Source organism: Excalfactoria chinensis, chromosome 23 (assembly GCF_039878825.1).
Source record: "Excalfactoria chinensis isolate bCotChi1 chromosome 23, bCotChi1.hap2, whole genome shotgun sequence".
Lineage (NCBI taxonomy): Eukaryota > Metazoa > Chordata > Aves > Galliformes > Phasianidae > Excalfactoria > Excalfactoria chinensis.
The window spans coordinates 3872021-3940436 of record NC_092847.1 but is presented as its reverse complement, the minus strand read 5'-3'; the positions used below and the strand labels follow the sequence as shown (position 1 = coordinate 3940436).

General features: G+C 58.1%; 3 protein-coding genes across 9 annotated transcripts in view; 1 reads left to right on the top strand and 2 right to left on the bottom strand.

Annotated features, from left to right (window-relative positions):
• TFEB (transcription factor EB) overlaps window positions 1-1065 on the top strand; it is a 12895-nt gene extending 11830 nt beyond the window's left edge. For both annotated transcript variants that reach the window (XM_072355887.1, XM_072355888.1), the window contains exon 9: window positions 1-1065. This exon is cut by the window's left edge and continues 916 nt beyond it. The gene's annotated coding sequence lies outside the window, so the exon portion shown is untranslated.
• A 14598-nt stretch (window positions 1066-15663) lies between these two features.
• On the bottom strand, window positions 15664-25929 carry MDFI (MyoD family inhibitor). The gene is made up of 5 exons (XM_072356157.1): window positions 25798-25929; window positions 25372-25425; window positions 19531-19671; window positions 16909-17154; window positions 15664-16634 (listed from the first exon to the last, which is right to left on the bottom strand). Exons 2-5 carry the CDS (start codon window positions 25418-25420, stop codon window positions 16378-16380), a joined length of 693 nt encoding a protein of 230 aa, XP_072212258.1. The 5' UTR covers window positions 25421-25425; window positions 25798-25929; the 3' UTR covers window positions 15664-16377.
• Window positions 25930-32182: 6253 nt separating this feature from the next.
• On the bottom strand, window positions 32183-67611 carry FOXP4 (forkhead box P4). Of its 6 annotated transcripts, none has more exons than XM_072355920.1 (17): window positions 67264-67611; window positions 56112-56310; window positions 50478-50567; window positions 45602-45724; window positions 44167-44253; window positions 41356-41506; window positions 40984-41188; window positions 40680-40784; window positions 39690-39777; window positions 38583-38666; window positions 37962-38163; window positions 37795-37871; window positions 37553-37654; window positions 35137-35258; window positions 34985-35051; window positions 34606-34772; window positions 32183-34404 (listed from the first exon to the last, which is right to left on the bottom strand). In XM_072355920.1, exons 2-17 carry the CDS (start codon window positions 56292-56294, stop codon window positions 34257-34259), a joined length of 2001 nt encoding a protein of 666 aa, XP_072212021.1. In that variant the 5' UTR covers window positions 56295-56310; window positions 67264-67611; the 3' UTR covers window positions 32183-34256. The 6 variants fall into 6 exon arrangements, with proteins under 6 accessions (XP_072212021.1, XP_072212025.1, XP_072212022.1 ...); XM_072355924.1 differs by having other exon boundaries at window positions 41356-41503; XM_072355921.1 differs by lacking the exon at window positions 67264-67611 and adding an exon at window positions 67068-67193.
• Between the last annotated feature and the right edge of the window lie 805 nt (window positions 67612-68416).

Below are 68416 nucleotides of genomic sequence, written 5' to 3'. Positions count from 1 at the left end.
TGGGGAAGCGGTGCTCCAGTGCCAATCCCCAGGGAGGGGATGTCTATTGAATTGTGTCGCTTTGTTGTCCTGGAGGTCCAGCAGCTCCGTGTCCATCCGCCTCCACCCCACAGAAGTGCCTCTGCCCTGAAACGCCACTCTGTGCTCTCAGCTGGGGAGCAGCACGTGGTTTTGATGCCGATTCTTTGGGTCCGTGCTGAGAGCTGACATCCTGCCCTGCGTCAGCATAGCAGCAGTGCTAGGGCTGGTCTCTGCCCATTGCTGAACCGGAGCGTTGCTGCTTGTCCCACTGTTGGCAATGTGCTTCCAGCCTCACCCGTGGGGCTGTGGGGTCGTTGCTTCCCTGGCAGCAGGGGGGGAATGGGGGGTGCGAGGGGGAACAGCACAGAGTGAATATACTGCACTGATTTGTAAAGCCCAAAGGGAGCATCAGGGAAGGCTGCGTGGAACACTGCAGCATTGTAGGGCTGAGGTAGGCTGGTAGCCTGTGTGGGGATGGGGGTCAGTGCGTGCCCTGTTCCACACTGAGGATGGGGAATGGGGGGTTGAGGTGGGGAAGGGGTATGTGGGGCGGCCCCTGAGGAGTGCAGGAGAGATGGCTGTGTGGTGTGGAGGGTGTGGGGAAGTGTGGAGGGTGGGGGGAGAGAAGGGGCAGAGGGAAGGTGGCATCAGGGCTGGCAGGAGCCAGTGGAGTTGGGTCTGTTTCACCCTGTGTGTTCACCAGAGGCCTTTGGGCATCACTGCCATTAGTGCCTGCAAAGCCAGCGGTCCTCCAGGATGGGACAGTGGTCCTCCAGGATGGGACAGTGGTCCTCCAGGACGGCTGCATCGGGCCCTCCTGCTGCGGGGGTGCATCTCCCAGTGTGTGAGCAAGCAGCTGTGGATTATTGTTATTTTCTAAATCTTTTTGGAGGTTTTGTTGTTGTTTTTTTTTTTGTTTTATTTTTTAATGCACTGTGCTCTGATTTAAGACAAAAAAAAAAAAGAAAAAAAAAAAAGAAAAATTTTACTACTGTTTTATAAAGAAACGTATAAAAAGAATGAACTGGAATGGAAGAAGAATCATTAAAGTATATTTATTTACAACATAGTGGAGATGGTGGCGCGGGCTGTTTGTTCTCTTTGCTCTGCTCCTGTTGGGGCTGCGTTCCCATCTCTCCTAGGGCTGGATTTTGGGGTGCTGCTCCTCCTGTTGGCATCCAGCTGGTTAATTGGGGCCTTGGGAAAGGCGGGTGTGTGGTGGGGGCTGGGGGTGCCCCGTGGGTGCCAAGTGCTGCCCCTGTGCTCACACTGCTGTCGGGTTAAACACACACCCAGGGAAAGAAGAATAGAAAGCAATTGTGGCTGCAAATAGGGTGGAAAATCACAGGGGCTGATCCTGGAAACTTCATTAAAGGGAAAAGGGGAAAAGTGAGAGAGAGGAGGGGGCTGGGAAAAAAAACCCACCCTGATTTATCTGGGGAGCGCGAGCACTAAATAGAGAACAACGCCTGAAGTGTGAATGGTTTCCTATATTAACACAGAGCAAAACTGATAGCCTTTTCATGTCAGGAGGATTGTGTGTGTGTGTGGGGGGGTGACATTGCTCCAGCTCCGGGTTTGCTCACTCTTTATCAGGCAGAGATCAAAATTTATTCCCAGGATGAGGCCCGCGGCCCAGCTGAGGCCCTAGAGATTTTTAAGGGCCTAATTAAGAAAACAGGATGAAAATGGCGAAATAAGAGGGCAATTTACTTCTTGCAGAATAGGGAGATCAAATCAACTTATGAGCAATTAATGTGCACAAGGAGAGAATAAAGGGATGCCGGGATATGGTAGAGGGCCTCATTTTAATGACATGCTCTGGTGTTGGCATAGAGGATTACTCTGAAGGTCAGATGTAGATTGAAACGACCTTGCAGATTCTTAACCCTCCTTCCAATTAACAGAACCAACTCAGAAATGCAAAAGAGCCCAGCTTGGAGCACTGTCACCCCTTTATGTTCAGAAGGGAGGAAAAAAAAACACCTTATAAAGGAGAGAGAGGACGAAAGGGGGTTTCCTTCGCTTAAACAACAGCTGCTGGAGAGAAGGGCTCTTAATTACAGTGTGAGCCACCCACTGAACAGAGCGGAGTCAGCGCTGCCACTGGGTGTAAAGGGGGGGGAGAGGGGCTGCAGTGCTGTGATGAGTTGCAACCGGGCTCTGCTGTGGGGCTGGGGTGGATGGGCAGAAGGGTGGATGGATGGATGGATGGATGGGTGGATGGATGGATGGATGGATGGATGGATGGATGGATGGATGGATGGACAGACAGGTGGATAGATGGGAAGATGGATGGGCAGAGGGGTGGATGGGTGGGCAGCAATGGGACTGGGCTGCAGGCTCACAGGTGCTCCTCACTTGGGTCATCATCTAAGCATCTTTGGACCACACTGGGGTCTCTATGGATGTCCTCAGTCCCACATCGCCCAGCCCGTACCCTGACTGAGCTGCAAGTGTCCCATCATAGTGGGACCAGATGGGCCTTAAAGGTTCCTTCCAGCTCAAGCAGTTCGATGAGTCCCCAGTGGTTCCACTTTGTGCTCTTTGGCACTTCTTCCCATTGCCCCACACAGCAGATGGTGGTTGTTTTTTGGGTGGGTCCTAAACGGTGCCGGGATGAGGGTCCTTTGGGGACAGCCACATCCCTGACGTCTCTCACCCGGGGCGGTCGGGCTGTCTGCAATATCTCAGCGCACCCGCGGGGTCCCGCAGGGCTGGGACGGGGCTGCGGTGCGGGACCCGGCGCTGAGCGCTGGGCAGGAGCGGTGAGGCTGCACAGGGCCCGAGCAGCCACCAGAGAGAGCCAGACTGTTGCTGGAGAAAGCCGCTCCGTGCCGAGCCCGGCCGTGCCGCCGGGTCCCTGCTCCGGCCGGGCAGCTGCCCATGGTCCATAGGGTTCAGCCGGTGCCACCGAGCAGAGGGAATGGAGGTGTCTCTTGTGGGGCTGCTGGTGCTTTCGGTCCGAGATTTGGGACAGAGGAACTGCGTCCCAGCTGCTGGGACTTGCTGGCTCCAGAGCTCAGCCCCGTTGTGCTGCCTGCAATCAGGGTCATCTGCTTGCTCTCAGCCCGAGCATCCCGTGCCTGGGGTGCTGCTCCCCCTGCCCTCTTGGGATGGACTTTGGTGAGCCCACAGGGGGAACCAGCTGGAGCAGCTCTCTTCTGGAGCTCTTAGCGCTGCCAACAAAGCAGTTCGCTCAGCTCTTCATGTCTCTTGAAACTGCAAATCCAGCTTTCTGAGAGCTCTGAACCCTCTTCCTCTGGGCTGAGCCACAAAACAGTGCAGCAGATCCATGGGCTCCAGGCTGGGACAAAGCCCTCTGCTGTACAGGTGGGTTCTGGGCTGTGGGACATTGTGCTGGGCTGGTTTGGGATCTGCTTGGTGCTGGTCAAACCACATTTGTCTGAGGACAGGGTTCCTTCTAAAGAGCCCCCGACTCCCTCTGTGCCATCCTTCACATGCAGACAGACAGTGATGCTGTGACATCCCAGACAGCTTTCTGCAAAAAGATGCCTTGGAAGGAGTGAAAAACCTTAATGGAACAGAAGATGGGCTTTATCCTGATGCCAGCCCAGCACCCCAGGAGCACACAGCTCACTAAGAGGGCAGCCCTCCCCCACAAAGGGAGCAGAGAAGTGTGGAGCCTGCAGGAGGATCTGGGCTGGCTCAGGGCTTCCCTTGCCCCACTCCACACCTTGGGATGGGTGTGGGGCTCTGCAGCATTGCTGGCCCGTGACCAGCCGGGCCTGCAGTCTGGAAGCCATCCCCTGTCTTGCTGCTGGGCTGTTGCTTAGTTTTCCTTCCCCCCCTTCTCCCCTCATTTCCTTTCTGGCTCTCACTGAGCTCCTTCTGTGGTTTCAGCACTGCTCCTTCCCCACCTGAAGCCCCAACACTGCGGTGACGTCAGCTGGGGTTGTTGTGGCAACGGTTGGGATGAGGTCAGAGGGAAGGGATGGCTTTTTCAGGTGGGGAGCAGGCAGTGCAGCCGCCTCGGCTTTGAGAACCTGATGCAGCTCTTTGCAAGCAAATCCTAGAGTGCAATAAAGAGGGAGAGACTGGAAAACCTGTGATGTCTGTCCAGACATCGCTTCCAATGAGAAGGTGTCCCTGGCTCCAAAGGGTAACTCCCTGGGTGCCTTTGGCTGCTGTTTTTCTGCCAGCAGCTTGTTTGGTTTAATCTCTATTGGGATGTCTGGTGCTGCAGGAGGAGTGGCCGAGTGTCCTGAGCCAAGGGGCAGAGAACGGGGGCAGGAGGATGGGGAGTGCTGGGAAAAAGCCATGGGAAGAGGGAAAGGTAGCATGGGCAGAATGCAGCTCCCTCCTGGGGAAGGACGCTGTGTGTCCGTGTCTTGGTTTCTCTGCAGCCTGGATGATGATGTCGAAGGGACGCAGCGGTGCTCACCACGATGCAGGACAACTGGTGGGGGGGCAAATTCCCTGGGTCTGAGCCCTGCAGAGCCAAAGTGCAGCTCCTGGCTGTGCCTCTTGGCCCATGAATGGGCAGAGCAGCAGAACCTGTGCCTTTGGTCTCAGCTGGAGCTGAGCAGCCCTCCCTGCCCTTCTCTGTGGCCCTACCAGGGCTGACACCTCTGTCCCATGGTCCCAGAAGGGCTGGGGAGCAGCAGCCAGCTGTATTTTCCATACCTGGCGCTGAACACACACAGCAGGGACTGGTTCAGGAGCACACAGGGGTGCTGGGATCCCGGGATCCAGGCTGAGATTGACAGCACTTCATTTGTCCATTTGTCCCAATGGTTAGAACCCCCATTGGAAGGAAACCCAGTTCGGTTTGTTCAGGGACCTCAGGGAGGTGGGATTCCTCACCCCAAGCCCCCATTTCGGGCTTGCACATCTCTCAGGCCACCGTGCAGCCCTCCTGCTTCTTCTCCTGTGCTCCTGAGCTGCTTTAATCAGCTCCTAGTTTTCATTTCATGCCTTTCTCGCTCTCCTTTTTGAGGGGGCAGTGAAATTTATACAATATTTAAGCAGCATAGTGGAGTCCTGGAAGATATTATTAATGTAAAAGGGACAGGCTGGAAATGCACTTGAACCTGGTTACAATTAGAGGGTGATTTTTCTAAAGGTCAATGAATTCAGATAATATCCACAGGGGGGAAAAGAAATTTAATACCTTTTTAGTGAATTAATTAATTATAATATTATATCGGCTTGGGGTTCTTTTCCAGAGTGATTAAGGGAACGATCTGTCTTCGGAGAGGCTGGGGGGTGTCAGTGAGCTGAAGACTGACAGAGGGGCAGGGAGAGGGGGAGAGTTTAATATGAGGATAATGGAGCCTTTTCTTCCCTTTCAAAACTTGCTGTATTTCCAAGGCCGTGTGATCCCGCCTGCTGGCCCAGACCCTTCCTTGCTGTCTCTCTGTTGGAGGGATTATTTTCTACTTCTTCCAGAGCAGTTTTGGGTGCTTGGATGATGTGCATTGAGAGGTGCAGCTGGACTTGCTGCTGTCCCAGCGTTGTGTCACTGGGAGGCACTGGGAGGCACTGGGAGGCACTGGGAGCTGCAGTGCTGCTCCTGGCAGTGCTGGCTTATCTGCAGCCCGAACTGAGGCTGAAATTTACTCTCTCAGCTAATCCAGCCAGCCCCAGAAATTAATTACAGCCTTGTACATTAAAAATTAACATAACCTTTCTGGATATATGTTCTTATAGCACAGGAGCGGGCTGGAGTCCCGCCTGCATTAGGAGCTGCTTCTCTTCTAATTCTTTCCCCCCTCACCCCATTTTTTAAAGATGTGGATTTCTGAAGCTATTAATCACAGTTTGAGAGGTTTTAATTGTGTTCTATGCCGGCTGCAGGGAAGGGCTGGGAGGGAAGGGGTGCACAGTGTGCCCTCAGATGGTGCCAAAATCCATCAGGATTCAGGTATTACCTGCAGCTCAGCCCTGGGGAGATGGGTTGGAGGAAGCACCGCTGCTGAACTGCTCTGGGATCTCCAACACTGTGCAGTTATGGCTCCAGCACAGGGTGGTGATGGGGAAGGTTGACTCAAAACAACCTTTCATGGGCATCCAACACAATGTGTGCTGTGTGCTGTGGGGTTTCCTAAGGGGATTTGGTCCCTTCCCTGTTCTTCTGTCCACTCTGTGTGTGGGGCTCTGTGTTCCACCCCCCATCCCTGCTCCAGAGCCCTCTCATGGAGTGACACCTCCCAGGAAACCCAACCCAACCCAAGTGCCATTCGGATCCTGCCCAGTTCCCTCCTTCTCCATTGCTCCCAATGGGCCGAAGACCTTCCAGGCCCCGGTCACGTCTTCTCTTTCCCCCCTCTCCTTCCCATCTCTTCTCCTTCACCCCCCCTTCCATCACACCAGCCCTTCCCTTCCTCCTTCCCCCCTCACCACCACCACCTCCCTCAGCCCGCTCCTGCCGAGAGCCGCTTTGCTCCCATTGTGCTATCTTTGGGCCCTAAATTAAAATTTATGACATCTTGAAATGAGCAGTGAGGGTAATTTTGCTTCTGAGCGAAGATGCTAATGAGTCCCCTTAATGGCGTGAATAAGGAGTTGACGGGTCGTGTGTCACTTTGCGCAGACCGTGCTGGTGGTGTAATGGCCGCAGTAAGTGTCTGTAATTATACCCTGTCTCACTGTATTTTGGCAGCCGTTGTGGGAGAGCAGGAGGCTCCGCATGTACAAGGCAGGGGGGGGAGAAGAGAAAAATCCCAGCCCCTCCTGTGCTTCCTGGGCTCGGCCCCCGCCCAGGGGCTTTGATGGAGCTCTCCTGCCTCTTCCTCTCTCCTTTGGAACAAGGTCACAAAGCGCTCGAGTCCCAATCCCCAAATATCTCAGTCCCAATGAATCCCCATCTGCATCCATCTCCACTCCCACATGTTCACATCCCCACACATCCACGTCCTTGCATATCCCCATCCTTGTGTGTCCCCATCCTCACACATCTCCGTCCTCCTGTGTTTCCCCATCCCAACATGTCCCCATCTTTGCACATCCCTGTCCCCACACGTCCCCATTCCTCTGTGTCCCTGTCCCTGCACATCCCCATCCACACCATCAGGGCTGCAGCACCACATGGGGATGGCACTGAGCTGTTGGATTTGAGCATGGGACAGCCCTGCGTGGCACCATGGGGTGACACATGCTCTGTCCCATCAGCCCTCAAAGCAGTGTTCTGGCTCTGCCCAGAGCTTGGGCTTTGCTTCCAATGGCACAAATATTCTGAAGGCTTTGGTCTGACCAAGCAGCCCATTCCATGGGTCACCTTAACCTCAAGGCTGTGTGCTTGGGGGTAACTGGACATGACAGGAGGCTCTGCAGCTCTGCCAGACACAGGTTTGGCTCCGGGCATGGGCACATCGCTGCCATCTTTGGAGAGGGAGGATGTCAATGAGGATAAAAGCACTGTGTGCCCAAAACACCCCAGCTGCAGGGCTGTGTGCGTTGCAAGGAGCTGGGAGGTGCTGAGGAGCTGTGCTGGGCTGTCCCCTGTTGCTGGGTGATGCTGGCAGAGGGGTCCCTGCCCCATAGAGCCTGGGTGGGGGGCTCCAGCACAGCTGAGAGCTGCCACGTCATCAGAGCATCAACAGGAGCAGGGATCTGAGTGGCAGCATGAGAGGACAATATCAATACAGTGCAGAGAGCTGCGAGGGGGGGGGGGCTGGCAGCAGGCTGCTGCCTCACACCACTGAGATCATGGCCATTGAAATATTGAAGTACTTGCATATAAACTGCGCTTTCAAGTATTTTTGACAAGGGTACTAATTAAATCTTAATTGACATTGCACTAATTAGCTTCTTAATTACATGGAACCACGTAATTAGCAGCACACTCTGTGCTAATTGTTAATTAGGAAAACCAGGCTTCCCCTTATGCCGACCCCCCCCAGCCCCTCCCCTCTTGTTGTCACTTTTAACTAAGGAGCCTCTGGTGGGATGAGGAGGAAGGGGTGGGTGCACACAGACACTCATGTGCACACCTTGGATTGAAGTGCTGTGGGTGTGGAGTTAAGAGTTGTTAACGATGGGTGATGTGGCACCATCTCTCCACTTGGGGGACAGCCCCACACCGATGCTCTCCTGCACTTTGGTCTCAGCAATACAGCATCACTGGGTCATCCTGCTGTGGCTCCAAGGAGATGGTGATGGTGGTTTTGGCTCCTGTGCCAAAATACTGCCCTAACTGTTGCTGCCTCCTGCCTGGTGCTGCTTTGTGCCCCCTGCCCCACAGCAGTGTGGTTACCGAGTACAAAGCTTTTCTCTTTTGGCAAATCCATTTGCTTGCTCCCTTTATTCCCTTGGATATTCTCACCTTCTCTCCTTGCTCCACCTCTCTCTGCCAGCAGCAGAAGTTGGGAGCCTGTTACTGGGGGGGCTTAGACATCCCTTCCAACCCAACCACCCCATGGTTGGACAGTCTTTAAGATCCCATACAGCCCAACTATTCTATGGCTCCATGACCTTTACGATCCCTTCCAGCCATGCTGTGAACACCCCCAGAAGCTGCTCTGACAGCAGCTTTGCCCGCCAGCACCCATCCTTAAGGTAAGAGCGAAGCCAAAACCCACAAGGCCGCAATTTTGCACATCTTCCCCTCTCTCTCTCCCTCTCCTTTCCCCCCCAGTTGTTTAACTGCAGGTTTTTTGTTCGTTTTGTTTCAGTTTTCCAGGAGATACAGAAGCATTTTAACACCTGCTGCCCAGTTCACCTTTCCTGAGAGCCTGGATGAGCAGTGAGAGGTGCACAGTGCAGCTGGGAGAGAGCAGCCCCTGTTTGTGGGGAGAGGTGGAGGGAACAGAAAATACCTGGAGTTGCACCGGGGCAAAAAGAGAGAAAAAGAGAAAGAAATGAAGAGGTGAGAAAATTGTTCACTTTTGACAAATCTTCCTAATTAGGGGCCAATTATGTCCTCAGATTCCTAATTGGGATTCCGGCAGGTTTTCAGGCTTGTAGGGTAATTACAGGCTCGTAATTCTATTAAGATGGAAATTTGGGAGAAATACCTTATCATAACATTTAGATTTTGCCATCTGTGTTGATGGGTGGAAGGAGGGTGCTTGGCACTCCGTGTTCAGGGCTTGATCCTCTGCAGGCAGTTTGGGGTTGGGATGCAGGGTGAGCCAGGTGTGGTGCTGTCACAGAGGTCAGTGCCCTACAGACCCCATGCACAGCCCCAAATCCCAAAGAAACCCAGAAGATTCTGCTTTGGCCAAGCTTCCCAATGGGAAACCCTCTCTTCTAACTGGGCACATCTTGTGGCTGTGGCTGAGCAGTGTCTCCTTCCCTATAGGGGACATTTGGTTCTGGCTGGGGGTGCTGGGGGTCCCCATGAGGGCTGCTGCGATGTGGGCTCTTGGCATTGCTTTCCTCTTGGCAGCTGAAAGCAGCTGCAGGTAATTATTTTAATCTGCGTTCCTGGGCGGGAATGCAGCTTCTTCTGGATCTGCAAATTTATAATAACACTAAAAAGAGGAGGGGGGGGGAAGAGAGAGAGAAAGAAAAGAAGAAAACCCTCCTCTGTAAGAGCCTTGCTCGCTTTGATCTTTTGTGTGAGGCCTCTTATCGGGACGAGAGTAGGTTTACATGCTGGCAGATAGGGGAATAATACTCAGCGGAGATAAGCTGCAGCCCCGGCTCTCCTTTGTGTGGCAAATTTGATAGTACTGGGAAAATGTTTACTGGGAGACCCGGGGAGGGAATCCGTCCCAATCAGAACCCAGCGCCGCCGGGAAAAATCATTGCTCCGTGTAATAATTAAAGGGTTGGGGCTCTGCTCCCTGCCCTGGGCTGCAGGAAGGCATTGCAGTGTGGGGTCCTGCTGCACACACAGCTGCTGATGGGGACACAGAGGAAATCCTTCAGGACGGCTCGAGGTGTTTCGGGCACAGGGAAGCAGCAGCGGGGAGGAAAACCCGATAGATTTCTGCATCCTGCAGCTCTTACAGGTGCCACTGAACTCCCGGAGGCTCCATCAGCATCTCTGGGTGTCCCCAGGGCTGTGCAAGGACATGGGCTTGTAGGAGTGGGGCTGGAGGGGACCTCAGGGGTCACAAAGGGTCACCCCCCCCCCAGCCCCCGTGTAATCGGTTTCCTATTAATCTGGCGTTTTATTATTATTATTATTGTTATTATTATTAAACATCTCTCTTCTCCCAAATCATCTCGGAGCTGCGGCGAGGTCCCCGGTAATAGCTCCATAAATTTCAGCCATAAAAAGTAATGGAGGGAGACAAATGAGATAATTAGGAATAAATCTTGGCGAGGTCTCTATTCATCAACATCCCCCAGAACCGGCCAATATTCCAAATCATTAGCAAAGCCCGTAATTAACAAAGAGCCAAGGCTCCCAACGTTAATAAAGCTCTCTCAACTCTATATTATCAGGTAGCGGCTGACGAATCGGCCCCGTTAATATTATGGCCTTTGTTCAGGATCTGCTCTTTCTCTCTCTCTCTTTTTCTGAAGCTAAAAAACCCCGCACCATTTTTATTTAAATTCTCCTGCTAAATTTTAATTAGATTTTGCATATGCATCTGTAGAGGGCAAGTGAGGGGACAAAGGGACACGGCTTTCCTATCTGCACACTGCTCAGCCCAAAGGGACGGGATCAGGGATGCTCACGGCCGGCACAGAGCAGTGTTTGCCCACAGCTGTCCCTGGAGGTCCGTGCAGGGATGCGCCCTGCTGGGCAGCTCGGGCTGCTCACAACTTGAAGTAGGAAAATAATCAAAGGGGCATTTATGTGCTGTGGTCACAGCAGCTTCCCAGCCAAGAAATACTGCCCGAGATGTAAATGTTTGCCTCCTGCTCGCTTCCTTCCTCTCTGAGGTGAGTGTTTGCTCCCCGGCAGGAGGCTGTAGGGCTGCAGGGGAGCAGAGCTGGGCTGGCAGATGGACGCAGGACGCACAATTCTGTGCCCTCTTTGCTAACCGGATGGATGTCACGAAGGGAAGCGGGGAGCTGAGCGGCTCGGGGCCGGGCGGACCCCGCACTAGGGGGCAGCCGCAGGCCGGTAACATCAGCTCCGAACCGCCAGGAGCCGGATGGACCAGGAGGGAGCATCCGAAGTATGGAACAGGCCGGGTTTGTGCTGTCGGCATCTATGAGGCTGGGCGCGAGGGACAGCCCGTGCTATGGGGCTGGAAGAGCCGCCTGGAGCCCGAGAGAGCAGAGCCCGCTGCTGGGATGATGCCTGGCATGGGGGGATGCTGGGGGGGGGGGAGTGCTGGGGGTGCACAAAGCTTGTGTGTGAGCAGATGGGTGCAGAACATGTCTGTGTGTGTCTGTATGCATCCCTGTGTGTCTGTGTCTGTGCTAGCTGGCAACCATATATATGGATCAACATATATAAAACCCTTCATACATGTATGTACACACATACAGCCAGATGCTGTGGCACATGGAGGGTCCCTCTCACACATACACACGGATGGAGGGAGTGGGAGGCTCAGGTCACCCCCAAGTGCCACCCCCACGTTTGGGAACGGCTGTATGAGGAGCCCATAGGAGACTAAGCACATAAATAGGAGCCACACGTGTGTGCCAACTTTCCCTGCTTGGGAGGGACCGGCGCCTCGCTCTTAAAACAAAAACGGGGCCACTTCTTTCACCCCATAACTCACCGCGGCCGCTCGGTGCGTTTCTGTGTGGGGTTAAAGGTAGGGCTGAATTTTCCTGCTCAAATATTCCCCTTAATGGCTTTCAAATGTTGGCACCCCTGGCGGGTGCTGCAGGCTGTGTGTGTGCGTTGGCTGCCGGCGCTGTCTCACGGCTCCCAGATATTTCAGCTCTCTCCATCCCCTCTCCGGTTTCAGCCGCGTTTGTAAAGAAAACAACTCCCACCGCCTGCAGCAGGAAATCGCTATTTGGGTTTATGAGGCACCTCTTCCTGAGAGCTGCGCACAGTGGTCTCCGTCCCCCCAGTACGTGACAGCAGGATGGACTGGTGGCACTGGGACGGCCCTCGTGCAATGGCTGCGGTGTCTGTGAGCGGGGCAATGAGGGCTGCTGGAGCTGCTGGCAGTTGTGGTGGCAGCTGAGATGAAAGAAGGGAGGCAGAGGCAAAGGGTGCCTATGGGTTTGCAGCACTGTGTGTGCATTGAGGGGCTGGGTGTGTGAGAATGTTAGTGAAATGGAAATAAACTCACTCTGAATTCTATCAGCCACATCTCCCAGCTCAGACCCGTGGCAGAGGATGTGATCAGCCCAGGTAATGTGATGTGTAATGCCAGGCAGGATCTGGCCCCCCTGTGGCCCCACACACCTAATCTGCCCCATGCCTGGCAGTGCTGGGCTGTGTGTGTTCATCCAGCTGTCCCATGGATGAGCTTCTTGGAGCCACAGCACAGCTGGAGTCCTTACTTGCACTGTAGTGCTCTGCTTTGGGCAGGACCTGAAGGGATTGCATTGGACACACAGTTCCCAGGTGCGTCTCCATGGGTATCCATGACATTTATGACCCCCTGGGAGCCACAGGTCCGGAAGGGACACGCTTCCCGGCCAGCCCTTTGCTGCCCTCCCCCGGCCCACACCCCATTGGCTCCCAGCAGCCTGTAAAGGTGAGGGGCCGCTCCTCCGCAGCACCCAGGAGAGGGTTAACACCGACCGCTCTGCGTTTTCCCTCTCCAACTTGGTAGCAGGGCAGAACGTGGATATACCGTCTCCGTTTGGGTCCCAGCCCCGGGGCCGGCTGGAGGAGCACTGCTTTCGGGCAAACTGCCGCTTGGCAGCAAAACTCGACAGCTTCAGCCAACGCTGCACCGCTCCGGCGATCAGACGGTTTGTGCGCCCCTTCCCCAGGAGCAGCGCATGGCTCCGGGTAACCACAGCCCTGATCCCACAGAGGGGCCAGCAGCGCCCTGTGAGATGACGTGAGGACGCACAGCGCGAGGACTCCAGGCAGCGGCAGCAGACGTGGGCTTCGGCTGCTCGAGAAACGCTTGCCAGCGCTTTGCACGCGTGCAGGACGTCGGCAGCCAGCAGCTTTCCCCTCACCGGACTCTCACGTTTATCGAGGGATCAAAGAGGCGGCGGCCCCAGCCGGCTCCTGCCCAGCTCCGGGGGATTCAGAGAGCGGAGCAAACACAGGGGCTGCAGGGGCTGCAGGGGCTGCACAGCTGCAGGGGCTGCGGCTCCAGGTTTTGGGGAAGGGTGAAAGCGAGGAGCCGAGCTGGTGGACCTGAGCAGCTAATTCCTTCCAGCTGCTGTCAGGCTGGCAGGTTCTCAAAGGAAGTTTAATAGACTGCAGTCATCTCCCCTCGGCCCTTCCCCCCTCACCCGGCAGAACCGGGATTACATGAGCTGCACGGCTTGGAGACTGAGCTCGAATATTATATATTTCGTTGGCTTTTGGCTCTGAATGTGTTTTCATGTGTATGTGTGTCAGTGTGTGCACGCACGCACGCACATGTGGGATGCTGTTCTCTCACTGCTGGCCAAACCTGCCCTGACGGCGCATCAGATGGGGATCGCTGGGATGGGGAGGATGGGGAGCATTGGGGAGGGGGAAGGAGCTGCCTCTGTGGGCCCCCTGGCTGGAGCACACCCTGAGAGCGGGGAGGAAATGGGACGAAGAAAGGATTTGGAGTGGAAAATAAAAATATCTCCTCGCCTGCTTTATTGATTGTGATTGTGGACAGAAATAGCCACGGCTGCTGGAAGCAATCAGTGCCAGGCTGCCCGGCACCCCCAGCTGGGGGGCAGGAGGAGCTCAGCTGCACGCAGGGCATGTCAGGGTCCTGCTGCATGCTGCTGCCTTGCCAGGTGCTGTGCATCTTGGTGGCAACAATTAGAGGATCAGCTTCCATTATTAATACATCCAATGTCTCACCCGTCATAAATCCCCAGCAGAGCGATGCAGCTCTCCCTGCCCACGGTGAGGCCATGCACCCACTGCATACCCCCATTGTGGGCAGGCAGAGCCACGTCACCTGGTCAGTGAGCTTTAAAAGCAGCAGAGCAAAGGGCCGTTCCATGAACTTGAGCCCAGTTAACTCAACTCTCTCCCTGCTGGGCTGGGGGGAGGACGTGGGTGAGCCCAGGCATTGGTGCAGCACATCAGGGCTGGCATCTGCAAGGGCACATTGCAACAGCTCCCAGCTCTGAGGCTTCCACAGAGTGAAAACCAAGTGCTGGCAGGAGAGTAATTAGTTAAAACCGGTGCACATCTGCTGTTAATTAATTCCTAAGCAGGAGGGTTAACCCCTGCCTCCCTGGTGCTTTGCTAGGTGCGTGGCCAGCAGCAGGTTGCAGCCATAGGCAGGCACCTACTTGGCTCTTCCAGCCCTTTCCAGGCACTCGTGCTGCTCTGCACCACCATTCCCACACTGCAGCACACCACGGGTAGCGAATGCACTCCGGGATTGGGAAAGAGACTTTAAAAACCCTGACCTTGTTGTGCCAGTGCCCGGCCCATGGAGCTGGTGGAGGAGGCTGGCCCTATTTGAAGACGGAGCATCGCTTTGCAAGGCAGAGCTGTGCTTATGGGCAGCTGCACCGGGGGCTATTTAATTTGCATTCTTTTCTCCCTGGGTGCATGCCATCCCTCCCACACTGGGGCACAAGCACGGCCAACCAACCCCAGGGCCCTCCAGCACCGGGGGAATCTGTTCCCCATTAAGCATCTCCAGCAGCGCTTGTTACCACAGGGAGAGCAGCCCGCCAGCTCCAACCTCCTTAATTAGCACCACGAGTGAGGCCGGGCTGGGGAAGGCCGGCGCCTCTATCCCTCCTTGCCAAGGATGTGAGCAGCTTGGAGCTGAGCCGCAGCCAGAGCCGTGGAAATGCTCCCACCCGCTCCAAGCTGGGGCCCCAGTGCTGCCTGTCCAGGAGCAGACACCAAAACGCAGCCCCCATCCTCACTCGGGCTCAGCTGCATTTGAGGACGGGTTAAAACCCCACTCTGCTGCCCCGCCACATTTAGGATGGAGGAAGGCTGCTCGCATCCTCCTCCTCCCCGCTGTGCACTTGCCCAGCACTGGGCTGCGACTGCCTTCCGCTCACCACTAAAAATAGGATGAAGGGCTGAGCTGCAGCCCCGGAGGGCAGGCAGCCCAGATCCCGAACCAGCCTGTGTCACTGTGACCAACTGACCCATTTGGCCTCGATTTTAAAGCATTTTTTTCTCCTTGCTCAACTTCAGCCCAGCCTGCAGCCTCGTTGGGGGGGGGTGGGGACCCCAAGCCGATCTCCGGGCATGGCACAGCATGGCGTAGCATGTTTGGCAGTCCCTCAGCAGGGCTGAGAGGTGGCACAGGAGAAACCGAACCACCAAACTCTGCCGCCTGTGGACACCCACAGCACCATGCAAACCCCAGGCTGTGCCCGCCCAGCCCTGCAGCCGGGAATCTGCATCATTTATTCCCTCCTTTTAGGGACATAATGTCTCTGTGACAGAGGTGAAGCGAGAGGCAGAGGACAGGAGAGCTCCAGGGCTGCTGTTGAGCCACCTCATGGCCCCAGAGCCAAGATAAAGCCCTGCAGGCCCCCATGCCCTGCAGCAGGATGTGGGGACAGGTGTCGCAGTGTGGCTGTGAACTGCCACTCCTCGGGCACACGAGGTGATGCAGCAGCCCTTATTCAGAAATGACGAAAGACCTTTATTTACGGTAACAAAAGGGACCAAAGACAAAATAACAATAATAATATCATGACACTTCTTCTCCCTCCCCTTCTCCCCAGCCCTCCAACAGGTGTTCTCCACCTTCCCCCAGTCACAAGCCCTGTCTCCAGGGTGATGGGATGGGAGCCAGCAGCTGCTGGGGGTCATTTTGCACCAAGGTGCCCAGTGAGGGATGCACTTGGGGTTGGTCACAGCTTGCACGGCTGCTCCAGTCCTGCAGGAAGAGAGCAGGTGGGGACAAAGGCACTTGGCTGCAGGAGAACCCCACTGCAGGCTGGTTATTGCACTTGGCTGCCAATGTCAGCACCGAGGAGGGGCTGGGGGCTGCGCCCACCCACACAGCCTGGCTGCCAGAGGGCATCTCTGTGGGGTGGAAGGATCTGCTGCACCCAGCCTTGCTGGATCCAAGAAGTGAGGATGCCCTGGGCCACCGCAAAGCATGGCACAGCACCTGGGGCAGTGTCCTGGATGGTGCGGGGTGGGAGCTCCTGCGCTCGGCTCAGGTGGCAGGATGCTCCGTGAGCCCCGGGTGTGGGGAAGAGGTAGAGCGCTATGGCTGTCCCCAGCCCTGCTGAGTCAAACTTCCCCAGGCAGGATCTAGCAGGCTCACCAGCTCCGAGGATGGGGTTTGCAGCAGGGAGTAGCGTTCTCCTTCCTCACCAGGCTCCGTCTTTTGGCATTTCACACCTGGGTTTCCATACTGCCTCCTGGGGGACCCGCAGGAGGGGATGGGAACGGTCCCCTCCCCCCAGATCTGGCTCTCAGGAGGAGAAGCAGAGCCCGCAGCACTCCATGCAGATCTCCAGGCAGTCGGCCGACTCGCAGCAGGCGTCGATGATGCCGCAGTCCATGTCGCAGGGCAGGTCGCAGTCCGCACACTCGCCCGAGTTGCAGCAGCAGCAGCAGATGCAGGAGTCCTCGGAGGTGCAGGAGCCGCAGGTGGCGCAGTCCAGCACGATGTTGCAGAGGGTCAGGAACTCGCAGAAGAGGCAGGATAGGATGCAGTGGACGCAGCAGTCTGCAAGGGAACATCAGAGAGTGGGCAGGAGGAGTGATACCAGTGCTGGGCTGGTGAACGGATGCTCAGACCCCAAAGGATGAAAACTGGGAACTAAGGGAGGGGGTGGGATGGGGCTGGGAGCCACGCACTGCTCCCTCAGTGCCTGAGACATGAGGGGAGCATGGCTGCTGCCCAGCTTCAGGGTCCTGGTGAGCTGGGATGATGCTACATGAGATACCCCATGGGATATGGGGCCACGGCAAAGAAAACCCCCCTTGGAGAGAGCCGGTACCTTCCTGCGCCTCAATAGGGATGTGGGATGAAGCCGACTTGGAGCTGCCCTTGCTCTTCTTGCTGCTCTGGCTGTTGATGGAGTGGTGGGGCTGCAGCTTACGGTGAGGCTTCTGGGAGCTGGGCAGAGGGCGGAAGACCCCATTCCCTGTGTTCCCACCTGGATCTGGCCCTTGTCCAGGCCCGTTCTGCAGCAGGTGGGTGCAGGGGCCGGGGGCCTGCGTGGCTGCTCGCACCTGGGGCTGGCCTGGGGGGAGAGCAGGGTGTCAGTGCTGGTCTGTGAAGTGCTGTGCTGAGAGACAAATGAGGTCCCAGCCTCCGGACCCTGCCAGCATGTGGGACCCTGGCGTGGTATTGCAGGAGGGATGTAGTGATGCTGACAAAAGCTCTGTCCAGGAGGATGGAGGAGGAATGAGATTCAAGCTGGAAGGAAGGAGGCAAAGTCAGAGAAAGAGAGGGAGGGATGAGAAAAGAGCAAGAAATAATGTCTTGGCTTGTAGGATGTGGTGCGACTGCCAAAGCTCAGCAGAGGAGCTGAGGAGGGGGCCCAGCACTGCCAGCACAGGCAGGAGGGGTGGAGGTGAGCAGGGGTACGGAGGGCATGGAGAGAAACCTCTGCCTCTGCTGCCACCAAAAGAAACTCAATGGCACAGCCGCCATCCCGCAGCGCAGCCCATGTGCTGCATGGCCATCCTCCTCTACTGAGCCAGGTAGGGTGAAGCTGGAGCTCTGCTCATCACCCCGGCTGCGTAATGAAAGGGCTCCCCAGCCTCTGGCTGAACTCCTCGGCCGGAGGAGGGAATGCAGATCTGCTCTATCAGCCTCCAGCTGTGTGCTCCTGCCCGGCGCCGCGTCCCCACGTGCGGTGAGAGCGGCGTGGTCAGGAGAGGGCTGGAAACAGCTCGAAGGGGGGGGCTGCAGTGTATGACCCCCGCTGCAGCAATGCCAACTGAAGCCACTGACCCAGCCCGGACTGGCGGAGCTTTTGCCAAGCTTTGATTTCCCTCTTCTGCTCCAGTAAACAAGGGATGATTCAGCCTGGAGGCTTGAGGGCAAAGGCACCTCCGGTTGCCGGGAACAGTACCTGCTTTCTGCACAGCGTGGCCATGAGGGGACCCATGGGAGGAGGGGCATGTCTAGGTCCCCCCTCCCCCCCAGCAATGACTGCCTCTCTTGCACTGGCAAAAATAGAGGCACAAAACCCACAAGAGTGTGTCTGTGGTGCTTCCAAAATGGGAGCTGCAGAAGTCTGCAAGGGCATTCGGGTGAGAAGAGCTTCCAGCAACCAGTGCTGAGCTGGAAGATCGGGCTGAAAACAAGAGGGGTGAGAGAAGGGCAGAAAAGGTAAATGGCAAATGGATCATGGATAAAATGGGAGACTTTGCCCCACCACCCCCTGAAGTCCCGGGGTTTGGTATCCCAAGGGAACAGGAGCACACAGTGATGTCCCACCACTATGCATGGAGCCCATAGGGACAGTGGCACCAGGGCTGGCTGGAGCTATGGGGGGGGATGAGCACACAGAGCCCCGTGCAGCCGCCTCTGCCCACTGCTCTCCCTGCACCCCCAGCTTCTCCTGCTGCTTTGTTCTGAGGCAGCACAGCTTACAGCAGCCCGCAGATCGCTGGGTTTGGCATTCTCCATTTCACTGCATTCCTCAGATTAAACTGTTTGTAAATCAAAATCTTGCTCCAACTCCAGCGAGCAGCAGGGAGGGCCAGCCAGCAATCCCCAATTCTCCTTAAGAAAAACAGCTTCCATCTCTCAGCATTGCCTTCAGGAGCTCTTTGGAGAGACAGCCCTTCAACCTGCGGCCGTGCAGTGGTGTGTGATGCTCTGCAGGGTGATGGCAGTGCAGTGAGGAGCAGCCCATTGCACTGACTCTGCCTGCATCCAACACGAAGCTCTGGGATGTCTCACACCGGGGCGATGCTCTGTGGAGCAGCTCAGGTTCCCTGGTGCCAATGTCCCCGGATGGGTGCCAAGCCCACAGCAGTTCCTGCCTGTGCCCAAGGTGGGGTGACCAGCAGGGCTGGGCTGCGCTTTGACCCTGCACTGAAAGCAGCATTAGTGGGCTGCAAGCAGGGCTGCTGGTGGTAATGCTGAGGAACCAGAGGGAAGGAGGGGGTTGCCCCACATCCTGCCCCCCCACCGGCCCAGCCTTTCTCCCCTTGGCCCTACAGGGTGGGGAAGGGGCTGCGCGGGGCCGCAGTGTGCGGGGTGCAGTGGCTGTGGTGTGACTCAGAGGTGCAGAATGTCTGTGGGCAGCCGGCCCAGCTCCCAGATGCTTGCAGACTCGTGCTGGGGCTGGGGAAACGTGTGCTCTCCTTGCTCCGGTCAGCAATGCCTCCATTTCACTGTTCACAACCTGATCTCCACCCTGCTCCCCCCAGGGGGAAGCACCGACCCACCCACATCCAACATACGGGGGTGTCTGTGTGCAAAGGGGTGGCCTGGGAGCTGAACCCCCCACCCCATAACGGGGCACAGAGCAAGGGCACACCAACAGAGCATGGAGACAATAGCTTCCCACCACTGCCTGCCTCGTTAATGAGCACCATCACTTATTAATTGGCAGCAGCCATGCTGGGAGCTGCCAGTGCCATTGCCAAGGAGCACTCACATGTCACAGCTTCGGGAGTGCCCACGAGCTCAGTCTTGGCTGCTGCGGTGCCGTTGAGCAGCGCTGTGTGGGACTCAGCATCATCCAAGGGCTTCTCACTCTTGGGGGCTGCGGGTGAAGGATGCGAGGTCTCACCCAGCTCTGCAAGAGAAAGAAGTTGGGATGAGTGTCCTGGGGGGGGTCATGGCCACCAGCACAGCCCCCCTGGGCAACCACAGCCCTGGATCATGCTGCAGGGTTCTGTTCAGGGTACAAGCCGCGTCCACTGGATGCTGTTGTTTTTTGGCCCAGAGTGCACAGCTGGGGAAACAGCTGCAATGGATTTAGGGTTGCATGGCACTGCTTACCCTCCTGCAATGCCAGAGGTCTGTGAGCACCCTCCTAAAACCCTCCTGAGGTCTCAGATTCCCTCTCTGTAAATAGAGGGGATGCAGCAACACCCAGCACCTCCAGTCAGGCTTTTCCCCCCATTCTTATAAAAGAGCTCTGCCAGCCACCCCACATTATATCCCCCTTGCTCTGGCACAGGAGCAGCCCCTGTGGGAAGCCCCAATTGTTGCAAGCCAAATCCCAAATGAGCAAACTCCTCACCTGCTTTGTGGGGACAAACCCCAGTGCCAAACATCTCCCTGCAGAATCTCAGCTGGGTGTGGGGATCACTCCCCAGTGGGTGACTGAGGGGCTGCAGAGCCCCCTCCTCCTCCCCGGCACAGGAATAGCAGCTGCTTGCACAACAGGGGCTGGACTGCACTTTATATAACCCTAAATTATAGCTTGGGCAAAGGGAGGGAGACCACACAGCTGTAATTTCCCTGGCTATAACAAGAGGTCCTACATGCAGGAAGGCAGGGGTGGGGGGGCAGAGTGAGCCCTTCAGCCACCTCGTTACGCTCAGTGCAACAAGAGGTTCTACAAGCTGGAGCCGGGCAGACTTCACCTGCGTCATTACAGGGACTATAGCAAGAGGCCCTACAAGGGAGGTGGGGGCAAACCCCCAGCCCGGGGTGGGCAGGAGGGGATGCATGCAGCTGGCAGTGATGTGGTGATTCTGATGCTCACCCAAGGGGAAATGCAGCAGCTCCAGCTGAGTTCTGCAGTTTGGCTCCGAAACCCAAATGGAGCGGAAGCAGCACGGCCCAGAAAGGAGCACGGGAAACTGGTTCCCATGTTGCTGTGAGAGTTCAGGGTGAAACAGAGGCAGCAGGCTGCCCCATGCTTCTGGGTTTGTGCACAGGCGTGGTCTAAAGGTGAGTAACAACCCCCGCGGCTGCAGCCACGTCCTCTGTCGTGTCCTGACCTGGGCCAGACTGACTCAGCCGTGGGACTTGGCCAACGCCTGTGGGAAGCAAACACTGACACCCCGATGGATGGGCAGCCCCACATGGAGCTCTGAGCCAGAGCTGAGCAATCAGAGCTGTGGCTGAAGGGCATGGGAAGGGGATCAAGGCACCGAGCATCACTTTGGAGAAGCTTTCTGCTGCACCTGCATTGTTACCCTGTACAACATGAGCTCTCACACACAGCCACAGCGGCAGAGGAAGATGGCAATTAAATCAACGCCCACTGGGACAAGCTGCCCAGGAGAGACAGAAATAGGAGGGAGAGAGATCTGGGTAAGCTGCTCCTGTCCTGCACACAGCCCTGCTGCCCCACGAGGAGCACGAGGACGCCCCAGTGCTATCACAGCATCTGCACAGCCCTGTGCCAAACACAAGGGAGAAACAACAGACAGCGCGGCACAGGGCGATGCTTCCTGAGAACAGAGATGATGAAGTGTTGGAAGCTGGAAGCCTAAGTCAGGCTTCGGTAAATCACAGCACTGCTGTAAGCTGCAAGGGATTAGGAAGGCAGAGGGATGTGGAGCTCCTCATCTTTGCCTCCAGGCTGCCAAGGCTGAGCGATGCTCACTCCCAGCTCTTCTGACTGCTCTCCCCATTTGCAAAGTCAGAACTCGCCCACTGTAGCAGCCCCAGGACACCACAGAGCTCCAAACAGCACAGGGACTGAGAATGGAGGGAGAAGGGGAAGGAGCTGAAAGAAGCAAGAAAGCCAGACTGTCTCATGGCCTTTCACTGCGTGTCTTGCAACACTGCTGTAAAGCAAAACGTGTCAACGGAGCTGGGATCACAGGGAAAGGAGCAGCAGGAGGGTGTGCTGCACCACCAGCTTTGTGCTGATGAGGGGCAGAAGCCTGCATGCTTAGGGCAGGAGGGATGCTGTGCTCCCTGTTGCATTCAGGACTGAGCTGACCCATCTGCAAAGCCCTGAACAAACAAGAGGAAATAGTGGTGTGTCAGCAGCACAAACAGGAGCACTGCTGCCGTCAGCACGGCCTTGCTGCACCCAGTGGGGCTCTGGCTGACCGCAAGGACCCACAGACTGTCCCCTCCATGCGGCCCCCAGCTGGAAGGCGAGGAGGATGTGGGAAGACACGATGCTGAAGGCATGCTTTGGGGTCAGACTCTCCCAGGTTTTCCCATGGCTCCCGCTTGGGACTCCTCAGCTGGAGCTGGATGTGAGGGATGAGCTGGTTCTCCTCCGCCCCAGCGCTGCTTTGGCCACAGGAGGAATACAGGGGCAGGAGAGAGGCACACATCTGGATCCACGTGCAGGGCTATGGCCCACATCTCCACTGACACGAGTCAGGAGTCCCACGTCTCCTTCCCCTCTCTTTTAGTCTCCCAGGAACGGTCGGTCCGGGAAGGACCGCATTGGATGGAGACACAAACAGAGGCAGCTGAGCAAGGCGTTCGCCACCACCAACACGCTACCTTGTGGTGATATTTAGTTTGGGAGCTTTCTAATCTTTTCTGTGCAGATAAAATGAGTGCGTAATCTTGCTTGGTTTTCCCATACAGGCTGCCTGGCCCAATCAGGTGCCTGTCTGACCTACTCAAGGGATATCCTAGAGCTTGATTAAGTGGTTTCAAGTGCAGGAGAGACAGCACTGAAGCAAACTCTTCCAATCCTGCGAGCCAGGCTGGAGGAAAGAACAATTCTGGTCTGAAAGTCTGCTCAGCTGGGAGGAATCCAAATGGCTTATTTACATTCAGTCTGAAATTAATGCACTAAAGCAGTTCAATGATATTCAGAGAAAGGAAGAGGAGGTTGTGAGGGAAGGGACGAGCAATGCCCACAAGCTGCCCTGCTCCCAAGCAAGTCCCAGCTCCATCCAGCCCAGCTCCAGTCCCAGCTCGGTCCTGGCAAGTATTTCCTCCCTGCTCACCTGGGCCGTGCTCTGTGATAACACTTTGCTGCTGGGACTATGAGGAATCCGTTAAAAAAAAACCCAAACCAAACAGCCACTATTGGTTTCTATGAAAAGTTACTTCCTAAATGCAAAAAGCAAAACAAAGCACAAAAACCCACAAAACCCCAGATGGGTTTTTTGCCAGCCTGGGAGTTGTTATTATTTGTTATTTATAGCCATTGGGTGGGTAGGGAGAGAGGAATTTCGGGTAGGCTGGACCTGTGTCCATCCTGGTGCAGGGCAGGGGCTGAAACCACAGCTCCACAGAGCTCGTCCAGCCACCAAACCCCACTCCAGGTTTGGGGCACAGACTCTGGATGTCCCTACAAACCCCAGCACCCAAAGGTCCCCTCTGACCCAACTGCTCCTGCAAAGGATGCACTGACCACCTCAGACCCTCATGGAGGGCTCAGTCCTGGACAGCCCGGGGTTGAGTCAACACCTGTTGACATCGAGGAGCACCACGTCAAGGAGCTGCTAGCGCCCAACCAAGCTGGCCAAGGGGACTTGGAAGCCTGATAGGATGGGAAGGCTGCAGGAAGAGGTCCTGCAATGTGCCAGGTGTCCTTAAGGACAAGAAGCCTGGAAAGTGGGTAAAGTTGTGCCTGTCAGATCCAAGGAGATCCTGGGAATTTCAGAGCAATGAGCCTCACGGCCGGGCTGGGGAAATTATGGAGAGTCTAATTAAGGACCGTGCCAGTACAGTAATTGTGTAACCTTATGGGGTCAAAGCAGCACAGGTTCTGCCAGGGAAAATTTGTGTCTTTCTAACCTGCTGAGAGTCCTTAAAAGAAAGTTAATTGAAGAGCAGATAAATGTGAGCTGGTGGACATCGTTATGAACAAGAGTAATAACTTGCAGTCGTACGGCACCTTTCAGATCTACCAGCACGTTTTAAGCTGGTGCCCATCACACATTCCAGTCATCACTCCTGGAAACAGCAAACCCACTGCTGGTAGGGCAGCCCTTAGGGAGAACACACTGCAGCCCTGGCACCAAAAGTGGCCAAACAGGCGAGCACTGCCCCATCCCTCCCTTTCTCTTTTCTTTTTTTGGGGGCTCTAATTCCTCCAGAACACAGTTATGCCCCACATGCTTCACATAAACAATTGCCTTTTCTCTCCAAGGCTCCTCTATAAACCACCTGTGGCTGTTTCAGGGCTGGGCAGCCCCGGCCAGGAGGAGGCTGTGGGCACCAGAGATGGCAGGAGATGAACTCAGAGCACAGAAATGAGGCTGAGCGTGGCAGTGCCATCCCAGCTCTGCCCACAGCGCTGCCACACCACTCTGCTCCCATTTACTCCTCAGGCTCAGTGCTACCAAACGATCTGCTTTCATCTGCGGAGCGCGGGAAAAGGAGATGAGCAGAAATTCCCAGGCTCTGTGCAGCACAACAGGGCCCTGGAAAGTGCCCAGGAGATAACGCCTCTGCACTGCAACGTCACACAGCCCAGAAACACTGAGTGCTGACTGACCGTCCATTCAGCGCTCACCAAAAGCCAGCCGTGTGTGCAAGAAGCCGACGCTGGTGCAGTGCAGTGGGAAGTCCAGGTCCGACAGCACAGAGCAGCACCAAGAGCTCGGCCAAGAACGCAGCATCCAGCAGGAGAAGCAGGAGGAGAGAACAAGAGGATGCATTCTCCAGCACTCAGGCCCAGCCGTGCCTGGGGGCCAAAGGCAACAAGCAGCGATCCAGCTGCATGCAGCCTGGGCTCTGTGTCCCTGTGCCCACATGACACCACACAGCTCCCAGCACTCAGCCTACAGCAGCACAGCCACTTCTGGAGCTCACTCGGAGGTGGACATGGCCCCTCTTGTGCACACACTGGGGGTGTCACAGCCCCCTTCTCCCTCCAACCTGCCCCAGCAATTTTCTGTCACTGCAGGGACTTTCAGTGCCTGAAACCGGGGATGGTTTTAACCCCTTCAGCTCTCGCTGGCCCTGTCGTCCCGTGCGGCCAAGTCGCAGGGATCGCTGCAAAGTTTGCGCTGCGCTCCCCAGAGGCTCACGGCATCAGCTGCGCTCACACCGCGCCAGGCGCGCACACACGCACACGGGCACCGCAACACGCGGCCGTGCACGCACACACTGCGGCCTTCCTGGAAAAGGCCTCATCCCCCCCCCGCCCCCCATAGCCGTGCACACACACAGCCGTGTGCACGCACACACAGCCACGCACACAGCTGCGCGCCCCGGGCCCGAATCCCCCGCACCGCGCACTGCCAGCCCGGCACACACGCAGCCCTCCCTGCCAAGAACCCCCGTCACCTCCCCCCACCCCCAACCTCTCACACACCTCCAAGCCCAGGCAGCCCCCCAACAAGACGCCCCTCCCTGAGCCACGCAGCTCCAGCCCCCCCCCAAGCACTCCCATTCCCCCCCAGGACCCCCCATGTCATCCACACACGGTCAGCTCCACGCACAAACACGCCGACCCCCCGACACCCCCAGCCGTGCACTCACACCCACAGCCACGCACACGCGACCCCCCTCATCAGACCCCCAAGACACGTACCCACACCCGGCACCACGCACATACATCGCCCCCCTCGGTCCATTCCGCTCCTCCTCCCCCCCCACGCTCCGGTACCTGGCGGCGGATCGGCGCGTCGCGGCTCCGGGCGGCTCTGCCGGGACATCGGCGCTGCGGTGGGACAGACGGCTCAGTGCGGACACACGGACAGACGGAACCCACCGCGGGGCAGACAGCCGGCGGGCGGACGGACAGAGCCGGGCAGACAGACGGACACCGTCCTCCCCCCCCCCTTCCCTTCAGGGCTCACCTGGGCCCCGCAGCTCCGCGCAGCGCTCAGCCCCGCGCCCGCCCCCTCCGTCCCGCACAGTCCCCCCCGCGCATCGCCCCGCGCAAAGCGCTGCCGGCCCGACGGCCGCCCGGGGCTGTGGTTGCTTTCTTGCTTTCTTTCTTTTTGTTAAACTTTTTCTTTCTTTTTCTTTTTTCCCCCAATTCCTTAAAAAAGCAGAAGAAAAAGAACAAACAAACAAACAAACAAACAACCGCCCGCGTCCGCCGAAGCGCTGCGCCGAGGAGGAGGGGAGGAAAGTTTCTTTTGGGGGATGGAGCGGAACGGGGAGGAAGGAAGGGGGGGAAGGCGGAGGATTCCCGGCTCCCGGGGGTCTCTCGGGCTGCGCTGCGCCTCCGGCTCCGCGTTGGACGGAGAGGAGGGCCGTAGGGAGGAGGGGCCCGAGAGCCCCCGCCCCTCCCCCTCAGTTTCCCCAGGTGGGGTCCGCGGTCAGAGTTCTCCCCCTCCCACCGCCCCGCACGCAACGCCGGGGCGCGTTCCTCGTGGGGGGGGGGGAGGCGGGCAGCCCTTTCCTCCGGGTGTCGGGTGAAGCCTCTCCCCCTCCTGACCCCACAACCAGAGGTTGGATACAGCCCGGAAAAGCAGCTCCGTACCCTCCCCTCTTCCACCACCCAGGTCCCTTTGCCGCAAGGTACCTGCTCCTGGTGCCTCAGGGCTCCCCGCGAGCTTTGGCAGGGCACATCCCATCTCTGTGCTGCCTCAGTGATGCTGAGCACCAGGCTGATGTTCTCTCCTCTGTCCCGATGCCTCTGTGCTGCCTCTTCCCAATGGGGTGTTGAAACTGCAGCCCACCTTCATTCAGGGGGGATTTTGGCAAGCGCGAGCCCACGGCGGCCCAGCCCCAGCCCTCCTTGCTGCAGGCTCTGTGTTGCAGAGATGGGTCCAGAACGTCACCGCCAGCATCCATCAGCTCACACCCCGTGAAGGGCCCTGCACAGATCACCCCTTGCTGTGGGGCTGTGGGGCGGTGTGACCCCAGGTAGGGCAGCCCTGGTGCTCCGTCCCAGCATGAGGAGCCCTGGAGAGAAGGATGGGGCTGTCCTCGTTGCAGCGGATGCAGCGGAGCAGGAGGGCGTGCAAACAAGTCGGGGCAGTTCTGTGCTGTGGGTTACCAATTAGTCAGCAACGCGGAGCGCCCAGCACGCTGATGGGAGCGTTCTCCATAAAACCAAGTGGTGACCCCTACAAAGAAAGCTCCCCTGAGCAGTTCTGGCATCGTGCTGCAGCAACAGGAGGGGGTGTGTGGGCACTGTGCTGTACCAAGCGGGTCCTGCAGTGAGTGTAACCCAGCCCCGAGCACTGTGGGACTGTGACGTGATTTGGTGAGGGTGTGGGACTTCACTGACCCACATTCACAGAAGATTGTGGAGTGGCTGTGCTCATATCACACGGCCAAAGCCAACCTCCCATATCCTGCAGTGCACACCCGATCCCATTGCTTTGTGCTCCGGAACCCAGATCTGGGGCAGGACGGGCAGTGAGGTGGGGATGGCCAATAGGTTGGGGATGGGTAGTGGGGAAGGATGGCCAATGGGGTAGGACGGGCAATGGGGAGAGATGGGCGATGGGATGGAGGTGGGCAATGGGATGGGATGGGCAACAGGGTGGGATGGGCGATGGGGTGGGTTGGAAAATGGGGTGAGTTGGACAATAGAGTGAAGACAGGCAGCAGGGTGAGACAGATAATGGGGTAGGGATGGGCAACGGGGATTTAAAGGGGCTGGAAACCAACCCCCAGATCCCGGCACAGTGTGGGCTCCTCACAAAGCCCCAGCTTTGCAGTTTGAAGTGAGTTTTGCAACACCCGCAGGCTCCCATCCCGCCCTGCACTCTTTGCAGTTTCGAAAGCACAAATAAACACTGAAAAGAAAACGCTTGCAGTCCGAAAACAACAGAAAAAAGCCCCAAAGCCGGGCGGCAGAGTGCGCTCAGCCGGCCATCAATGGGGCTGTATTTCGACAGAGCCGGGCTGTGCAGACGGAGCCGTGTTTGCGTAGGGCCACGGCCACAACCCCACAACCCCCCGCTCTGTCTGCGTGGTTACAGCACACAAAATCCCGGAGCAAAATAACCTCCCGAAAGCCCTGCTGAGCTGAGCTGAGCAGAGCGGGGAGGGGGGGGGGATGGAGCTCCCAGTTCCCAGTGAATGACCCCTCTGTTCGAGGTTTTCTGCTCCAAGGTTTCTGATGAGTCACGAGCTATTTCTGTAAATAATATTAAAAATAATAATAATAATAATAATAATAAATAAATAAATAGGAAGCGGACATTTAGACTTAAAAAAAAAGTCAACGGGCCCCATGAATGCTCATCTTTTGAAGATGGAAAAATTAAAGGCTTCCCTTCTGCACTGTGCTCCCCCCAGGGGCAGTGCTGGGGGGGAAGGGGGAATGATGGGGGGGATCTCGCTGCTTCCTGCAGCCCCCACTTGGCCGGATCGCACCCCACTGCCCAACAAACCCCCTTTGTTCTCCATCCTGTGGGCGGGGGGCTGCAGGCTCAGCCCACCCCACACAAAGCGGTGCTGGAGCAGAGCCCTGTGCCCCCCACCGTGGTCCCCCCAGCTTCAGGGGCTTGCAGTGATTACGGTTAGGGTTAGGGTTAGAGTTTGGGTTAGGGTTAGGGTTAAGTTTAGGGTCAGGGTTAGGATTAGGGTCAGGGTCAGGGTTTCGGGCCTGCCATGTGAAGGGACTGCTGGAGTATAACCACAGCACAAGGGCAAGGAAAGCACAGAGAAAGCCATCACTGCTCCTTTGGTCCCATCTCTCCCTGACTGCAGCTGCTGCAGTTCCTTAATGCTCTTTGTAGGAACAAACACACAAACTGACAATAAAACAATCAAAATGATCCTTTATTTCTCTGCTGTCTGCAGCACACTCTGCTTGGGGCTGTGCTTTAGGGCCGAGCATGGAGATGGGGCACAGCAGCACCCTGGTGGAAGGGATGCAGGGAGGAGTGAGCTGGGTGTCCCCAGTCCCAGTCTCCCCCCTGGAGCCATGCACTGGTTTAGCAATCAGACCAAACTTGCACGTTCCTAGCAAAGGAAAACAAAACAACAACAACAACAAAAGGAAAAATAATCTCTAGTTGGAAAGCTCTGATCTCCTTCTCCAAGTGTTAAATCCATCAGAGGCACGTGCAGCCCCCAGAGCCGCCCCAGCCCTGCGCCCACCCTGTGACACACGAGCTGGGGGTGAGGAGGGGAATCCTGCACCCATGGGTGCTCAGGGCCGGGGCTGGCAGCACGCAGCTGGCACAGATGGGCTCAGTGCAGCCCAGGAACTCATGGGCGAGCTGGCTGTAGGTCAGGGAGCCTTGGAAAATGGCCACTGGAAAAAAGATTAAGAAAGTTTGGCTGAGACAGCAGTGCAGAGAAAGGGGATATAACAGACTATTAATATTGGCAAGGTCTAGACACAGATGGGAGTGAGCCATTGAGCTGGGCTGTGGAATGGGGGGCTGCGAGCTGGCTGGGGGCCTCTGCAGCAGTTAAAATCTGCTCCATCCATGTCCCCATTCCCATCTCATCTCCATCCACATCCCCATCTCCATCCCCATCCTCATACCTTTCCCCATCTCCATTCCATCCCCATCCCCAGGCCCAGGGCTATGGAACACGCTGGTGAGGATACTGCACTATGGGCCTTTAGTTATTTATTTTCTAGAGGGTCTCCAACTTACTAATTATTTACTTAATTCTTGTTATTGTTATTTTCTGGACTGGCAGACCTGCTGGTAGCTAACTTCAGCCAACAGCCAGAAACTCACCGCTGTGCCAGCCTTTGGAAAAGCCCCGTGCAGTGGATGGAGCATGGGCTGCTGGCATGGGGGGTGAGGATGAGGAGGGACTCTCCTGTTGGAGCTGCCACTTCTGCCTTTCCTGGGGCCACAGCTGCCCTATGTCATGCCATCTCATGCCATCCCATGCCTCCTATGCCATTCCACGCCATCCCATCTTATTCCATGCCACCCCATCTACACCATTCCCTGACATCCTGTGCCATGCCGTCCCATCCCATCTCATTCCATGCCATGTCATCTCATCCTATCTACACCATCCCACGCCACCCCATCCCATCCAACCCCACGGCTGAGGGCTGAACCTGCAGTGAAGCCGAGCTCCTCTTGGCTCCCACCACCAACACAGCTCTCCAGTGCCGACTTGTGCTGGGAACCAAAAATTCCTCCCTTGTTGGCAGCTAACAAGGATCACATGGCTGCCAGCACCCGTGGCTGGGAAGGCTGCTGCAGCGCCAGCAGGATACGACCCCCACCCAGCAGCCCCACCAGAATGGGAGCGATGGCACACGTGGGGTCCACAGCGGTGCTGGGAGAGCCAACAAAGGCTGCATTCACCCACAGCCGCAACGAAGCAGGTGGTAGGTAATTCATTTTATTGCATTTTATAATGCCATTGTCCATACAGATTACATGCAGCTAGACCTACTGTACAAGGGCTTACCGTCTGCCAAAGCAGACACACGGAAGGTCGGAGTACAAATACACAGCAACGCTATTTCCTTTATACAGCACGAGGGATGCAGCGGTGGGGAAGGGGCTTCATACACGTCCCCCCTCCACCTGCCTCCCTCCGGCCCCTCCCCAGAGTCACCGCCCCACCCGGCAACGAGGGGGAAAAATATAGGGAAATGAAGGAGAAGTGTTGGTGGGTGATGCTCCCCCCACCCCTCCGGGCCGCACCATGAGGGGCTCTCAGCCCAGCGCTGGGGGACGGGGATGGGGGGGTGTCCCCATTGCCCGGCTCCATCCCGTCCCCCACGTCCCGCAGCATTTCCAGGACAAAAACCCAAATGTGGGGACTTTCTCCTGGGCGGGGACGCGGGACGGTCATGTAAACAAAGCACAGAAACCCTTTGGTTTAATGCAGTTTGGGCTGCTGCTGTCCCCCCCCCACCCCGAGCACCCAGCGCTGCCCCCACGCTGAGCCCCCTCCTCACCCCCCCTCCACCGATTCTGCACGAAACGAATCAGCATTAAAAATAATAATAATAATAATAATAATTATAAAAAAAAAAAGACATTGAAAACAGAGCACATCCTGCGGGACATCAGTGAGAGAGAGCAGAGCAACGCCTTCACCCACGGGAGGTGCCCCCCATGAGCAGCACCAACACCCCAACGGGACAGAACAGTTGGTGGTAGTGGGTTTCCAACCAGTATATATAAATCTCCGTATATACAGACAGAGGGGCTCCGCCACGCGCTGCGTTTGGTCCTCAATCCTTCCTCCCCTCCCTCCCCCCCCCCCACGCCGGGCACGTGTTTGAGGTAAGATGTGGAATTCTGTACAAATCCCAACTGGCAGAAAAGGAAACACGCACCCGGGGTGTGGGGGGCTCCATCCCTGGTGGGGTGCAGGGTGTGGATGGGGCTGAGAGCAGCAGGGCAATGCGTGGCACCCACGGCCCCCCCCACCGCGGTCCCACTGTGGCTGGAGGGGAGGCACGGCTCGGAGCTGTGGGGCGGCCCAAACCTGGGCATCTTTTTGTTTTTGTTTCTGTTTTTTTAAAAAACCTCCTTTATATTTATATATTTACTTATATATATATAATATATATATATATATATATATGGTGCTCTCGCGAGCCAGGATTGCGGCTAACAACCTATAGGGCACAGGGCGGGGAGGGGTCAGGGGGTGCAAGGAGGGACCTCATTGCGGTTCTGGGGGGGGAGCTTGGGGGAATTGTACCACTAGAAAAGCTGAAACATCACAAAGTGCAGCCTGAGGGGGGGCACAGCAGGTGTGCAGGTGCTGGAGTGCTGCGTGCCCACATTGTGCTGCGTGCCCACATTGTGCTGCATGCCCACATTGTGCTGCGTGCCCATGCTGTGCTGCGTGCCCACGTTGTGCTGCGTGCCCACGCTGTGCGTGCTTTTGCTCGGCCCAGTGCAGGAAAACAAGGTTGGAAGAGCTGCTAAAAAAAATGAAATCCCCAGAGGGCAGCTGAGAAGAGAAGGGAGCAGCTATGGAAACACGCAGCCCCATGAGAGGAACAGTGGGAGCTGTGCAGAGCGCGCAGGCAGAGGGATGCAGGGCTGCAGACATCAGCAAAGCGTCACCAGAGCCACCAAGTGCCACCAGCTCTGCCTGAACCCCCCAGAATGCAGCATCCCCTCAGTGGGAAGAACGGTAAGAGGGCACATCGTCCCCTCCTCGAGGCCATCGGGGTGCTCAGGACCTCAGAGCATGTGAGGAAAGCAGGCTCTGTTGGCTGTCCCCATGCTTGGGGACAATGGCTCCTGCCTGGCACCCCTTGGCCACACTGTCCCACTGAGATGGGAGGGCATGGGAGGCTGCCCTATTTGGGATCAAATGCTCCACACAACCCCTAAAGCAGCGATGCTGAAAGCTCCAGCAAAGGGCACGGAGGGGTTTGGGGAGTGGGAGGGGGAAGCACTGCCAGTGTTTGTATGGATAGAAAAGAAGAAATCTTCCTAAGTTGGAAGGATAAAAATGAAGCCTGGATGGTTGCTGAGGGGAAACTGAGCTGTAATGAGTGCAGGTGGGGGCGGAAGGGGGGGGGGGGGGGAGGGGGGGGGGGGCACCAACACGGCAGAGAGATCCTCGTGCCCCCTCCCCACGTCCCTCCGCAGGGCAGGAAAGCAGCAGCGCACGGCACCGGCCAACCTTCATCCACACCTCCACGCGGAGCTGTAAACTTGTTTAAAACAATAACTTAAAAAGACCGAAAACAAATATTAAAAAATAATAAAGCTGTAAGGGAAGGGGGGGCGTGAGCGTGTGTGTGTGTGTGTGTGTGTGGGGGGGGAAATAACCCCTTCGCCTTCTTTGGTGGGGGCAGGCGGGGATGCTCGGCGCTGCGCTCCGCTTGTGCGCCTGCGGCGATGGAGCGGCGGAACGCGGGGCGAGTGGGGACACCTAGCGAGAGTTGAGCTCGGCAGCGCTTCGTGCTCCGCTCGGCACGGCGAGCTGCACTGAGGGATCTTCCCACCGTTATTGATTGGGATTACTGGGGTTTGTTTTTGGGGGGGTGTACGGGGGATGCTGGTGACCCCCCAGCAGGGTGAGCTTTGGGGTTCAGCGTCGCCCGGATGGTGCAACAAGGGGACGCTCCCCCAAGCTGTGGGTGGCTTTGCTCGACCTCGTGGGATCTCTGTGCGGGTGTTACAGTTACCTGAATTAGGGGATACGTGCTGCAGGGTCACCAGCACCTTGGGGACATCGCCAAGGAGACACACGGGTACAAAACAGTGCTCACCTGGGGATCCCCTGCTTGTGCCCCACAGCACGTGTCCCATTTTCAGCACAGAATGCAGACCCACAAGGTGCCCCACAGAGCCCCACCGCACTGGAGAGTGGCTCTCAGTGCCTCACAGCAGAGGAACAAGGAGGAGGGATGAGCCTAGAGAAATGCTGCAGCCAGGCAGCACCAAACGGCACCCCCAGGGCAGGAGGGGTGTTGGGTACAGATCAGGCCGTGGGGAGCCCAGGGTACCACCACTGCCACCAGAGAAAGAAAGCGCAGGGAGAAGAGGGGTGTTTGGTTGTGTCGTTCTCATTATTATTAACATTTCTTTTTGGCATCAATACCATCTGTTCACCTGAACTACGGACCTGCTGTCTCTAGACATCTTTTGGTATCTTCCCATCTGGATGCAGACGCGCAACACACACAAGAGGACAGAATGAAGGCAAAATGGGGAATGGAGAGCCCGGCTCCAGCGGGCCTGGCCTGGGGCTGAGCCCATCCCACCCTGGTGTGGATGGCAGTGCCAGAGCCCGGGCAGGGTTCTGCTGGTGGGACTCCACGTGCCAGCCTCCTATGTAGCTCCTGCAGGACTCAGAGCCCATCCCAGCTGCAATGACAAGCTTCTTCCCATCCCAGCCTTATATAGGTCTGGCCACGGGAGCCATCACCCGCTGCACCCAACGCCAAGATGCAGCTGGAGCTTTGTCTTCAGTGCCCGGCCAGGATGGCTGTCACCACCTGGATGCCACCAGCCCGGTGGTGTTGGGGACTGGAGGATGGCACGCAGGGGCTGGGCGGCACCAGCGGTGGTGACATCTGGGCCATGCAGGCATGAGGGATCCCAGCAGGCGCAGGATGGTGGTGAGGCTGCAGTGCAGGTCTCAGCCCCGTTTCTGCGGTTTCTTCCCCCAAAGCTGGATGGAGGCAGCGTGTGGGAAAAGACCGCGGGTCCTCGTAGTGCAAAACCCGCTGGGAGGAGGCTCGGCAGAGGGGTCCTGCCTCCCTGGGGCAATCGCCGGGGGTCTGGGGACATCCTGGAGCCACATCTTGGAGAGAACCCACAGCCACACGGCACGGGATGAGGGGATGGAGGAGCCTTCCTTGGAGTGTGGGTGTGGGGAAGGAAGGAGGGACGACTTCGGACAGAAACAATCTACCATCCTCGTTCACCAGTTACTAACCGAGGGAGGAGGGGGGACAACGTTCAGCTCGGGGGGTTTTGTTTCTTGTTTTGCCGCACGTCCCCCACTCCGGGGACCCACCAGTCACCAGGCAGCGGGGAGCAGGACGGGTGCCCCAAGGAAACCCTTTTGCTTTGTGGAAGTGCCTTGAAGAAACGGGTTAACGCCAGAGGTCACCTTGGGGAGGCAGGAGCCGGGCTTTGTCTGCAGCCGGAGCGCGGGCAGCGCTCGGGGTCCTTAGGACAAGTCTTCCACCGGCAGCTCCTCCTCCAGGTCCCTGTCGTCGGGAATTGTCACATTCTGGGTGGCGGTGGCCAGCAGCGAGACGGGCCGGTTGTCGTCCTCAGCCTCAGCTGGTTCCTCCTTCACGTGCACGGGGTGGCTGCTGCAGGGGGGAGAGTGGGGCTGAGCCCTCCACCTCACAGGGATGGTCCCACTGGCACTCAACCCCCAGACCCCTCACCACACGCAAACCCAGACCGCCCCTGGGTGGGGGCCATGAGCCAGCAGGGGCACCGAGCAGCGCCATCACCCCTTCTCCAACCCCACACTCTGCAGGGACGTGGCCACCCCCCATCCCACCGACCTGTACTGCTGCGGGGACAGGCGCGGGCTGCTGCTGCCGTTGCTGTTGACCTGCTCCACTGTGCTGCTGACGTCGTCGTGGCCCACGTGCAGCATCCCGCTGGCGGAGCTGGTGTTGATCATGGTGGGGCTGTTGAGCAGTGGGAAGCTGCTCTCTGCCAGCGCCGCCTGCAACGAGCAAAGGGGTGCGATGGGAGAGCGCCTCTGCTGTGCAGTGGGGTTGCCGTGGGGCAGCAGAGGCTGCTCAGTGCCACTGCAGCGCTGCCACGATGGCACAGCATCACAGCTGTGCACAGCCAGCACAGGAAGCGGAGCGTGCCCACGGCAGGGCAGGGCTGGCTGCGTGCTGCAGGGGATGGGGGTGAGCGGAGCATCCTCACCTGGTAACTCGCATTAAGTGCTCCGTAACCGAGTCCTGAAATCATGTTTTTGACTAAAGTCGGACTCCTGCAGAAGACAGAGAGCAGCCTGAGCGCCGCCGGCCCCGAGAGCCGCAGTGCTGCCAGCAGAGGGGGGGGGGGATGGCACCCACCCTGTCATCTTTGGTGGCCTTCGCTTTTGGTACTCGTGCTCATCCACGGTCCACACGGCGCCCTTGACGTTCTCCACGCGCACGAAGCACTTGTGCAGGCTCAGGTTGTGGCGGACGGCGTTCTGCAGGAGGGGACGATGAGCTCAGCAGCACAGCCGTGCCCTGACACCCACAGCCTGACAGCCGCCCTCCCCCTCATCCCCCCCAGCCCCCACGCTGCCACCGCTCACCCTGGGCTGACACAGCCTGTCCCAAGGTGAAGGCTCTGTGATGCCGTGACCCTCAGCCTGATGCTGGCACTGGGATGGGGACCGAGCAGAACAAGGGATAGTGACACCAGCGGGGACCTGAGCACCTGCTGCGGACACCAGCTCTCCTCCTTGCTTCCCCCCCACCCCCCTCCAATCCCTTTTGGGTCCTTCCCCTCCCTTTCTTCTTTACGTCGACCATCTTTACATCTCTAAATGTAAAATAAAGAGACGCACACGTAGGCAGACAGCGCAGCCCCGAGAGATACTGGCTCCCTTTTCCCCTTCCAACTCCCTGCCATTTGCTACTGCCCCTATTTCATTACCAATTTTAATTTGCCTCTAATTAAATCCTGTGTATTTTTCCGACTCACTTGCTAATCCATGAGGGAGGCAGGAGGCTGGAGTGGAATCTCTCCGAGCTATAATTACAAAGGGCCTAATCACGCCGGGGCTCTGCCTTTGAATAAATTTCCTTGCATTAAGGTTCTCAGATTCTCTGCCTTGCAAATGAGAATGACCCCAATTTCAGGAAGTTGGCCTCCGAGGGTTTTTGTTTTTTTTTTTTTCTTCTTTCTTTTTTTTCTCTCTTTTTTTTTTTTTTCTTTCTTTTTTTTTTTTTTTCCTTTTTATTTTATTTCGAGTCCTGATTCGTGATGAGAGACTAATTCGTTACGCTAAAACATTAACAGCAATTTAAAAGGTCGAATGGGGGCTGTATAAACAAAGGAGCCGGCCAGCACAACAAGGCAGAAGGAGAGGCAAGGACTGCCCCCCCCATCACCGAGTGTGAGAGTTCCCGGAAACTCACAGCACACAGCACTGTCGTCCCCCCCCCCAACCCCTTTTTTAATGGGAGGATGGAAACAAAAGCCCCTCACCCTCCCTCCTCTCTGCCCATCCCTCCAGCCGACCCCAAAGGTCTTCCCCGTCCTCCCAGTCCAGTATGGGTGGAGGGAGCCGGGAACCCCACAGGGAATCCCACACCACTTTCCCCATCTCCCTGTCCTTGTGCCCTCACTGCAAACCCTCAGCCCCAGGCAGGGAGGGGGGACAGGATCCAGCGCCGCCCTTGAACCCCCGTCCTCGGGCCAGCAAACACAGGACTTCCTTCCCTTCCTCCTTCCTGCACACGCAGGGGGCTGGTCGGCCAAACAAAGCCCCAGTTAGAAGCAGGGTGCACGGCACGCTCAGAGCCTGACTGAGCCGGCAGCATCCCTCCCCCAGTGCCCCCTGGCAGCCCAGTGCTCACAACAGCACTGTGCTGGGGAGGTGCTGGCAGGGATGTACCTGCACGAGGCAGAAGTGGAGCGAATCCCTTTGGAAGTGCTGGGAATGAGGGGCACCCCTCCCTCTTCCCCCCCCCCACACAGTGGTTCCAAACTGTTCCCACCTGGCTGGACCCCAGCTCTGGAGAGAACACGGTGCTGGTGGCACTGAGCAGGTGCCAGATGTCACCCATGAGCCACCCTGTGTGCCATGGAGCAGTGCTGCCCATCCTGGGGGGTCCACAACTCACCCATACATAGCTCTTGTAGTTTAACAGTGTTTGTTTAGTGCCAGACCTGGCTGCTCTGTTTGCTTCTCCTCTTTGCCTTTCTAATGATGTTTGCTCTATGCCCTCCAGCTCAGGACCCCCCCACTGCTCCATGGCTCTGCCCCAGTGAGGGGATGGGGCCCTGGGGGGAAACTTGGGGCTGAGGGAGGAACCTCAGAAATGTCAGTTTTCTGGAGGAAGGAAATGAGGTGATTTTTTCCTGTGCATCCCCGTCCTTCAAAAGAAACCTGGCCTTGGGCACGGGGAGTTTCATTGCACAGGTGAGGGATCTGATGCACGGGGCAGGGAAAGGGCTGTGCCAGATGGACTCACGGCTCTCTGCCCCACGGCCAAACCCCAGCACAGGAGAAACCAGCACAGCCCCACTCGATGCTCAGCGCAGCTCGGCCAGTTGCAGTGCTGCCGTGTGCCGTGAGGGGGACACCGGGCTGCACGGTGCCGCATCACCCACACGCACCAACCGGCACCAGGTTTCGGCTGCCCTGCTTCAGCAGCGCATGGGAAGCCCAGCTCCAGAGCAACCCATCGCAGCAGCCCCTTCCATCTGCAAAGCGGTCCCTTGCTCTTCTCCCACTGGGTGATTTCCAAGTAACCAGTGCCGCGCTCTCACCTTCCACGTGGCCGTGTTCCTCCTGAAGTAGGCGAACATCCTGGTGAACCAGTTGTAGATCTCGTTCAGCGTCAGCTGCCTGTCGGGGGTCTCCAGGATGGCCTGGGGAGCCAAGAGGGGACAGAGTATCACTTACAAAGAGCCTGACCTTCGTGCAAAGAGTCAGAGGGGCTCCTGCCTCCTGCTGCAGTGACGGGAGGGAGCGGCTTTGCCCAGGCAGGGCTTTGGGGTGAGCCACTCACCTGCCGGATGAGCGAGGCGTACGTGAAGGGCGGCCGGACGTCCGCGTTCTTGTAAAACTCATGGTTCTGTGCAAGCTCTGCAGGGAGGACGAGAAGGGGATGGAGGGGTGATGGCATCCCAGCCTCGTTCTGCACTGCCAGCCCCGCAGCCCCGTCCCTGCGCTCACCTGAAGATATCGGGGTGCAGAACTTCTCCGAGTTCCTCCTGCGGATGGGCCCCACACTGTGTAACGTGGAAGAGCTGATGACGGAGGGGCCCTGCCGCAGCGGGGTGATGGGGGCCGTGGCAGAGGTGGGGGGATGAGGTAAGCCGTCAGGGAACGTGTCCGAGGTGCTCTTGGAGAGGGTAGCACTCGAGACCAGGTTCAGCTGCGGGGAGGAAGGGAGAGCGGATGGGAGCGGGGAAAGTGTGGGTCTGGGTGTGCGGGGACACTGGGGTCCTCGGGCACTGGGAGTGGGATTGTGCAGACTGTGGGCAGGAGGTGAGGCAGGGGGAGCTGCTGGGGGTGGGATGTACCATGGGATGGGGATGCAGATACCGGGTAGGGATGGGATGCACCCATGCCCAAAGCAGCACCATGTGCCAATACGAGCAGCATTTCACTTCTGCCCCATGCCATGCACTGATGCTGCCACAAGAGATCGGAACTGGAGAACATGACACACATCCCGAGAAGCCCATCCATGTAGTGGCCACATGCAGGGAGAGGGGATTAAGGAGCAGGGAAAAAGGGAAGGACTGGGGGCTGTGGGTTGGCAGAGGGGCAGGGAGGGAGGTGTCTGCTTACAGGTTGGCTGAAAGGCTTTGGCTCCGAAGGTCTCATGTGGAGGTGGGCCATCATGGCCTGCAGGCGCTCACTCTCCTTTGCCAGCTGAGGAGGCAGCGGGGAGAGGGTCAGGTGGGATGGGGGCATCCCCAAGTGTGCCCGTGTCCCCACGTCCACCCCTCTGTCCATCCATCCATCTGCCCAGACGCACAGCATCACAGTAATTGTGCTCCCCGTCCCATCGCTCCCCAGCACGCAGGGAAGGGTGAAATATTCGCTGTGGCACCAGGAGAGGCGTTGAGCTCGATGGGACCTGACACGCGCTCTCCTCCCGTCACCTTCCCTTCCTGCCACAACCCCTCAAACTCGGGCTGGGAGGGGTTAATGGTGGGAGCCGGCGTGGAGTTTGTGCAAGTTTGGAGCAGCTCGGCTGCCTTCGCGCTGCCGTGGAGCTCATTAGAGCTGACAGGTCCCCCCTCGTGATGCAGACGCTCTCCGCCGACACAGCGGGAGCTCCGTGCTGAAAACTTTATAATTGGTGGCTGTGGTGGCAGCTCCCCACTCGCACACTCCGCGAGCCCTTCAGGATTCGCTTTTTTTCCTTCTCCCTTCCCTCCCCTCTTTAAGCCCCGGTAATTGCTTTCAACCCCATGTGTTACGCCAAGAGCGGGCGATGGCAGCGCAGCCCCCCTGGACTGGGGAAGCAGGGGGTCGAGTCTGCTGTGCATCCCTCCCCCAACCCCAGGCTCTGCGTCCCCCGTGGTGACACCTGGCACAGCAGGGACAGCCAGGGGAGAGGGTGACGACAGCACTGCCGGGTGCCTCAAATGTGGCCCCTCAGAGCCAGGGGGGTCAGGGAACGGGATGGGGACAGAGACAGCACGCGGAGCCTTGCCCTCCCCTCCTTCACCCCTTGCAGCCTCCAGATGAAAAAGCATCACTCCCCCCTTTTTCTCTCCTCCCTTCCCTATGAGGTGAACTACACACAGCACTTTGGGGAGTCAGAGGCAGTGGGAAAAGGACTATTTAAAGAGCTGCTGTCCAAAATAGCATCCCTTGGCCACGCTCCGAACACCACACTCGGGCTCCTCGCCCAGCACCCCACTTTGCAGCAGCCCCCGTACCCACCTGTATCTCCAGCTGCTGTACCACTTGCATCTGAACTCGACACTGGGCTGTGCTTCGGTCATCAAGTGCGTGTTCTGTATTGAGGTGTCTGAGGAGAACGTGGGGTTTTATGCTCAGACGTGCCAGTGACGTGCCCCCCACCCACTGAGGCCACAACTGGGGTCAGCTCTGCTGTGCGGACCACCACTCCCCTCCCTGATGGGGGTGGCTCTGTTAGCCCTGGTCCCTCCGTGCCAACCCAGTGCTGCTTTCCAAACCGGAGGTGGCTCATCTGCCCCGTGCAAACATGCCTGGAGAGCCTCGGCTGTGCCTTATCTGGCTTCACACAGTGAGTCAGAGGCAGGAGGGCACGCAGCCTGATGCACTGACTCACTGCTCCCGGCACCAACGGATGCCTTCGCACTCCTCCTCCTCATCCTCCCCCAGCAAAGCACTGCTGGGCCCTGTCCCAGGGGGAGGGCAGGGTGGCACACAGTCCCAGCTGCCCTCGCCGTGCCCAGGAGGGCTTTGGAAGGCTGGCCCTCGCCGAGCAGCACCGTGCCCACCACCAGCAGACAGCTGAGAGGAGGGGGGAACGCAGCAAACGAGAGAGCCCGTCAGTTCCTTCTGATGTCTTTGCTAAAAATCCTGGCTACAAAGAGATCTAATTGCAAATGAACTAATTAAGTAAACCTCTGACGAAGCGTGAAAACAATTTGTTTGACCCTGACACTAGCAGAGGGCTCCTCGACAGCAGAGTTAATCAGTCAGCACAGAGCCCACAAGCGGTGTCAGCGGCTGCCGTGCTGCCATCTGCTTCCTCCCCTCCTCTCCCCCCGGCAGGGAGCTGCACCCCCAGCCCTGCACGGGGTCTTTCCTGCTCCAGCAGCACGGCCTGCCCTGTTTTCCCCTTCTGCACAGGTTCCCCCTTTTGCATTGCCTGGGGACTGAATTTCAGGCATGCCCCAAATATCAGCGCCCCCCCCCCCCCCCCCAGAAGGCAGCACTTACTTGACAAACTGTCCCAAGTCCTCACAGAGGGTTTCGCAGCCGGGCCACTTGCATTCTCCATGGCCATAGAGTGGGTGAGAGCCGGGGGTCTCTTCATGGGAAGAGCTGCAGAGGAGGGCACAGACCCATGGAGGGGGGAGCACGGGCACTTCCTGGGGGTCAGCCCTGAGACCCTCCCCAGCCACGGCTGCATGGCTCCCAATCATCACAGAACAGAGGTTGGGGGAGAAGGGACCCTGCAGACCCTCTGGCTCCAACCCATCTCCCCGGGGGTAAAAGCAGAACGGCCAGAGCCTGACCCTACCTGTCCCTCCTCGGCGTGTGCATGGTGCTCTGCCCATTGGGCAGAGGGTGATGGGAAATGGGAGGTGAGACCTTGGCGGCCGAAAACGAGGTAGAGTTGGAGGTGTTGGTGGTGAGGTCGAGACCCTCTTGTTTGATGCTGTCTTCGACAGGCTGGGCGGCAGTGACCTCCTTCCAGAGCTGCTGCAGGTCCGAGGGGCACACAGCTGCACGGGGATGGGACACAGCCGTCAGTGGGGGGTACGGCCCAGCAGCACCTCCCCCCATCCTACCCAGTGCTCAGCGTTGCCAATCATCACCTCCTGCACATCCCCACATCACAAAACCCCAACCCCAGGACCCCCCCGCTGAGCCCCCCAGCCCCACGCCTTACCTTGAGGGAGGGTCTGCAGGGGCACGGTGCCCTGGCCTGGCGGGAGGCTCACCAGCCCCTGGCGCTGCAGGTTTAACAGGTGCTGCTGCTGGAGCTGCTGCATCTGCAGGAGCTGCTGCTGGAATGCCAGCTGCTTGTTCCCTAACGGCTGCTGGGAGACAAAAGGGAGACGGTGAGCAGCGGCATTGTGGCCCCGGGGAGGGCAGGGGCACAGCTGCAGGTGCGGGCAGCACGCCGTGGCTCCATGCTGCAGGGCCTGCTTGGCTGGCGGCCGCGCCAGGAACAGGCTTTGATCTATCGGAAGAGGAGGGGAAGAAAAGGAAAGTGGGAAAAAAAAAAGAAAAGAGGAGAAAAAAATAAAAGAGAAAGCACTGAAAAAAGGGAGGGAGCTGAGCTGGGTGTCTGTATGAGCACGAGGCACAGCTCTGCCCGCACTGCACCAGCAATGGAGAGGGGTGTCCAGCACCCAAAATGTGCCCTAACAAACACCGGCTGTGCACACCCTCCTTCCACCCCACTCCCCACAGATGATCACTACGAGTCCCCATAGGAGGGGCACAGGGCAGGGCAGCTGGCACCCAGTGCTGGTGGTCCATGGGTGCCCACCCCGGTGTCACCACATGGGGCACAGACCTGGGGGGCTCCCCCCCCCCACTCTGCCACGCTCTGACCGGCGGAACCAGCCCTAAACTTGTTAGGCAGGACGGGTCTCTGGGGAGGCACCGAGAAATCCATGAGAATTAACTGAAGGGGAGAGAATTCAATTAGGGACAGGGAAAGGCAGCTGCTAATCCAAGCGGGCCATGAGAGGGGAGCTGCCCCGGGCTGCCCGGCCTCATTAGCAGGACAGGCAGCCTGGTAACCCCGTGAACCCCTCTGTTTGCTCCGACACTGTCTGCAGGCTGTGAGGAGCCAGGCTGGCAGCAGTGTGCTGACCCCCATGGCAATGCAGCTCTGTGGGGCACAGAGCAGGATGGAACCCCTGCATGCTGCAAGCATGGTGTGCACGGGGTCCCACTGTACCACTCAGACAAGCACAAGGAGGAACCCTGGATGCTGTGGCCCTGCAGGGCTGGGATGCAGGGAGGAGAGTGGGACAGGGCTGTGCACCCCGGGCAGACACCCGTATCCCCTGCAAGCCCTGTCCTCACCCCATAGTGGAGCCGGGCCGGGCTCTCCCTGCTCTCTCCCAGCCCCATCGCCGCCCTCCCCGGGGGCCCTGGGCATGCCTAGGCTCCCCAAACACTGCCTCATTCATGGCACTTCCCGGTGGGAAGCAGGGGCAGATTGGCAGCAGATGAAGTCATCGGGATCCCCGGGGCACTCGGCTCAGCAGAACCAGGCCCTGTGGGCACACCCTGCTCTGCAGCTCCGCACACTTCAACCCACGTGTGTGTCCCTCCAGCTTCACAGTACAAGTCTGGGTCGCCCCCAACAAGTGTCACGTCCTCCCCAGGAGCCTCTGCCCACCCCAGAGTGCAAATGAAGCACTGAACAGCCAAAAAGTACATGGGTTTGGGATGCACTGTGCACACAGGCTGCACCTGCAGGGGTCCAACCCACGGCACCTACTGGTGGGGGTCCCTGATGGGATGCAAGAGCTGAGCCCGCTGTGTTTTAAGAGCTTGAACCCTTTGGCCTGGCTCCCTGCGAGGCTCTGATCACCCAGCTGGGTCCCTCAGTGTCCCCCCACCCCCATGGCAGTGACCCCCCTGGTTTGGGGCTGCGGTACCTTCCCAGCGCCGCCTACATTAGCTGCAGCTGAGTGGGTGCAGCTCACGGGGTGCGAGGCGCCGTCACTTTGATTTATGAGCACATCAAGAGGAATTTCAGCGTGACACCAGGGACTGACAGGAGCAGTTCATTAAGCTGACGCCGAGGTGAGGCAGAGGCGGCCCCCCGTCGTCCCTCCCCAGCCTGGATGGACTTGGGGGGCTGTGCTGGAGCGGGCCCGGGGGGAGCAGGGGCAGCCCCCTCCATTGGAGCACACAGGGACCCCCTTGCTCTGCAGGGCTCTGGGAACAGCGGGCTGGGGAGGAATGGCACATGGCAGCAGCTCGGCCACCCTTTGCCACAGGGGGAAGGGATGTCCCCAGCCCCAGAGCACAGCACTGGGATGCTGAGGGTTCTCTCTTGCAAAGCAACACAGCAAACAGCTCTGGGACACACCACAGCCCTGCTCCATCCCACTGAGGCACCCACCCGTGCCCCTTCTCCCCGGCAGCATTTCTCAGCAGACACATTTCTCCTTTCCTCTGCAGCGCTTTAATTACAAGTTGCCACGCTCTCTTTAAGCCAGATCTGATCCTGGAGCCAGAGCAGCAGCTGCAGCTCTCAGAGATGGCTGCAGGAAGGCTGACCCCTGTGCACCGCGTGGGCACAGCGATGGCAGCCGCAGTCAGAGCCTTGTAAAGCTCGAGTGGGTGCCAGCATGCACCACAGACAGCAGCAGCGCTGGGGCTGCAGCAGTGTGCACAGCATGGAACAGCCCTGGCAGCACCAAGTACAGAGAGTAGGGAGGAGAAAAGGGTTCCTAAGCCCTGCTCTGGGGTCCCACTACAGCATCCTGGGTGTGCTGCTGCCACATGGCTGAACTGGGACCATGCAATGGGGCAGGGCTGTGCCAGTCCTGCTCTGCCCTCCCCTTGAGGGGAGGATTTGTCCCAGGGGCCACTGAGTCCCACGTCCCCTCTGACGGGCCCTGCTGCTCCCCCAGGTGCTGGGATTTGCACACGCCTTGTTTTCTTCCTGCTGGTCCCCTTTTATTTGCAGCCAGATCTGATGGCCCAGAACCCATCTGCATGAGCTCACCTCTTTGGGTTGCTGCTTTCCGGCTTGCTGTTGTGTCAATAGCTGCAGGTGAAGCTGCTCCTGTTGCTTCTTGTAGTATTCCTGCAACTGGGAGGGACGGGAGGAGAGAGGACGGATCAACACCAGCAACACCCAGTTGGCTCCCTGCCCTGCACTGCCAACCCCATGCTGCAGCCACGCAGCTCCTGCAGACACCCAGTGCCGAGCACAGCACCCCTGTGGCCATCCCATGTGGCATAAAAGCTGGGAGCATCCTCCTGAGAGCTCTGCACCCCCACAGCCAAGCAACCCCAAGCTCCCATCCCCATCCTGAGCACGGAGCGCACACCCAGGAGAGGGCTCTCCATGGGGCAGCGATGAGGTGTGAGCACATCTGTTCCGACAGGAGCAACCCCACGTCCCAGCAGCAGAGAATCCCCCTCCCAGCCCCACACACTCCATGGATGTTGCTGCAGAGCCCCCGCCGCCCCACGCCCTCTGCAGGCTGTGTGTGCAGGGAGGACACTCAGCAGGGAGACCCACATCCCATCTGCTGAGGCACAGTGAGGGTGATGCCCTGCAGCGCTCAGCCCCACTCAGCTTCCACCAGCACGGCCCCACGGCGCAGCACGGCTTATGGGGCTGGAGGCGGCGGGGGGCGAGCGCGGGTGGGTGGCTCTGGCTCAGGAATGCCCCTTAGGATGCCGGGAAGCCTTTATCAGCTCGGGGCTGACAGCGCTGACAGCAGCAACTTTGCTTTTTCTGTCGGTGAACAGGTTTGGAAGGCCTCGGTGTTTACCCGAAAGCCAATCAAAGCCGGGGCTCTGCCGCATGGTCGAGCGCGGCTGCGGGAACATTGGGTCAGGGGTGAGAGGTGTGATGTTTGGTTTTCTTCTGGTAGAGAATGCGAGCTATTCCGGCCTGGGTTGTTTAATTTGCAGTCAAACGTGTTTCTTTATCCGGCTCCAAAGAGGCTGCGGGAGGACCCACCCAGGGTAGTGTTTACCCTTTGTTCTTTCCCTGGGGCCAACCTTGAGCCCTTATCAGCCTGTTTGGAGTAAACAGGTACTGGAGGCAGGAGGAAGGGTGGGGAGGATGCTTGTGGGATCGCTCCTTCCCTCTCTCCGCCAGCGGAGGTGTTTACTGAGCGGCCCCGCTTTGTGCCACACTTGGGCTTTGGTTTTTTCCTTGTCTCCCTCCTCTTCCCTCATTGCTCCTTTCACACGCGAGGAGCACGTGGGAATGCTGCAAGAATCAGCCCTGGATCTGGGTGGAAGCATGCAGACCCACCTGGCCTCCAGCCCCATGCCAGCCCCCAGCTGCCCCCAGGGCACAGCTCTGTGTGCTCTGTGATCCCTTCTGCAGCTGCACCCGCAGCTCTCCCGGTGCAGGATGTGCCGGGGACCCCCGGGGAAGGGCAGAGGGAAGTTGGGAACCTCAGGGGGAGCGGCATTACCTGCTGCAGCATTATTGCCTGCTGCTGCTGCAGGAGGGCCTGGAGCTGCGGTGGGGACAGGATCTGCTGCATCTGCTGCGGCGTGATCATCTGCGGGGACATCATGGCCACAGACACAGGGACCTGCGGAGAGGAGGGACACACACGTCAGCACACTGCTGGTCCCAGCCCTCCCCACATGCTGACAGCCTGCATGCCCCCATCCCAAACCCTTCACCAACCACCTCCCGCATCCCCTATCTCCACATCCCATTTGGAGATGCCCCGTCCTGGCACATGGGACTGCCCTGATCCCAACGTGGGGATGTGATGTGGTGCTGGAGGCAGAGAGGTGCCTGCAGGAACGAAGCACTGAGAATCAGTACTGCCTCAGGTGCAGCCACTGTCCTCCTATGGGCATGGGTAACACCCCAAAGCAGCACTGGGCATTCAGTGGGGCTCTCAGTGCGCGCAGGAGGGGGGTATCAAGGGAAGATCCCTGTTACCCAAATCTGCAAAGCACAGCATGGAGCAGAGTGGGACTGGGCTCTTCATCAGCCCCAGTCCCAGCCCCAGCCTGCAGGATGATGCCATGGCTCCCCAGTGCTCCCTGGGTGCTTCTTCCGTGCAAGCCAAGCACGTGGGTCCGAAGACCTCCAGAACCAAGAGAGAGCCATGAAGATGGTGGCTCTGTGGCAGAATCTCGCCCTAAGCCCAGGCAGGAGCCCCAGCACTGCCTCCCCCCGCCAGCACCCGGCCGCACCGGAGCGTGCTGACCTTCAAGGGAGATTGCAAAGGCTTATCTGTTTGCTCAGGCACCGGGCTGGAGGGAGGTGTCAGGAGCACGCTGAGCTCCGTTTGTCACCATGAGCCCCCCCAGGCACCAGCGGGTCAGGGTTAGTTATTAACTGCTGCTGGGTGCTCACAGAGGGGCAGCACTGGGGGCCCGAGGACATCCCAGCACAGTGATACGGACCAAGTGGGATGACACCCCACCCAACAACAGCAACCCCAGCAGCGAGCTGGGCCGGAGGAGTCCAAACCAAACCATGGCCAACCCCACGGCGTCCCCCTGCCCACGCAGTGCTCAGGTGTCAGTGTGCAGCTGTGCAACATCTGGTGGGAGCGATGTGCGCAGGGTCTGCTCACGCGCTGGGAGCAGAGGAGCATCCCGCTCCTTTCCCTGCACTGATTCATCAAGCTGGCAGCGTGCTCAGAATGAGAGCCCCTAATTAATTGCTGCACGCATCCCCCCCCCAGCCCTGGCTGCCTCCCCACCCCCATGCCACGGCCCCTCATCCGCCGTTGCTGGCATTTTCCAATCGGAGGCATCCTAATTACCGGAGAGTTATAACACCTTCCATTTCTCGCCCAACGGACTGACACCCTGTCAAGAGCAAAGAGAATTGCCAGAGGTTTTGACAACACTAATTGCCCCTATAATCTAAAAACACAAAGGAGAGGCGATTAGTCGAGAGGGCCCCAGCTCTCGATCCGACACGAGGTTTTCACAACGTTACAAGAAAACAAAAGCGACGCTTTTTAGAGTTTGATGGCTGCTAACAAAAGCGGAATTATATTTTCATACAACCTTTGTCTGCATTAAATGCCTTTTTTCTCCCGCGCTCCGACGCGGGGCTGACGTGGGAAGGTGGTGGGGTGAGGCTGAGCATCGGCGCAGCGCAGCTCCCTGCCCAGATGTTGTGATGGCTCCGAGCAGGGCAGGAACTTGGAATCCAATGGGAAATTCCTACTTGCAGCAAACTCCGCTCACGGGGCAGCCCTCGGGATGCAGCTGGGGATGGGCAGCATGGGAGATGGGAGCATTGCAGGCTGCCCAGCACCCAGGCTCAGTCCGGGGCTGGCATCTGCCATGGGCACACAGCAGGGCTTGCCTCACCGCTGGCCTCCTGCCACCCCGCAAAATGCTTACGAACAGCTCTGGCTGCCTCACAAACAGACCCGACGATGCTGCAGCGGATCGGCCGGCTCCATCTCCCGGGGGTGATTTTCCCAGTGCTCAGGGTTGTAATCCCAACGTGCCAGCGCTGGGCTGGGGGCGGAAAACAAGACGGGTATTAAAGGGAGCTCAGCGCCACGCGGGGCCAAAGCTGATTTGGCCGGGCTGGGGAGCAACGCTGTTTGCTTTCTTCCTTTTTGTCTTTAACGTTCTTTTTCAACAGCTTGCAAGGAACGCATCGTCCCCGCAGTGGGAGCAGGAGCGAGGTGTGGAGCAGGGCATCCATTCCAGCTGTGAGGCATCCCACTGTCAGCATCACACGGAGCCACGGCGAAGGAGCATCCCCATCTCCACATGACAGCCCCAAAACCCAAATGCAACAGCTTCAAACTGAAGGCTTAGCTTGGAATGGCAGGAGATAGAGCCCCTGCTTTGTCCCACCTGTGCCCCAACCCCGCTCACCAGGTGGGGATCAACCCAATGCACTAACGGGGTGTAACTGGGCTGCTGGCAGGGGAAAGGAAGCGGGGCTGGGGAGGAAGGGCTCAGAATGGGGGGCAGGGACAGGCTGGGTGTTCGGATGGAAATACAGTGCGGTGCGGGACGGGCGGCTGCCTTCCTTCAGGAGAAGGACCGCAGAAGGGCTGGTATTGATCTGCCTTCATTACCCATTTCACTCCAGTTTCAAATCAACAAAATACACTTTTCCGCTCCGCTGCCCTCCCCGCCGCCGCAGACAAAAGAAAAGCAATTTCCCGCAGTTTGCTCTGAGCCCCTCTCCCTTTCGCTGCCGCTCCGTCCCCCCTCAGAGCTGTGCAGCCGCATTGAGGGGCCCCAGAGGCTGATTTCTGGTCACTCCGTGGCACTGCAATGGATGGAGCCTGGCACTGATACTGCAGCACGTGGGCACTGTGAGCCATGGAGAGCGGCACGGCGCTGAGCTCGCTGCACAACGTCGCAACTTTGTCCCACTCCGCCAACATCACCAGCACTTCCAGGCTGCCAAGAAGCAGAAATGCTTTGGACCGTCCCAGGGCGATGGCTCTGGGGCCGCAGCTGTAGCCCAACGTCAGCTGCACGGCTCCGTGCTCAGCTACACCTCCAGGCATCTGGGGGCACCGAGGGTTCACACGGAACACACTGCCCGCGATCCCTATCGCACCCAGCAGCAGCTCCCTGTTTGCTTTCAGGAGCACGCCGCTGCCGACTGCCATTAATATTGCTGCTGGCACAGCGCCCCACCAACTCCCAACCCCAGCAGTGGGGAACCCACAGCGCTTTGGGTTTGGGTGCTCAGCACCGGCATGCAGCCTTCCTCCTCCTCCTCCTCGCCCCGCAGCCTCCTGGCCAGTCTCACCCACACCACCGCCGTCAGATAAACTTCCTTTCAAAGCAGCCCGCTTAATCCCCATCTCCCCCCGCGCAATCCCGCTCCAGCTGCTGGGCAGGGGAGGAAGAGGCCGGGCTGCTGAGTTATGAGCTATTTCTGACTCACGTCTACAACTTTCACAAGTTCTTTTGCAACACAAAGGGAGGAGGGCAGCAGATGCAGTTAACCCTGCTGCAGCCGGCCGGCCAGCAGCGCACAGCGCTTACCGGAACGTGACTTCACTCTTACTGCCTTTGTCTCGCGTGGTATTTTCCATGTGGTGACTGCATTTCCTTCCTGCAGACACCGCTGGAAAAAGGCCGCCTGTCTGCAGCTCACGTTGACTCACTGCTGCTCGGACCCATGGAGGTTGGGGGTGTAGGGCTGTGGGTCCCCCCTGGCCCCACAGGGACACAGTGGCACCCACGTGGCTCAGGGAGAAGTGGCACTGCATGCACGCTGAAATTTAGCCATGCCCTGGCCATACAACCTCCAAAGGAGACAGCAAGGCAAGGCCAGGAGCACAGGGTGGATGGGGCACCCCAAGCAGAAAGAAACCTCACCAAGGGGCCAGAGGCTGCTTGCAACCAAAATGCAATTCAGCAGCATGAGAAAAAGCAAAGGGGAAGGGCACAGGGTATGGCCTCATCTTGGTGCTCTGCTCCCATTCTGGGTGGAGAGGAGCCCACCGGAGCCCATTCCCAGCCCCACACAGCCCCCTCCCTGCCACCTGGTACAGGCAGGACCTCCAGCTTGGGAAGCGAGCGTGCTAATTACTTTCCTTTGTTAATTAAACCCACGTGGCTCTAATAAGGTAACCTGCTGTTCTCCGATAAATTTAATTAGCCTGAAGGGAGAGCCCCTCCGCACAGCTATTTAAATTGTCACTTCCCATTCACTTGGGTTTTGCTTCTTTTCACCTCCCCTGCTCTCTGGGCTCACCCCTGCTTCCCCCCCACTTTCTCTGCCCCTTTTCTCCCTTCTCTCTGCACTTTCCTTTGGCCAAGGCACGGAGCCAGGAGAAGACACCCCCCCCGATGGCACTGTGTCCACTGGAAGCCCACTTTTCAGTGCCACCAACACTCACCCCATGGGTCCCCTGCACAAGGACCCAGCTGGCTCCAGCCCCAGGGACTGCCCCTAACCCAGTGCCTACCTGTGGGTACGAGTTCTCCCCCAGCACCAGGGAGCTCTGCGCTTCCACCCAAACACTGCCCCAAGGCGAAGTGGCACCCGGTGCCCTCCTCTCCATGCCACCATCCCTCCTGTGCCCATGTCCCCCAGGGGGACCTTTCCCCCAAACACAACCTTGACCCCGAGCAACCCTTTCCTTCCCATCGTGCCGTTACAGAAGCAGCCAAAGGAATGGGACATGTGTGCAGCCAGGGGCTGACGCACCAAACCCTGGCACCTTTCTGGAGCTCTGCAGGGCATCAGTCTCTCTCTCTGGGCTCCCGCTGCGTTGCGGCCATCCCACAGACGGCACTGCCCGGCCCTGCGCATCAGCGCCGCTTTGCAGCCGAGCCCTTCCCAAAAAGCTCCGTAGAGGGGGAGGTCCTGGGGCTCACCTGCACCGCCGGCTGCTTGCCCTCATTGCTGCTGGGGGAGCTCAGCCCCGCGGCCTGCTGCAGCAGGAACTGGCGTGCCACCTGGAGAGCCTGCAAAAGAGACACACGGGGTGGGCGGTGGGAAGGGGCCCTCTGCCTCCTCCTCCTCCCTCCGGGCTCACTCGCCCTTCAGCTGTGGGTCCTCCCACCGTGGTTCCCTGTGGGTTTGGTTAAGGGGGCACAAAGGAGGGCAGCGCCCGATGCTCTCCTGCACCACCAGCTCATCCAGGCACAAAGCACTCACCCTGCTCTACCGGCCCCCTCCGCAGCACCCAGCGCCTTCCCATGGCAACATGCACCCAGCATCACAGCACTGCACACAGCCAGCACCTGCCGTGCCACGTGCCCAAAGACACCGGGTGCCGTCACACAGCGTGCAGCACAGCTTCCAGCACAGCTTCCAGCACAGCTTCCAGCACAGCTTCCCGCTGCTGCCCGGATTGGGGTTGTGGGAAGTGCAGGAGGACGCCTCCGTTAGCGGCATCGTGCCGAGAAGTCTCACGGCAGCAGAAGGCGCAGGCTCTAAGTGCTGACAAACTCATCGCTGCACCCAAAGTGCAGAAATAAAGCAGAATCTCAGCTCTTGTGGCCTGCAGAGCTGGTGCAGGGCACGCTCCTCCCCGGGCCCCGTTACTTCCATGCTATTAACAGCGATAGATGCGCATCGGTAATGCGCACACAAAGCCATGTGACAGTTATGACAGCTCAAGGTCTGATGTTTTAATTACTTTTCAAAATGAAAACAGTAATTCCAGTTAAAAGCCAAAGGGTGGAGGGAGCTGATGCAAAGCTGCTTTGCATTGCGGAGCAGGTTGGGGATGGGGCTGGGACTGCAGCCCTGCGCACAGCCCTGCCCTGTGCAGAGCAGCCCCATGCACATCTGTGCCCCTGGGCAGCTTCTCAGGGCTCTCTATGAGTCCATTTCTCAGAGCTGTGCAGGGCTTTGCTTCTTCCACCCACACTGCATGGAATCCATCTGCAGCTTTGGGGGCTGCATGGAGCTGCTGCCCGACGCCCGCAGGAGACCCCTGTAGCACTTCTCTCCCCACACCCCCAACATGCCCTGTTTGCTCTTTGTGCACCAATGGGAGTGAGGAGCTGTAAGGCACCAGGAGGGCCTGGGATTGCTGCAGGCTCTGCGCTGAGCATCACCAATGCTGGTGGGCAGCAGCACTGGGCAGGCAGGGCACTGGGGGGCACAGTGCCACCGGTGTCCCATGGCAGCAGTGGGGCCGCAGGGGGCCGAGCCATTGCCTCTCAGGGGGGAATTTAATTCACTCCCCGCTGGCTGCCTCACTTTGGTGTGCTCTCAAGCACGAAATTACAAGATTTACAGGAAAAAAATGGCATGGCCTCAGGACCGCACACAGGGCACCCCCCCCCACAGCGCCCGCTGCCCCCACACCGCTGCCTCCATTCGGCTCAGCCATGGGAGGCTGCGCAGAGCCCTGAAATGCTGTATGGGATCAAAGGGAAATGGTGCTCAGGAGCCGACAGGTGGGAGGGGAACGGTGAAACCTGCAGGGCCAAGGAAAGACATTGTGGCATCCTTGTAGAGGGCACTGCGGTTATAGAGACCCTCACTATAGGGCACCTTAGTGATGGGGTACCTTTGTTATAGACTATAACACTATAGAGCACCTTGGTTATAGGGCACCACAGTTACAGGGCACCTTCTCTATAGGGCACCCTCATTATAGAGCACCACAGTTATGGGGCACCCTGTTTATATAGGAATATATGGGCCGTCCTGGTTATAGATAGAGCTGTATGCATCCATTCAGCACAGCTCCAGGATCCTCTCTCCCAGGGGTACAGAGGGGTGCAGCCCCCACCCTGTGCTGGGATAATGGGGAGGCAGAGGGGCGCAGCTCTCCCCCAGCACAGCTGTGTTCAGCTCCCGGCTCCATCATGTGCACAAAAAGATGATTTTTTGTCTGATATTTGTTTCAATCACAGCCCGCTGCACGGTGCCATTCAAGAGTCATTAGCACGTTACCCGTAATTAGGAACGAATGGGTTGTGTCAAATTCATCATGCTCCTGGACGGCTCCCTTTGATCAGCAAATTACCCCATCAAAAAAGTTTGTGGTGTCTCTGGGAGCTGGTGCTGTGGGGCTGTGCCCTCTGCAGTGCTATGAGCTGGGGGTACAACAGCACTGGATCCTGGCTGGGCTCTGCTCATTTAATACTTGAGCTTCTTTCCTTTTGTAAGCACTGCAAAGAGGTGAAGGAAGGACCTAAGAAGTGCCTGGATGCCATCCATGTACAGGTGCCCCCCCTGGACAAAACCCAGCACTCCCATCCTATAGGGATAGGACCTATAGGTCCTATAGGGACCCAGCACTCCCACTCTATAGGGATCCCACCCCTATAGAGCTGTGTACACAACCAGGGGATGGGGTGAGAAACTGCTGGGTTTTGTTTGGTGACAAAATGAAAGGGAAAAAATAAACAGAAAGGAATCGAGAAAAAACAAAGGGAAGAAAATGAAGGGAAAGAAAAGGGGAGGAAAAAGGAAAAAAGAGGCAAAATAAAAAGGAAGAAAATAGGAAAAAGGAAAAGGAAAAAAAAAAGGAAAATGAAACAAAAAGGTAAAAAAAAATGAAAAAGAAGGAAAAAAGAAAATTAAAAAAAAAAGGGGGAAGGAAAAAAGGAGGAAAAGAGGGAAAAAAAAGGAGAAGAAGCAAAAAAAGCAGCGGCGTTTTGACACAAAGCTCCTAAAAATGACATGGAGACATTCCAGGAGCAGAGCTGTTAAAAGGAGGCGCGGATATTTTTAGATGGATATTAACGGTAAATGATGCCATATTGAACAGCACTTCCACCCAGCCCAGCCCCGGCCGAGCTTAACCAGAACCAAATGGCTCAAAAAAGAGCAGAATGAAGAAAATGACACAGGGAAAGGAACAAAGTGTGCTGGGCGGCCCTTGGCAGCAGTGCGGGCACCCATCGCTCCCATCCCTCCCCTCTGTGCAGGATTGGGGTCAGACCCACAATCTGAGGGCACTGTGGGGCTCCCCAACCCCTGCCCCAAATCCCTCCTGTGTTTGTGCCCGACGCTCTCAATCCAACTTCTCAAAGTTGCTGCTTTTCTTTTGGAGCCTTATTTCCCCCAATAACTCGCCCTCCACGTTGCCTGCGTCCGCACGTTTCTGGAGCAATCTAGGGGACCCCATGAGCTCCAAACCAACCCCAGCACTCAGGGCCCTGCTCTGCACAACCCCCCCAAGCAGCAACAGCCCCTCGGCCCCAGAGCACACATAAATACCCCAAAGCCCCAGTGCTGCCCTGTCCCACACCCCAGCACTGGGCAGCGCCCCCCACCCCATTTCCCCCATGGGGATGGGGCCAGGTCCAACCCGTGGGTCCAACCCCCTCCTTAACAGCCCCGGATGGGCTCTTTGGGGCACGGATGCCGGCATGCTGGAGGTCTGTCAGCGTTCCCACAGCAACGATGGGGGGAGATGCTGGGGGCCGGGCCGCCCTCCCATGCCCCCGGCCGACCTCTCCCCTCCGCCAGCCCCGGCACAAAGCCGTGCGCGCTATTCAGGCTCGGCAGCCGGGGCCCCTCCATTGAAAGCTGAGGATTTCAGGGCAACGCCGTCCCCTGGGCCGGGGGAGAGGGAAGGGAGGGGGTGTGCGGCTGCTCTGGTCCCTCCAGAGCCTGGGAGGTGCTTCCAATGGGATGGATGGATGGCACAGAGATGAGCTGGGATGGACCAGAGCAGGAGCCAGGAGGGCACAGAGCAGCTCCAAAGGGTCTCGACCACCTCACGATGCACAGACCTCCCTCAGGGGTACAGCAGGGATCCCCAGCACCACATAACCAAACCCTGAGCCCAGCCCAGCAGCTCTGGTCCAAACCCACAGAGAGAATCTGGATTCCAGCTCCATTGGATGCAGAGCCCAAAGGCACAGCTCACAGCTCCAAAACCAACCCGAAAAATGAGGGCAGAGCACAACACCTTGTTGGGAAATGTCCCATAAAAGCAAGCCCGAGTTCAAAGCCACTGGTGGCTCTACAAGCTCAGGTGGGGGCACTGAGTGCTGGCTTTCCATGCCCCCCAACCCACACTGCTTTGCACAGCCGAGAACGAGATTTCAGCACGGAGCAGCTGTCAGACAGCAGCACCCAACACGGGCTGGATGCAAAGCCCTCAAAGAGCATCTAATGGGGCACAGCTTCCTGCCCAGGGCCATTGCTCCTGACCCTGCGGGTGCTCAGGAGGTCAGAAGCTGTGGGGACACCCCCTTCCTCCCCAGGTGTGGCACTGCGGACGCCGTTTGGTTCTGCTTGTACCCAACCCAACCTTCAGAACTCCATGTTGGAGCCACCGGGAGCCCAAAAGGAAGAGAAGCAGCAGGGAGACACTTGGGGACAGAGACGAAATGCGGGCAAGGAGGTGAGATTTGGGAGAAAGAGGGAGATTTGGGCCAAGAGGTGAGATGCAGCCCCGGCCATGCGCTGAGCTGGGATTCACGCCGTGTGCACCGCTATGGGTGCAGCCAAGAGCTCAGCGCTGTGCAGACCCCCACCTCCCCCTCCCCGCATTGCACACAGAGCACAGCCCGGCCTGCAGCTCGCAGCTCTTTGCCTGCACGGGGCTGCACGGCCACGATCCATCCAACCTGCAACTCGGGGCCGGGGAGGGGAGCGCGGCGCTCCCAGGGTGACTCGCGGGAGCATTACACGCATGATTACCCTTCAGAGCAGGGGAACAGGGGCTTAACTGCGTGCGAAACGGCTGTTATTCAGGTAATGGATTTACAGCACTCACTACTAAAGTATCAGACACAGCAATTTTTTACAGCTTTCACGCTGGAATTTATGGCTCAGGGAGGCGATCTCCATCCGAGGCAGGGATCATTGCCTTATTTAGTATCCAAGGAGGAAAATTTATGTTTTCTCCGAAGTTTGTTTGGAAAGGTAACCTGCAGGCACATGGGGACACCGGCTGCTCCCAGGGATGCGTGTGCCACCTCCAAGGTGCACACGTGTGTGCCAGGACAGAGCGCACGCACAGATCCCTACGTGTCTGCCATACACGTGAGCTTAACTCATCTCAGTGCACTCCGAGCTCCCAGCACTCACCCACCTGGATGGGCTGAAACAGAGCAAACCTGCTTCTGCTTTACTGTCTGTGCCCTTCACTCTATTGCCAGAGCCTTTCTCTTCCTCCTCGTGCATTGCGCTCAAGGGGTCTGAGCGTGCCAACCCCCCCCAGCATGGGCAACTCTTCCCTGCAGAGCCAGGGCTCCATCCCTGTAAGGATGGGTGCAAGAACCAGGCTTGGTGTGATCTCCTGGAGCAGCCCTGAGGGTGAGGGGGGTGTGCACACAAATGCTGCCCAAACCCGAATATTTAGAGAACCCCACAACAAAACCCCCAGAGAGGTTGGGGATTCTCTGTGTCTGGGGCTGTCCAGAAGGCATCTGGCTGTAGAGCTGGGTGCCAGCTCTGGGTGTCCCTATTACAGCAGGACACCAGCTGTGGGCGTCCTTATTAGAGCAGGCTTTGGGACAGCCAAACCCAGAGGTCCCCACCATGACCCCGTGCCCAACTTTGGGTTGCCCCACGCGGATCCTTCCTACCTGCTGCTGCTGGAAGTGCAGGAGCTCCACTGGGCTCAGCTCCCCGTTGCTGTCCCCGCTGGCAGCCCCCTCCCGGCCCCCTCCGCCGCCCCCGCCCCCGTCGGGCTGGTTGCTGAGGCTGCTGACCCCGTTCTGGCTGGAGGGAGCGGAGCGGATCGTCTCCGAGGCGGATTCCACCATCATGACGTGCTAAAGGGACCTGAGGAGAGAGGAGAGAGTGGAGGGTGAGCAGACAGCGTGACCCCCAAAGCAGCACCCCCAGCTCCAGCACCGGGATGTGAGAATTCAACACAGGGTCCGAAATGCCAAAATGTTTCATCTTCTTAAAGATCACAGATGGTTGGGTTGGAAGGGACCCCAAAGCCCCTCCTGCCACGGGCTGGTTGCCCACCACCACAGCTCAGAGCTGACCTACAAGTTACAAACAGGAGGAAATAAAGCACGAGGGACGGGGACAAGAAAGGCCATTTTCCCCTTTTTCTTCTCTTTTTCCCCCCTCCTTCCCCCAACCCCGCCCCAAAAGACAGCAAGACAAACCACGAACAACATAATTGCTGAAATGTGGCGTGTAATAATAGCTATTCAGGAGCTGATCATTCATATTAAACAGGGTGAAGCAAGCTTCTCATTTGCATGTTTGAGATTATATGCATTTCAGAAGTCATTTCCGCAGGGTATATGACTGACATTAATTCCCATGTGGGGCCGCCGGCTCTCCTGCACCACGAGGATGGGGATGCTGCGTGGGGAGAAGCGTATGGGGGACACTGCATGGAAACACTGCAGAGCAATGGGATGTTCCACACGGGATGCTGCAATGGCTGCGAGGGGATGAGCGTGGAGGACACAGCATGGGGATGGAGCACGGGGACACAGCAGCACCAGGATGGCTCAAGCTAAGTGGCTTCCAGGGATGCTGCCTGCAGATGCTGCATTAGGAGCAAAGCAGCCAGGAAGGCGCTGCCCTGTTTCCTCCTGTTTTACCCCAAAAGCCTTTAGAAAAAAACTGATTTGTTGATGGAACCCACAGGACCCGGAGTCACACAACCTCATCACAGCCAGCCCCTCCGTGGGGCTCAAAGAGAGAGATCTGACTTTTATATGGAGAACGGCAACATCCAGAGCTGCAGCAGGAAGCATTAAAAAGAGGCCAAAAAAAGAACCAACAACCCCCCCCAAAAAAAAAAGAGTTTTGGAAAGGATGTCAACTTTCCTGGCCGTGGGGATGAGCTGAAGGAGAGAGCTGCTGGGAAATGGGAGGGAATCTGTCTGCAGTGAGGAGCAGCAGGGATGGGGTGGGATGGGATGGGATGGGATGGGGGATGGAATGGGGTGGGATGGGGGATGGAATGGGATGGGATGAGGGATGGCCCCGTCCCTGTAATGAGCTCACAGCCTGGATGGGACGGAGCAGCACCGTGCAGGAAGTCATAAAAGCGAGCACTGATGGTAACAAAAATGTTTCCATTCATTTGTAAGTTTTACAAAACCCGATAGAAAGTAAAAATTGTAACAATAAAAACGATGGCAGCGAGCTCTGCTTCTTTCCCCCCCCCTCACTGAAGCGCACACCTTCCGCAATGAAAGCTTCCCCGGCCTTCAGCAGCGCCATATGGTAACCAGGGCATATTAATTACCGTCGCTTCTTAATTAACAATTGCTTAATCTGAGCAGCAACATCTCCCTGACATCCCGACTTGCTGCTGCTCCGCACTGTTCCTTTCCACTAACATCCCCCCAACACACACACACCGCGGGCACGGGACCGGGCTTTTCCAATTAACACCTCCGAGCTCCGTAATTAACGCAATTAACAGCCTGATGGACACACGGAGCGTGGAGGGGATGGAGCTGTGGGCGCTGGGAGGAGGGATGTGGCATCTATGGGGTGGCTGCCCCCAGCCCCATGCACGGCAGTGGGAACACTCCGCAGCCGCCCCAAATCCGAGGCGGCCGGGATTGCTTGGAGAATGGCTTTTTACCCTTTAATTAACACATAAACACATGGAAATGTGGAAAGGGGATTAAAAATAAAAGTCCGGGGGAGCTAAAATGAATCTAAAGCATTACTGGAAATTAGAAGAGATTTAAAGGACTGAGGATTGGCTAAGCCCGGGCACCGCTTTAATGGGATCACACCTCCAGGCACTTTCATCTCCCACTTTCATCTCACTCCCAGCGACTCCTCCGGGCAGCACTGAGCACTGCACACCCCAGGGCTCAGGTCAAGGGGTGATGGGGCAGCACCCCCCTCCCCAGGGACCAAGAGGGGATTCCCCAGAGGGTCTCCCAGCTGCTGGCTCGACCTGGTCCAGCTCCAACTGCACCTAGTAGTGTTGCATCACACCCAGTGATGCTCCAGCTGCATCCAGGGGTGCTAAAACTGCACCCAGTGATGCTCCAACTGCACCCAGTGATGCTCCAACTGCACCCAGTGATGCTCCAACTGCACCCAACGATGCTCTGACCCCATAGGGGGTTCTGCCCCACTTTTGGGGACCACCCAGGCCCCCCAGCAGGGTCAGGGCTGGGCACGTGGCTCCATTCCAGCTTCCCTCCCATTTGCTCTTGAAAAGATTAGGAAAAAAAAAGAGAGAGAGCCCCACTCCATCTCATTAAGAAAGTAAACACAAGAGCCATCTAAGTGTCTAATTAAGCTTCTAATTAGTCCCTGCTTGTTACTAATGCAAATTAGATTACGCCGCTTAACTACAGCATGTCCACAACACCCTTGTTAATTGCGGCCTTTTGAAATTAAATTACTCCCTAATTAGCATATCAAAGCCATTGATTCGGAGCCAGGAAAGATGAGGGCAGGAGGAAGCTGAACACCAAGTTTTGTTAATCGGGGACCTCTAATTAAATAGTGACTTGGTGCTTGGGCCTCGGTCATCTGCTCAGGGGAACCCCAGAGCCACCCATGGGTGCCCACCATGGGGCAAGGGTGGGAGCACCCCACACTGGGTACCCACTGGTGCTCGTGGGTGGCTGTGGGGTAACCTCCAGGTGCTCACGGTTGGGCTCAGGATCCCCTACAGGATGGGTCTGGGGCAGCCCATGGGTGTTCACGGATGGGTTTGGGGTCACCTAAAGATGCTCATGGATAGAGAGAAGGTCTGGGGTCCAGAGTGAAGGTTTCAAGCCTGGAGCGACAGAGGGGCCTGAAAGCAGCAGTGCTGGGATGCAACAGAAGCTCAGGGAGCACCAGCTGCTATTGGGTGCAGAACAGGGCTGGAATGGAGCACAGCTCCAACACAACCACCTGCATCCCAAAGGCGGACAGCGGGGCCGGGTGGAACCCCAGCTCCAAACCCACCACATTCACTGCCAGGAGCTCAGATGGAGCCGGTTTCCCTTTCTCAGTTACTGAAATACAGAACTGGGGCAGCCGGGAAGTGGGATTTTAGAACTTTTCCTCTTTTTTTTTCTTTTTTGGCTGTTTTGTTTAAAGAGGTGGGAAGGTAAAAAGAAAAAAGAAAAAGAAAGGGACGAAGATTGGAAAAGTTTAATAGAGGGAGAAAAAGTCTATTGCAAAAAAAAAGGCGCGGGCAGATCCGACTGCGGGGATGGAGCTGAAATATTAAAGAAAGGAAAATCACAGCGGAGACTGAGGAGGAGAATGGAGCGGGGCGAAGGGAAGGAGCTTTTAATTGAAAAGAGGGAGATTCAAATGAAATATCCAATATCCAGCAAAGAAAAGGAAGAAAGACGGACCGCGGCCGCTCCGCGACGCCGGGATGATTGCGAAAGCACCAAGTTCCTTTTTCTCCCCCGCTGTAAGTTATAGGAAAGGGAGAGCAAAAAAAAAGGGCATTTTGTACCCGAGGAGCCGCAGCAGAAAACGGGGGAGGAGGGGAGCAAGTTGGATTCATTTATTTGATGAGATGGGTGAAAATAGGGAGGAGAAGGGCCGAGGTTTTATAATGTCACAGCGTTCGGAAGCGGCGGCAGAAGGGGAAGAGAAGGGGAAGCAGCGGGGAAGGGAAGGGCCGGCGCAGCGCCCGCCGCACCAGGCTCTCTCCCAACGAGATTCAATTAATTGATAACAAGAGGCATCAAATTAATTTCTCAAGGATGTGAGATTTTGATGAAGGCAAAAAAGAGAAAAAAAAAAGAAACTAAAAAAAAAAAAACCCACCCTCTCTCTGATTTCAATCGGGGCCGCGTTTAAAAGGCAGAAATGAATCTCCCTTTCTAATCACCCGAGGAAGCACCGAGCGGCTAACGGGGAAATTCAGATGGGTTCGGTAGGGGGGGGCTTTGCTTTTAAGGAGCTTTATGAAGAAATTAGTTGTAAAATGGTTTCTTTCAAGGCCCCGCGGCCCCCCCAGCGCTGAAGCTCGTGCTTGTGAGCGCGTCCCCGAGGTTCCCTGTTTGAATGGAGACCGGCCCCATCACAACCTAATTAATAGAAACGGAACGAAGGGGGTGGGGGGAGAAAGGGGAAAAAACACCTGCAGGGAGCAACAAAAAACCCTCCAAAGTCCTGGGGGAAGAAAGAAATTAAAAGCAACGGGAGGAAAAGGTGCACGTCCCACACGGGATGAGGGGCTGCACGGCACAACCCCGCTGCAAAACCCCGTTAAAATCATCAACATCTCCTCCCTGTGCTGCTCTCCAATGGGGCCCAATGTGTGCAGCTGTGCACGGATACACACCTGTGCACCAATGCATCTGGGCACACGTGTGTGGGTGCACATCTGTGCTCGTACGTGTGGATAAAGACTTCTGCTCAGGTGCATGGATGCACACACCTGTGCATGCACACCTGTGCTCACGTCTACAGATAAACACTTCTGCTCATGTGCATGGATGCACATACCCATGCTCTTGTGAACAGCTGCATGCCCCAGCAGCACAGCGCTGCAGCCCGAGCTGTGTCCCCATGCCAGCTGTCAGGATGCATTGCTGTGACAGCAGCATCTTGCTAAGTGTTGCCCTGCAAATGCAGGCTGGGGCTTAAGCGTCTCCCTTCATGCACAACACGTGCTTCTTTGCAACCCATCACCGACACAACGTGCAGAAGGGACATGCAGGAACAGCTGCACGCTGTGCAAACACACACAACGTGCTGTGCAGTGCAGGCGGTGCTCCTGACAACAGGAGAACCCCAAACTGCTCCGTGTTGGGGTGCTCAGGCACACAGCTCTGCACACTGTGCCACCAGCACAGCACTGTGCACAAAGCATCAGGTACATCCTCACTGCAAAGCACACCCAGACAAGTGTGTAGGTTTATCCCCTTCACAAGGACACGGGGCGCACTGTGGTGATGGGGTGCAGTGGGATCACTGCATGTGGGACCCCACTGCCCACCACAGGGTGGGTGAGAGCAGGTGGCCGCAGTGCCACCACGCAGTCACCACATCGCTGCCATCACTGCAGAGATGGGGCAGTGCTGCAGCCCCTCCTGCCCCAAAGCTGCATCCACTCCTGGAGCATGGGCAGGGTGAGATGGCTCCCTTGGAAGCGGTTTCCCCCCAGAGCCACATGTGCACCAGGCACCAAGCTGCACTGCTGGGGTGTGTGGGGAAGCAGGATACACTGCCGTTCCCCAGGGCACATCCCAGCAATGGGACACTGCACAAAGCACTGACTCCAGCAGGGATGAGCCCCCTGGCGACCCCTGCACCCCGAGCCCTGCTGGGCACCCGCTAACTCTAACCCTGCAAACAGCCTTGAAACCACTTGCAGAGGTGCTGCCCTCGCATCATGGTGAGGACAGGGCTGTGCTCCACGCCACCTGCAGGGCCCACGCGCTGTTTGATCCCACAGCCCCAAGTCTGACCCAGATTTCGGGCCACAGCTCTCCCTGCCATCAGAGCTGTTTGTGCGGGCTGCAGCCTGCCAGCATCAAGGGGAAGGCTTCAAGGGATTCACAAAGAGATCCTAAAAGCAAAATGCGCCACGTTAGGTATCAATAAAATCTGCCGACAAGGGGAAGTGCCAAAAGCCTGAATGGAGCAACCTTTGGGATGGATCCGGAGAGCCCTGAGCTCCCCCACCCCAGGACCGCAGAGCTGAGCTGGGACCCGATGCAGGGAGCAGGACACTGCAGCACAACCAACCCCAGCAGCACCAAAGTACAAACCTCTGCCTGCAGACACAGCAACAGATAAACGCGAGCGGCTGCAGGAGGGAAGCATGGTCCAAAATCCCAGTGTGGGACAGCCCAGGCACACCTCACCCAATGCACCCAATGCACCCAATGCACCCAATGGGGGTCGGGGCTCCTTCCCCATTTCTCTTCCTCTCTGCAGTTCAGATGGGCACGGCGGCTCCATGCAATGCATCCCTGCAGGCCCAGCACACAGCACCGAGGCAGGACGAGGTTTGCTGTCAGCCCTCCGTGGTCCATTTCCCCCCTTTTTCCCCCATTACCCACCTCACACCTGCAGCCCCTGCGCACACACCTCCCAGCACGGTGCTTATAAGGGCTGCGGCTTCGCCTCCACCCAAACCCATCTCAGCAGAAGTGGTTTTTGCAGCTGTGCCCTGAACAGCACATCCTCAAAATCCACATTTCCTGCTGCAGGAGCTGAAGGACTTTGTCCCCCCGGCGCTTCATTTTCTCTCCCCATCCCATCCCCAGGAAGGTGAACATCACTGCGCTCATCTCCCAGCTGTGCATTGCTGTGGGGTGCTGCCCTCCCAGCACTGGGCACACACAGGAGGGGATGCGGGGCTGTAGGTGAGGGCTGTCCCCAGGGCAGAGCTGGAGGAGATGCCTCGGGCAGGATGCACACTGACACACAGGTCTGGGGTTTGCTCGGGCACCGCTGCCCTGCTCCACTTCCATGCCGGGTGGCATTTGTGCCACAGCAGCCCCAAAGCCAGCACAGCCCCAGCACAGGGAGAGGCTGCAAGGTACCACCTGGACAACAACATGAGGTCTCTGTGCCAACCTCAGGGTTTAGAGCAGCCAACCCCTCCTGGTGCACAAAACACACTGCCCTGCTGCTGTTTATTCACACAGGCTCCTGACAGCAGCCTGAGGCCCCAGAGCCCCCCGTTTTCATAGAGCAGAGCCGGGGATGCATCTCCATCCTCGTGCCACCACTGGGGCTGACAGCAGCTCCAGGACTACACAGCTGAATGGAGTCACTGTGCTGGCAGCCCCATCCCAGGGCATCCAACGCGTCCCCGCACCGTCAGCACACACCCCAAGGAGCCACAGACCCACAGCTGGGGGGAACCACAGCACAGCCCTGGTCTGCATCCCTATATGACCCACCTGCCCACCCAGCCGGGCAGCTGCAGTGACAAGGAATGTGACAGCTCCTCAGAGGTGGTCCCTGTGCAGAACACACGGACATTGGGCAGACCCTCTGCAAACTGACGGGAAAGCAGCAATAAGAGTTACTCACCAAACCCTACGGCGTGCAGGATCAGCTCCGCATTCAGACACAACGAGGAGCAGGCAGGACGGAGCCGGGCTGCAGTGTTGGGCAACGTGTGGCTGTTCTGCATCCTACGAGCCCCCCAACGCAGCCAAACCATCCTGCCCCAATAACCCCAGCTGTGCAGGGAGCTGTGCAAGGTGCACGGCAACTCACTGCTTCACTGCCTGCTGCCCCGGGCCGCCCACCCCCCAGCACAGCCCCACAGAACCACTGGGAGGGAGAAGGGGGGGGGGGGTCTCCGTGCCACCTCTCGGCACAGTCACGTGCAGAGGCTTTGCCAATGAGGCAGAATAAACAGCTTTCAGATCGCCTCCGAAGCGGGGCCCCCGCTGGGGTTTTCTTCCCCCCCTCTCTGGTACCTTAAAAAAAGATGATGATGTTTTTATTTTTGGTGCATGTTTTCACAGCTGCCCGAAAGGAACCATCACCCCCCCCAAAAAAAACATCCAACAACAAAAGTTCTGCTGCTGCACCACCTTCCACTTCTGATAACCGCGTGCGGCCAGAGGAGCTGCGAGAAACTGCTCCTGCTTTGCAGCTGCGCTCCGCTCAGAAATAAAATACACGAAACAAAAAGAAAGCCAGAAACACCAACAGCACCACAAGCCCCCAAACCTCGAGCTGCTTCTGGTGCTGCTCGGATCATATGCTGCAGCGCAGGAGGAGCTGTGCCGGAGCACGAAGCGCTGCTCCCTGCCAATGTGCAGGGATGGGGAGCACCGAGCTGAGCCGAACTGAGCTGCCGGCCCCGAGCAAATGGCAGCTTTTATTTCATTTTATTTCTTAATCCCCCTTTTTATTTTAGTTTTTTTTTTTCTTCATAGAAAAAGCTGAGCCAGCCCGTGCCCAGCAGCGCTGCCGGTGCAGTAACTCAGCACAGCCCTTGCACGGACATCACCTTGCACGGACATCAGCGGCCCAACTCGCAGCTCCCGGGCACAGAGTGCACACCGCAGCATCTCCTCTCGTCCCAACTCCCTCCACCTCTGCTCCTTCTCACTCCCAAACGCGTTTCCCCGCAGCGCTCCGATCGGCAGCAGCGCTCCGCAGCGCTGCCCGCGGGGCTGACATCAGAACTTTGCAAAGCGATTCCCGTCCTGAGCAGCATCGCAGCGAGCGGGGCAGCCCCGCACGGCGCACAGCAGGACCCGGCCGTGCGCTCACATCGGGGCTGCACAGCGGGTCCCACCCCCGAGCGCGTTCCAGCTCCGCTCCCCCCATCGCCCTGTCCCCAGCTCACGGCTCAGCCGCAGGAGATGGAAATCAAAGGGGACAGCGCGGAGCAGGAGATTCCCGGTGCTCACTCGCAGTGGGACTGCGGGCACTGCTGGACCCCCCCCCACCTGCAGCCATAGCGCTCCACGCTCCAACAGAGCCCGGCAAAGGGAAAACATCCCGCAGAGAGGAGTCCTCCTGAGCCCCCGGCACCGACAGACACTGCCGTGTGCTGCTTTTAAACGTGGCTGTTCCAAAGTCATGGGGGGTACAGAAAATTAGTGGGGGTCTCACTGCGATGCCACCCTTTGTACCATAAAGGGGGGGGGGGAAGGGGGGAGGCCACCACCCCAAAGAGCACCTTTATGCCTTCTTGCATCTTCCCCCAAAACAGGCTCAGCCCCATCGCTCCCCTTCCCCACATGCAGCACTGCCAGGACTTTGCTGCTGGGGGGCACCTCCCTGGGCCCGGGATGGGGGGAGCATCTCCCCTATTCCCCCTCTGCCCCAAACCCCAATGCAGGCTCCATGCAGCAGCCCAAAAGAATTCACTGCACCCAACAACACGCGGGCTGACCCAATATGGAGCTGGGGGGGCCCCGACAGCAAAAGCTCCCCCAGCAATTAACACATCCAAGTACGCAAACAGCGGGCAGCCCCCGAGCCCGGCCCCACTCACAGCCCCACACCATGCACAGAATTTCACCCTACGGCCTTTCCCTGTTCCTCACCGCAACTGAAACGAAGAGAGAATATAATAAAAAGAGAAGGAAAAAAGGAGCGGGGGGGGGGGGAAAGGAGTACAAGCAACATTACAAGTCCGCTTATTCCTCCATCCCTCCATCCATCCCTGGGGGCTCGCCAGGTTTTAGACTTGAAGGAAAGGTGGGAATTCATAAAAAGAAAGAGAGAAACTCCGAGTCGGGTTTTGCAGGAGCCCCAGAGCTCCGTTCGTTGGGAATTTGGGGAGGGGGGGGCATCACACAGACCCCAACGGGTCCCACTGAACCGCACTGATTTCCCATCGCACAGCAGTGATTTTTAACACAGAGGAAGAAATACATAAAATAATAATGATAATAACAAAAGTAAACCTTCAGGTTCGGGTTCAAAACAAGCCGAGCTTTTAATACAGAAACTAATAACTAATTATTATTAATTTTTATTGCTTTACAACGAGTCCGGCGGCTCCGGGAGGAACGGGAAAGGCTTCCTTCGGGGCTGCGCGAAGCAGAGAGGAGCCCCAACACAACTTTACCCCCCCAGCACAGCACGGAGCGTTACGATTCACCCGAATGAAAAGCGCACAGAGATGGACGGGGAGAAGGGGAAGGAGGCGGCTCTGAGCGCCGGGTTCGGTCGGAGGCTTTTTAAGAAAAAGAAATTAAAATGATTTTCGGCTGGAAAATGAAAAGCCGACCGCGCTCCACTTGTTCTCCGCCGGCGCTGCTCCCAAGCGCTCCGCCGACGCGGCACTGAGCGGCCGTCCCCAAATCGCGGCCGTGTGACACCAGCGGGGAAAGACAGAGCGGCCCCCAACCCACCCCAAACCCCGCCGGGACCCTTCGAACGGAGCTGTCCCACCGCGGGGGCGATGCGGTGTAACCCCCCCCGGCCCCATCCCCTGCAGCGCATCGCCCCGACGAACAAAGGCACCGAACCCCGAAAGCCGCCGCACCGAATCCCCCCCCCCCGGCCCCAACCTGCGGGGCTCTCCCGCAGCGTCCCGCAGTTTCATGATGATGATGTTTAATTCTTCTTTCCGTCTCCGCTCCCCTCACCTCGGAGCGGTCCGACGGCCGCGGGTCGGGCCCGGCGGTGCGGTACAAAAAGTTGGGGCCGCTCCGCTCGGAGTTATCGCTCCCGAACGAGGGAATGGCTGCGCGATGCCGGGTGGGGGGGGGGGGGGTGGGAGGAAGCGGTGGGAAAGGGCAGGGGGGAAAATGAATAATAATAATAAAATGATGGTAATTAAAATAAGGAAAAAACCCTCACAAAGCGGCACAAAAACTGCGGCGGGCAACGGAACGAAGAGGGGGAAGGCGAAGTCCCAACAAAGCAGCGCGGCGCGGAGCGGTGGGGGCTGCGGAGCGGATCGGGCCGAAAGGGAGGGGGGAAGGGGGTCAGCTCGGAGCCCCACTCCCAAAGCAACCCCCCCCCCCCCCCCACACACACACACACACACTTCTTCCTCCTCCGTTGCCGGCGGGGAAATGCCTCGGGGGGGGGGGGGGGGGAGGGAGCCCCCCGCCCGTCCCCGGCACCCGCATACCCAAACCCTCCCCCCCCCACACACCGAGAGAAGCCCCCCGAGCCGCCACCCCCCGCCCCGCACTCACCGACCCGCTCCCTCCGCCTTTGTCCGAGCGCAGCACAAACTTCCGAGCGGCGCGGAGCGGGGCGTGGGGGGGGCACGTGGGGGGGGATTTGTGCCCGCAGAGCTCCGGGGGGTACGGAGCCCCCCGAGCCCCAACACCTGCCGGCCGCGATGGGGCGGGGGGTCCCGCGTTGCCCCCTCGCTCCGTTCTCACCCACCTGAGCGCGCCGAGCGCGGGCCCGCGGCGGGCATGCGGCCGCACCGCCTCCTCCTCCTCCTCCTCCTCCTCCTCCTCCTCCTCCTTCCTTCTTCTTCTCCTCCTCCTCCTCTCCTGCTCTTCCTCCCCACCGAAAAGAACTTCGACGGGGCGGCCGCGCCGGGGCTGCGGAGCGGCGTTATGAGCGGAGCGCCATGGCGGCCCGAGCGGCACCGGCACCGCCGCCGCCCCTGGAGCCCCGCGGCGGCTGCTGGGCTGGGCTGGGCGGCGCCGCGCCGGGGCCGTGCGGAGCAGCCCGGGGCCGGGCCGGGGCCGAACGCGGCGCGCTCAGCTCCGGGGCTCCGCTCGGCGCGGCGGTGGCGGCGGCGGCGGCGGCGCGGGCGCGGCGGCGCGGGGCGGGCGCCGGCCGCCCTACCATAGTTCCTCTAAAGCAGGTGCAGCCGCTTTCCCCGCCCGCCCCCCCACCCCCCCGAGGAAGAGGAGGGAGGAAGGGGGGAGCGCGCCCGCCCGCCGCTTTGTGTGGGGGAAGCGCCGTCCCCAGCCGTGTGCGCCCCGCGGTCGCCGGTCGCGGTGCCGCCCCCCCCCCCATCTCCCCCTTTTTGTTGTTAATTAGTGCCCGCGTTAATTGGTCGCCGCCGCGTTTGGGCTCCCGGGGGAAAAGCGTTGGAAGGGAAACTGAGGCGCGGGGCGGAGCGGCTCCGGAGGCGGCTCGGGGACCGGGGAAGGGGCAGCGATCCGCCGTGCGGAGGGGAATGGAGAGGGGGTGACCCCCGCGACCCCGTCGCCCCCCAACGCCCACCCACCGGGGCCCCGACCCCCACCGGAGCATCGGCTCCTCACCGCGGCTTTGCGGCCGAGCCGGCTCCCATCTGCCACCCCACATCCGGGCTGGGGGCCCGCACCCCAAATCACAGCGCGGCAATGGGGACCCACCTTCCCTACCCCCCAAATCACAGAATGGCTGCGAGACCCCAAACCCACCCTGTTCAGGGCCGGCTGTGTGTGTGTGTGTGTTTGGGGGGGGCTGGCGGCTCTGTCCTGGGGGCGGCTCAGCAAATCTCACATGGGATCAGGGAAAGAAACTTGTGCAAAGTGTGGAAGTTTGTTTCAGCAGCAGCGAGGTGGGAGCAGCTCTTGTAGTTCGGAAGGAGCCA

Excerpts from the sequence above, each read along its gene's own strand:
- MDFI (XM_072356157.1), bottom strand. The coding sequence starts at position 25,420 with ATGTCCCGGCAGAGCCGCCCGGAGCCGCGACGCGCCGATCCGCCGCCA. Across the intron at positions 19,672-25,371 it reads ACGCGCCGATCCGCCGCCAG|AGCTGGGTGAGACCTCGCAT; the intron begins GTACCGGAGCGT and ends TTTCTCTTGCAG. Across the intron at positions 17,155-19,530 it reads CACTCCCGAAGCTGTGACAT|GCCAGCCCCAGGTGCGAGCA; the intron begins GTGAGTGCTCCT and ends CTCTCCCCCCAG.
- FOXP4 (XM_072355920.1), bottom strand. The coding sequence starts at position 56,294 with ATGATGGTGGAATCCGCCTCGGAGACGATCCGCTCCGCTCCCTCCAGC. Across the intron at positions 50,568-56,111 it reads TGCACTTCCAGCAGCAGCAG|GCTCTCCAGGTGGCACGCCA; the intron begins GTAGGAAGGATC and ends TCTCTTTTGCAG. Across the intron at positions 38,164-38,582 it reads CAAAGCCTTTCAGCCAACCT|CTGAACCTGGTCTCGAGTGC; the intron begins GTAAGCAGACAC and ends TCCTCCCCGCAG.